This window comes from Ochotona curzoniae, unplaced genomic scaffold, assembly GCF_017591425.1.
Source record: "Ochotona curzoniae isolate NIBS_2020 unplaced genomic scaffold, NIBS_Ocur_1.0 contig_3622, whole genome shotgun sequence".
NCBI lineage: Eukaryota > Metazoa > Chordata > Mammalia > Lagomorpha > Ochotonidae > Ochotona > Ochotona curzoniae.
Window position 1 is genome coordinate 2,550,498 of NW_024465926.1, and position 67,819 is coordinate 2,618,316.

General features: G+C 61.3%; 3 protein-coding genes across 5 annotated transcripts; all 3 read right to left on the minus strand.

Moving 5' to 3' along the window:
- Positions 1 to 1,388: 1,388 nt before the first annotated feature.
- On the minus strand, positions 1,389 to 22,263 carry NECAB2 (N-terminal EF-hand calcium binding protein 2). 2 transcript variants are annotated; one of them, XM_040982026.1, is made up of 13 exons: positions 22,036 to 22,257; positions 19,841 to 19,865; positions 14,711 to 14,819; positions 13,235 to 13,260; positions 13,045 to 13,142; positions 7,216 to 7,352; positions 5,652 to 5,770; positions 5,476 to 5,555; positions 4,351 to 4,404; positions 4,084 to 4,196; positions 2,174 to 2,251; positions 1,759 to 1,850; positions 1,389 to 1,417 (listed from the first exon to the last, which is right to left on the minus strand). In XM_040982026.1, exons 1-13 carry the CDS (start codon positions 22,246 to 22,248, stop codon positions 1,389 to 1,391), a joined length of 1,173 nt encoding a protein of 390 aa, XP_040837960.1. In that variant the 5' UTR covers positions 22,249 to 22,257. The 2 variants fall into 2 exon arrangements, with proteins under 2 accessions (XP_040837960.1, XP_040837961.1); XM_040982027.1 differs by lacking the exon at positions 4,351 to 4,404 and having other exon boundaries at positions 22,036 to 22,263.
- A 776-nt stretch (positions 22,264 to 23,039) lies between these two features.
- Positions 23,040 to 28,866, minus strand: OSGIN1 (oxidative stress induced growth inhibitor 1). Its single transcript, XM_040982028.1, has 6 exons — positions 28,781 to 28,866; positions 26,684 to 26,786; positions 25,897 to 26,033; positions 25,307 to 25,498; positions 25,032 to 25,123; positions 23,040 to 24,108 (listed from the first exon to the last, which is right to left on the minus strand). Exons 2-6 carry the CDS (start codon positions 26,748 to 26,750, stop codon positions 23,160 to 23,162), a joined length of 1,437 nt encoding a protein of 478 aa, XP_040837962.1. The 5' UTR covers positions 26,751 to 26,786; positions 28,781 to 28,866; the 3' UTR covers positions 23,040 to 23,159.
- Positions 28,867 to 44,352: 15,486 nt separating this feature from the next.
- Positions 44,353 to 53,604, minus strand: MLYCD (malonyl-CoA decarboxylase). 2 transcript variants are annotated; one of them, XM_040982303.1, is made up of 5 exons: positions 53,029 to 53,604; positions 48,313 to 48,425; positions 47,518 to 47,674; positions 46,472 to 46,621; positions 44,353 to 45,434 (listed from the first exon to the last, which is right to left on the minus strand). In XM_040982303.1, the coding sequence occupies exons 1-5, from the start codon at positions 53,566 to 53,568 to the stop codon at positions 44,901 to 44,903; spliced, it is 1,494 nt and encodes a 497-aa protein (XP_040838237.1). In that variant the 5' UTR covers positions 53,569 to 53,604; the 3' UTR covers positions 44,353 to 44,900. The 2 variants fall into 2 exon arrangements, with proteins under 2 accessions (XP_040838237.1, XP_040838238.1); XM_040982304.1 differs by lacking the exons at positions 47,518 to 47,674; positions 48,313 to 48,425.
- Between the last annotated feature and the right edge of the window lie 14,215 nt (positions 53,605 to 67,819).

A 67,819-nucleotide genomic window follows, 5' to 3' on the forward strand; every position in this document is an offset into this window, starting at 1 on the left:
AGGGCAGCAAGGTGGGGTGGGGGAGCGGAGCAGAAGAGGACCACATACCGAGGTGTGACTGAAGGCACTCTGTTGCCTCCTGGGCAGGAAGTGAACCCAAAGGCACCCGCTCCAACTTGAGCCCTGAGGGCACGCGGGCAGAGTGTGGGCCAGCGGCAGGAGACGAGGGGAGGCATGGCACACTGCGCTCAGTGACGGGGTTCCTCAGCACCGTGGTGGGGACCCTGCTGGTGCTGCCAGCAGTGCTCGGCCCCTGCTCTCACCAGGGGCCACTGCCTGCTTTCAGAGGGGAAAGTGGAGGCTGTCACCACCTCACTCCACCACTCCTATCCTGTGCTTGTGGCCATGCCCGGGTGGCAGCCCAGGATCAGGAGCTCCGGGCAGCAGTGCAGGAGCCCTAGGGATTCTGAGGGGCTGGCGCAGAGAAGAGGCCCCTGTGGCTGGCACGTCCAGGCCCACACGGGCAGGGGAGCATGTGTCTTGGCGCCCTCGTGGGCCTGACCCACGCTGCTCTGGGCCGGCACTGTGGGCTTCCTGTGCAGGGCTACTCCTGTTAGTGTGGGGGAGACGAGGGCCCCATGCTCTCCTCCCTGCCCACGCTCCGCCATGTGCAGCCTGTGTGGGAGTCTGTGCTGCTGACCAGGCCTGGGCCTGAAGGCACAGTGGTCCCGCAGACCCCAGCCCCTTCAGCACAGGGTGTTGTGTTCCTGCCCTGTTGCAGTGGCCTGGGCGTGGCTTGCACACACACTGTGCCTTCACTGGCTGAGGGCAGCAGTGCCAAGTGTCAGGGTCGGGGGAAGCTGGCGGGCCATGCTCTGTCCATGCAATGAGCCTCACCCTCCGTGCCCACCCTCACACCTGTGCGTCACAGACCCCGAGGGTGCTCCGGGGGTCTCCGCCCTGTGTGCCCCGCCCAAGCCTGGTCATTGACAACACCACCTCTGCATGGGGGTGCTGCCCACCCACAGCTCAAGGGCAGGAACACAGCTGCCCTTTGCCACCAACTAACGCCCACGCGTGGCTCTTCCAAAGAAAGAACAGACAGTTTGCGGCCGTTCCCAAGCAGTGTTTATTGGGTGCCTGGGTGCACGGTGGTGGCCTGCTGCGTGGCACTGGCTATGTGAGCTCTAAGGCCTGAGCCCAGGGTGGGCACTACGGGGTCACAGCTCCTACCAGGAAGGAGGAAGTGGCGGTGGGGCAGAGGCAGCTGCACCCCTCCCAGGGAGCCAAGGGGAAGGCCACAGTGGCTGCCCACGGCCCTACCCCCCAGGCTGTCGGGGAGCAGCGGGGCGCCGGGCCCTCTTAGGAGAGCAGGGAGAGGGCGTTCTGGTGTGTTTGTGGAACAGGGGGCTGGGCCACGGGCTCCTCAGCTGCAGGTCACGGGAGGGTCAGTCCCGGGCCACGCTACACCAGGCAGCTGGAAAGGGCAGCAGAGAGATGTGGCAGAGAGTGGGCACAGGGGAACGGCTGGGCCCCGCTGTCCCAGCTGACCACCCGTGGCCAGCATCTGCTGCTCCACCTGCTGCCTAGCAGGAGAGTCCATCCCACAGGGCCATGTCCCCTTCATCTGGTGCCAGCTCTGCACAGACTGCAAGGGGTAGGTGCGGGGAGCCACTCTCCCCAGCATGCCTGGTACCCTGGTTGTGGGACTCCCACCCATGGCCTCCATGCCACCCCACAGGACAGGGAGGGGAGATTGTGGCCCCTCCTCGGGAGTGGGCAATGCCCTGAGAGCTGCCCCAAGGCAGGGCTTGGTACCTGGCACAGCGATCCTGGAGAGGGCCTCAGGCTGGCTCAGCGTGTCTACCTTAACATGCCGGAACGCCTTACACTCGGGGCTCTGCTGGTGCCTGTAACCCGGGTGGGGGGGGGGGTGAGGGCACCGTGGGAAGGAGGGTGCAGGGCCAGGCCACCGTGCTAAGCCTGTGAGGAGAGGTGCAGCCCCAAGCTCACTGGTGGGAAGATGGGGGGCAGGGGCACAGAGCCAGCATCCTCCCATAGCCACAAAAGATGGGGATTGTCCAGGGCCATACGGACTCCCGTCCCTGGGGTCTCTCGCCTGCCTTGGGCAGTGACGCTGAGGCCACCGGAGGTTCATTTCCTCTGCCCAGGGACTCGGGGAGCCTCGGGGGGATGGTGCTCTCGGGGGGCTGTCCGGGACCTCCATCCTTACCTCTTCCACTCCTCCTCCGTCTCCCAGAACTCGTAGATGACAAAGGTGACACCATCCGACAGCCTCACGGCGGCAATGCTGAGCGACAGTGGCAAGAGGGGGTGATTAACGGGGCCTCACTTCCCCCTCACACCTGCTCTAGGGCAACCCAAGAGTCTGTGGGGGTCAAGGGCAGGCCTGGTCCAGGGGGACGCCTGCTGCACTCACCCTCAGACCCAGGTCTCTGCTTCTCTGCCCAGAGCAATGCTGGGGCGGCTGGGCCGGGCCACCCAGAGTCGCCTGAGAGCCAGAGCCTCTGCACGGAGGGCAGACCCTCCCAGTGGTGGGCAGGGCCGGAGGCACCCAGTAGGGCAGCTCTGTCCGGCCTGCCCCAGGGCAGGGACAGAAGTGGGGCCAGCTCCAGCCCAGGTCCTCTGCCAGGGGCTCCAGCCTGGAGCTGGTCTCTCATCTGTCCCCGGTCCATCGTGCTCTGACTGGTCTGACCGTGCCCGCTCTCTATCTGCTCCCTCCCTCCGTCTCTCCTGTGTTCACACTGTCCTCTCACCTGTCACCGCTCTCACCTCTAACGGGCCTCTGTCCCCCCTCTTCTGTCACTATTCCCTCGTTCTCCCTCAGATTGCTAACTCCCTGGTTGGTCTCTCATTCTCCCTCACGGGTCACAGTTGTTTATTTCCAAGATTCTGTTTTCCCTTTCTCTATTCTTTTGAGATTTTATTTACTCTTATTGGAAAGTCAGATTCATAGAGATAAGAAGAGACAGAACTATCCTCCATCCACTGGTTTGTTCAAGTGGCCGCGGTAGCTGGAGCTGAGCCCATCTGAAGCCAGGAGCTCCTCCCAGGTCTCCCACGCGGGTGCAGGGTCCCCGGGCTCTGGGCCGTCCTCCGCTGCTTTCCCAGGCCACACGCAGCTCCTCCCAGGTCTCCCACGCAGGTGCAGGGTCCCCGGGCTCTGGGCCGTCCTCTGCTTTCCCAGGCCACACGCAGGGAGCTGGCTGGGAAGTGGCCTTTGCATTGTTCACTGCTCACTCCTCTCTCTCTCCCGCAAGTCTAGCTCCCTGGTCTCTAACTGGCACTGCTCGCTCGGCTCTCGTTGGTTTGCTATTTTCTCTGTCCCCTCTCACTGGTGCAGTGCCCTGTTGTGTCACTGCTCCCTCCCTGTCTAGCCCCCTCTACTCTGAGAGCGCAGTGAGAGAAAACACAAAACAGTGTTAGGGCCCGGCGGTGTGGCCTAGCGGCTAAAGTCCTCGCCTTGGACGTGCTGGGATCCCATATAGGTGCCAGTTCTAATCCTGGCAGCTCCATTTCCCATCCAGCTCCCTGCATGTGGCCTGGGAAAGCAGTCAAAGCCTTGGGACCCTGCACCCGTGTGGGAGACCCGGAAGAGGTTCCTGGATCCTGGCTTTGGATCGGCGCAGCATTGGCCGTTGCGCTCACTTGGGGAGTGAACCATTGGACGGAAGACCTTCCTCTGTCTCTCCTCCTCTCTGTATATCTGACTTTGCAATAAATATGTAAATCTTTAAAAGTGTTTAGGCACGGAGGGAGCCAGCGAGAGGCAGAGAATAGGAGCTAGATCTGCGAGGGAAAGATGAGAGAGAGCAGGTTGCCATACCTGGGAGGGGGACAGGACAGGGAGAGAGTTGAGTGAGCATGCCAGGGAACACAGAGGAGAGCCCCCGCTCACTCTAACTCCACACCTGGGCTCTCACTCCTTCAGGAGGACCGGCCTTGGAACACTGACATCCAGAAGCCAGTTACAGAGAGCAGTGAGGGAGAGTGAGGAGGGGGGACAGAGCAGAGAACGCAGGGAGGCGCATGGGAGGTAAGATCTAATGAGAGAGCCCCTGCTTGCCATGCCAAGCAGCAGCCTAAGCCCTGGTGCCTGGCGTGTGTCCCCGCCGTACGCACTGGAAGCAGTTCCGCGCTCCGGCCGTGCCCCGCAGGTACTGGCGCAGGGCATCCATGAAGTCGCTCAGCTGCTCTGGGCACACGGCCATCTCCTGCCGGACCAGCTGCAAATGCTGCGGGGCCAGAGTGAGTGGGGCCCGGTCACTGGGGCTGGTAGAGAAAGTCCCCCTCCCCCAAAAGCTACCAGCAGCCCCAGGGCCTGGTGGAGCCCAGAGCCACCCAAGCAAGGGGTGGTCCCGGCCAACCTGGTCAGGAAAGGGGCCTCACCATGTTGGTGCCTTCGTCATCCGAGAGCCGCTGCTGCAGGTCAAACCACAGCGTCTGAAACAAGCCCAACGTGGCCCTGGTGACACGGCAGCACTCAGGGTCACCCCCAGCCTGCCAGCAAGCCCTCTGGACCCAGGGACCTGCAGTGGGAGACCAGGAAGCTGCCCGTTCAGCTCCAAGGGGCCACAGGGAGTCCAGGGCTCTGTCCTGGGTGTGACCACCTCCAGACCCCACAGGTTCTCGGCCTCGCCAGCCTGAGTGTGGGCTGTGATGCATGGTCCCCTTGCTTCCTGCCACGCAGAAAAGGGGAGCTATCGTCCTGCCCTGGGCACCAATGCTGCCTGCATCCTCCCGGTAACACCTCAGGGTGCCAAGGTCTGGGCCCATCAGAGGTGGACTGCTGCAGCTCTAGGACACCCAGGTTACTCGCTGGTTAGCAGCTAGCATGAGCCTGGTTGTTAGGGCGACCTGGGTGGTGCTAAAAATAAGCTTCAAAGCACCTCCCTGCAGAGGCGCCTGCCGCGCTGCCATGACAACCAGGCCCAGGGTCCAGCCAGCTTTTCCCACCCGGGCAGCTCACTCCTGGCTTGGTAACTACCAAACCCAGGCAGATGTAAAACAAAAAAATCCTCTCCTCAGCTGGCGGGGACCTGGCCTGTCGCCTGCACAGGGTGGGGCATGTGTGGGGGCAGCTTCCCTACCAGGCAGTGTCAGAATGGCTCCACGTTAAGTGCTACCAGTACCACTGAGATGTCACTTCATTGGGTCCCAGCTGGCTCTCCAGTCAGGGGTTTAGGCTCTGGGCTGTCCTCTTCCATCGCACAGCAGCATGGGGCTGGCCTCCATGTGCAGCCACTTCACGCCCCTGTCACCCATGGCTGCACCTGGTCCTGCCTGGGAATCTGACTGCTGGCTGCTGCCCGGCCTCTCACTTGGTACCCTGGTGCTGTTGGAGCCCCTGCACACCATAGCTCCTGCCAGTGGCTTGCTGCCCCCAGACCTGCCCCTGCAGCGGCCATGGAGCAAGCCTTAGTGCTGTATTTCAGCACCACCGCCCATCTGGGTGAGGTGTCCGAGGCTCCTGCCCCGCTGCATGCTCCCCCAGGGGACCTGGCCCAGGCTTACCTTGCTTTCCAACCTCCCGATCAATTCTGCCAGCCGGGTGACCTGGGCTTGCAGGCCCTGCTCCTTGACGTCCTGGGGGGCTAGGAAAGAGCCAGGTGCTGCTGATGTGCACCTGGCCCAGCCCACCACTCCTCAGGACCCCTGCTGGCCCAACCCCGGCCACTGCCCCCTCTCACCAGAGGGGAGGCTCCTGGCTGGGTCCGCAGCCACGAGCTTGTGGTTGGGGGCATAAGGTGGAGAGGGGCTTCGGTACCAGGTCTCTGCTGTGTCACGGCTGGACTGGCTGTGGTTCTGTCTGCAGGGGCGATGGGGAGGATGTTGGCAGCAGTGCCCAGAGCTTCTAGAACGGAGCCAGATTCAAACCCGAGCTCCAGCCCAGCCAGTACAGGGCCTTGGCCTAACCACTCGCCGCCAAGACCACTGTGCCTGCTCCCTTGGGGTGGGGTGCTGCGGGTGGGCCCTGCGCATGGCCCAGCCCCCACACCAGTTCACCTTCTCCCTGCCTATCGCCTGTTTGGTACCTTGGAAGTACCTCCACCCCCCCCCCCCCAATAAAGACAAGTCTATAAATCACCAAAAATAAAGACAATGACAGGATGACAATGCAGTAGGGCCAGGCCTGCCAACGGTGTCTCACGTGCAATGGGCCATTGGCCTCTGCAGACACGCAAGTGTAGACACACACACCCCACACAGACCCCTGCCCCTGCTGCCTCGATGTGTTCTAGAATTCATCTTGCATGAACTGAAAGGCTGAGCAAGGTTCTCGCCTGTGTGAGAATACCCAGTTCCCCACAGGAGAAGGCCAGCTGAGCCTCCACAACGCCAGTCTGCAGCTCGGTGTACACAGTGCTGGACCATGGCCGACAGGGGAGGCCCCGGGGCTGTGCATGCCACGCATATGACGTCTGTACCCACAGCTGGGGAGGCATGGGGAGCACATGCCACCCCTCTACGCAAGGCCCACACTTAGGATCCCTTCAATGCCTGCCTGAGCTGCAGGCAGGGAATCAGATGTGACACCATGCCGCAGAACTGCCTGTCCAGGCAAGACAGGGCTCCCAGCTCTGCACCAACTACAGAGGTGGTGCTCTGGGCTGTGACCCAGCATGGCATCAGCTGGCGCAGCCTCAGGGAGCAGGCATTGCAGCTGGAGTCCTAGGTGACTAGGAAGCAGGTACCCCAGCAGGCATATCTGGAGAGCACACCACTGAGCAGACAGTGCAGTGACTGCCAGGGCAGCCGGCCCAGGACCCAGCCCCTCTCCGGCAAGGGCGCAGCCGGCCCGGGACCCCAGCCCCTCCCCGGCAAGGGCGCAGCCGGCCCGGGACCCCAGCCCCTCTCCGGCGAGGGCGCAGCCGGCCCGGGACCCCAGCCCCTCCCCGGCAAGGGCGCAGCAGGCCCGGGACCCCAGCCTCCATGGGCACCGGAGGTGTGATGCTTTAGGTGCTTCCTGTCTGGCACGTGGTGCCCGTATACCTCTCCCTGCACACAGTGCCAGCATTACATGGACCGTGCACTCTTGTGCCAGGAGAACATTGTGTGTGCAGGGCTTCACTGCACAGTGTGTGCTTTCTACATCCTCAGCAGTCTTACTGGGAACTATGGGGCGAGGGGTGCAACTGCCCCAGGACACAGCCGGGCCACTAGAGGCGCAGGGAGATGCATGTAGCAGCAGCTACAGAAACGCTGCAAGGCAGGCAGGCAGGCAGGCGCCCGAGGCCCGCCCACCTCCCGCACCGGATCTGACTGGTCTGCTCCTCAATGGCCTCCACTGCGCTCTCCACGGAGCTCAGAAGCGATTGGATCTGACTGGCTGTCTCCTTCAGGAGGAAGCGGGTCACGAACTGGTCCACGTTGCTCCCGCCCTCGTACACCTGTGGAAGACAGAGGGGGCACATTGAAGACATACCTACAGCTGGCCCTCCACACACTGGGGCCAGCATCTTCCCGCAGGGCGGCGGTCCGGGGCAGACAGGCTCACCCAGGGCCCGCAAGGAGAGGACAACCACGTGGCTGAACTCCAGGTGCCCCCGGAGCTTATGCTGCCCTTCCTCTGCCTCAGCCAGTGGCCCTGATACCTGGGAACTCCGGGCAGAGCCAGGAGCACAGAGCTGTGCAGGAAAGCATACGAAGCCATGCATCACTCTGACTGGAGTGAATTAGCAGTAACTGCAGAGTGGGAGAGGCAGGGCAGAGGCTGGGGCAGGGAAGCCAGGTGAGGAAGTGACCAGACGGTGCCCTGACGGCCTGTGCGGGATGGAGGATCCTGGAAAGGGCCGAGGCTGTGGGCACAGTAACGGCAGCCTGGCATGGGACGAGCCCTGCCCTTCCTACCCAGGTGGCAGACAAGCTCACCTCACTCATCCAGACAAAAAGGCTCCCAGACACCTCATGGTTCACAAAAAGTGAACTCTGCAGCGTTGGCCACTGACCAGCTGGTGCTCCCGGAAGGGGCCCCACAAGGCCATTACACTGAGGACAGTTCTACAGAGCCGACCAAGGAGCAGGCCTAGAACCCAAATCCCAGGACAGCATGCCTGCCACCCGAAGGAGTGCAGGTTCGTGTTCCAGCTGCTCCACTCCCCCCCAGGACAGCAGCAGATGGCCAAGTGCTGGGACCCCTGCCACCATGTACGCAATTCCAGGCCCAGCCCTGTCTGCTGCGGCCGGCTGGGAGGTGTGCCAGCAGGTGGAACATTTCTCTGTGTCTGCCTTTCAAATAAGAAAGATAAGTCTTCAAGACTCCAGCCTGTGCATACAGGGGACAGGCCAACGCCTGTGCAGGCCCCAGGGGGTCACTCGGAGGCTCCTGATGGCGCTGTCTCCAAGTGGGAAGGGGTCAAGAGGAGGAACGGGGAGCCCAGCAGCCAGGCAGTGAGGTCACGGGATAGGAGCCAGCCTCAGGAATTCTCAGCTATACAGCACTCGGTAAGCAGCCCCAATCCCAATCACTCCTGTTCCCCCAGGGAACAGAAAACGCTTTGCGTTAGCCAAGTCTAGACACAGGATCCATGGGTGGCATCCTGCCGAGTGGACGACCTGTCCCGTGGGAGTGCCTGGTCCACGTTCTGACTCCCCTACTTCCGATGCAGCCTCCTGCCAAGCACTCCAGGAGACATGACGGCTCAAAGGCCGGGGCCCAAGCCAGTGTGAACTGCCTGGCCCAGCCTCAGTTGGTGCAGACCTCTGGGGAGCGAACCAGAGGAAGATCTCTGCCCATCTCCCTGCCTTTCAAACAAAATGGAAATAAGTTAAACATGTAAACGTTCATTTTTTTGAAAGGCACAGTACATGTGGGTGGGGAAAGGAGCAAATCTATTCACTGGTTCATTCCCCAGGTGGCGCGACAAAGTGCAGGCGGGGGCCAGGGACTCCACAGGAGCAGGTGGGTGACAGCACTCCACGTGAGATGCCAGTGCTGCGGAGGCTTAACCCCTAGTGCCACAGTGCCACTCCATGTGGTTTTGCGGAGTCACTACTGAACTGCAAAACTGGATTCTCACCCTGTGCTCTGGACGCTCACCAGGAACGTGCACAGAGCCGGCAGCTGAAGACCAGCAGGCGAAGGATAAGGCAAGCACAGCGGACCTGCTGGTAGCCAGGCCAGGCCACGCCATCATGGTGAGGGCACGGGCCCAGGTCCACGGGACAGCCTGGGCAGGGCAGTACCATCATGGTGAGGGCACGGGCCCAGGTCTGGGATAGCCCAGGCTGGGATCAATGGAATCCTGTCTCGTCAGCAGGCAGGCAGGCAGGACCACACCCAGGACACTGCATCCCCTGTTCCAGTACCTGGATTTGAGCCCTAAGTTGCATCCAGGTTCAGCCTCTTGCTACTGCGCACCCAGGGAGGCGGCAGGGGACAGTGGTGGGAAGGTGGGTTCCTACGCCCAGGCAGAAAAGCTGGGCTGAGCTCCTGCCTGGCCCTGACTGAGTGGGCACCTGGTCTCTGTCCCAGCAGATGAAAGTTCTTTGTCCTTCTGCCTTCCAAATCAAGATAACTACGAATGTTTTAAAGAAGAAACACCCTCAAATGTGGGGAAGCGGCCTGGTGCTTAGTATTCCTTGGAAATAAGCCTAGCGTGCCTGACCATGGACAGAGGCGATGCCAGTAACACCACAGAGTCTTTGGAAGGCTTTCGTCACATGGGAAGAGTGTTAGGATGTTTGGTTAAAACAAAGTGGAGGGCCCGATGCAGTGGCGCAAGTGGTTAAGGTCCTCGCCTTACACGCCCGGGATCCCATATGGGCGCCGGTTCTATCCCGGCAGCCCCGCTTCCCTTCCAGCTCCCTGCTTGTGGCCTGGGAAAGCAGTTGAGGACAGCCCAAAGCTTTGGGAACCTGCACCCGCGTGGGAGACCCGGAAGAGGCTCCTGGCTTCGGATTGGCATAGCATCGGCCATTGCGCTCACTTGGGGAGTGAATCATTGGACGGAAGATCTTCCTCTCTGTCTCTCCTCTCTGTATATCAGTCTTTCCAATAAAAAAATAATAAAAATAAATCTTTAAAAAAAAAAAACAAAGTGGAGAATCACTCTGCACAGAGGGACGCTGGGAACACTAGAACAGGGCAGGAGGCGGGAGGCCCCGTGCTGCAGGAGCCACTGTCGGGAGACGGGGTGACCATCTGCCTCCTTCTGTTTCCCCCTGTGTTTACCTGCCAAGCCTGCCGGGCAGGGGCAGTCGGGGGGCAGGGGCAGTCGGGGGGCAGGGGCAGTCGGGGGGGCAGGGGCAGTCGGGGGCTGGGGCAGTCACCCAGACCTTACTGGCTGAGCAGCAGCTGAAGATTCCCTCAAGCAGACCTTGGTGTACTCCAAGCTCCACACTCCACAGCTTGGATTCATTCACAATGTTCCACTTGTATCACCTCAAAGTCCACACACACCAACTGCCTGCTGCAACAGTGATGGGAGCGCCGGGCGGATCAATGCTGACCCAACGCAGTGGGAGAAATGAGCCAGACAAGTCGAGGAAGGCAGTTAACCAGGCAAGACAGGACAAATAGGACGCGAGCAGCGTGGTTAGGTAGAAATCCTTGTGAATCCAAAACGGGTAAGAAACACGGCTGGGTTACTGGTTCCACCTGGACCCCCGAGGGCCTGGTACCACAGTGACCTTAAGATGCTGTGTGAGGGCCTGGCGCGGTGGCGCAAGTGGTTAAAGGTCCTCGCCTTGCACACCCGGGATCCCATATGGGCGCCGGTTCTAATCCCGGCAGCCCCGCTTCCCTTCCAGCTCCCTGCCTGTGGCCTGGGAAAGCAGTCGAGGACAGCCCAAAGCTTTGGGACCCTGCACCCGCGTGGGAGACCCGGAAGAGGCTCCTGGCTTCGGATCGGCATAGTATCGGCCCGTTGCGCTCACTTGGGGAGTGAATCATTGGACGGAAGATCTTCCTCTCTGTCTCTCCTCTCTGTATATCCGCCTTTCCAATAAAAATAATAAAAATAAATCTTTAAAAAAAAAAAAAAGATGCTGTGTGAGATGGAGCAGTGTGAGTGTGAGATGCAGCTCACTCTCGGAAATGCATGCGGGCCTGGCCTGGGAGGTCGCACCTGTGCGCCCTTCAGCTGCCCTGCCTTGCAGAAGATCCATCTACCCGTCAGAAAGGGGAAGTGACAGAGGGAGATGAGGAGAGCTTTTCCACTTGCTGGTACATTCCATCTGGGTCCCCCAACATGGGAGGCAGGGGCCCTCGGGCCATCCCCTGCCTGGGCCATCCCCTGCTGCTCTCCCAGGCAGCTTATCCCACAGTCACCATGCCAGCCCTTTAGGAGATGGTCCTTTTAGGGATGGCTCTAAAGACAACACAACAAGAGATGAGAGAGAATCCCCAAGGCCTTTCAGCAAAGGTGCCGTCACTCCCGTTAGGGTCCCTGCGGTGAGGGGGACATCCCCAATGGCAAACTGTTGCAACTGCAGACTCAGCCATGACACAATCGAGCACTCACTTCACAGCCAGGCGGCTCACCCAGGGGACAGGGCAGGAGGGGACAACTACAACGGGAACCGTAGACATGTTAGGAAGCACTTCACAGGATCCGAACACACGTGGCTGGGGCCGGTTAACGGAGCAGGCGACTGTCCAGCCAAGGTTGTAAGACATCAGGAAACGGGACCAATCCCAAGCAAGCCGAAGCCCTGGCTGTAGGGAGCTGGAGGGTATCACCCTGCAGGACAGCCCTCCCCTGACGAGCAGCATTTCAGTTTTCTAAGAGAAACCAATAATGAACCATGCCTTGTAATCGGCACTAAATTAGCCAGATACAGTATAAATACAGCAGAAGGACCTCAACAGCAGAAAGTGGACCCCAGGGCCGGTCTGCCCGGCACCTGACCCAGAGGTAAGCACTGGCCACCCGTGATGGACAGCAAAGTTCCCCTCAGGCTTGAGCACAGGCACCGGGCACAGATCTGAGGGCAGAATCCAGGCGCAGGGCGAGGCCCTGGCAGAAATTCTGCCGTCAGTTCACAATGATGTGATAGGTACCTGCAGGCTCCCACCGCCTCCTGAGCATGGGCGGTGCTGAGGAGGATTCGTAAACAGGGAGGGGATGGGAGCTCAGAGCAGGTGCACACAGGCCCCATGCGTAGCTGACAGCACACGTGTGGCGCCAGACCACTGTGAGCAGGAGTTAGCGTGTGGGCACAGGGAGGGCACTTCAAATCAAGCTCAACAGCTGCAGTTCCACGGACAAAAGCCACTTAACATGCCCTGAAGCCAGGTGCCACGGCTGCTGCAGGGCCACTGCGGGAGCCTCCACATTGCAAGCCCGGAACACAGGTGGAAGCTGATGCTGCAGGGGGCCGTGCGGGCACCTGCCCTGCACCCTGGGGAGCCCACCGTCCACCCGACCACTCCGAGTACCCTGAACAATGGAGAGCCAGGCTCCCATGGGGAGGTGCTGGACGGAAGCAGCCAGGTGCAGGGCAGGGCCCGTCTGCAGCAGGAATGTGCATCGCTGCCACGTCTTGCTCCTGGCCCACTTGCAGGGGCCTATGGCTGTACCTCAGGGCCTATGCACCTGTACACACCCAAGCCCCTGGGAGCATGACCTCACGTGCAACCTACACCCTAGATGACACCAGCCACGTCCTTCCATCACGCACGGGAGCCAGTCTTGCGCTGGGTGCATGGCAGCTCTGAGCATCGCTTTTTGAAACATCCCAGAGCTGCTTTCTTTCTCAGGTATTTCCAGTCCTGCAGCTGCCTCCCCACGTACTCGGGTCCCTGCTCTGCCGGCTCAGCTGCTCATGTGGGCCCTCCCTCTCCCAGTACCCTCACTAAGTGGCCTGGAGCTTTGGGCCTCAGTCCAGCCCTCCTCTGGCTCCTGCCTCAATTTCTCCTCTGGCTCTCTTCAGCCAGCAGCTCCAGCGCCTTCTCCAGCCTGGCACCCTGTAGGTGGCAGGAGCTGAGAGGGTCTGGCACCTGCGTGTGCACCCTGGAGGAAACAGGGGGTGCCACCCCAGAGAGAGGGACCAAGGATTCCCAACCCGACCCTCACGGGGAGGACATCGCCCCCTGCCCTGCCCACCTGTGACATCATGAGCCCAGCCACACCCACTGACCTTCTTGGTGTAGCCCATGGCCTTCAGCACCGAGTGATTCAGCGTTTCCAAGGAGGCCAGCACATCCTCATAGTCCCCCATGTGGTCCACAAAGTAATCTGGGGACGGGGAGCAAAGGACAGGGGTCACAGGGCATCCGCCCTTCCCACGCAGCCCAGCCCATCCCCCCTGCACACAGCCAGGCACCTACCGCACAGTTCCTTGGTGTCCACATGGCTGCAGGGAGAGAAAGGGTGGGGTCAGTGTGGCCTGGCCCTGAGCAGGTGCCTGCGCAGTGCTTGTCCTCTAGTGCCCACCCCAATGCCTGCACCTCAAGGCTGCCCTGGACAAGTGAGTGTGGCAGAAGAGGACGCCCCAAGAACCCAGCAGGGGTCCCCTCCTCCCTGTCTTCCCAGCAGGAGGAGGGGCTGGGACTCGGGGTGGGGAGGGGAAAGGGGGCACAGGCCATTGGCACAGCTCCCTTGGCGCAGGCAGCAGGTTCCTGGGTGCCGGATGACTTCACACGACCCAGCCCCTCTTGCTCAGCCCCTGGCCTCCGAGGTCCCCCTTCCTCAGCCCCTGGGCGCCCCCCCCCCGCTCTCCCTTGCTCAGCCCCTGGCCCCCCAGGTTCGCCATCCTAAGCCCCTGGCCCCCCAGGTTCCCCATCCTCAGCCTCTGCCTCCAAGGTCCCCCCTCCTCGGCCCCTAGGCCTTCCACCCCGACAGCATGGGACAGGGATGCACCAGGGCTGGAGGTGGGGGTGCAGGCTTCCCCCCGATGTCTGAGAAAGCAGGGGCCAGAGCACACGAATGGACACAGGGCTCTGGCAGGTCCTGTGGATGCAGCCCCTTAGTTTAGCTCCAGTGAGTGTGCCATGTGCTGCCCTGATTCCTGTGAAATGCTCTGGGCACAGCGCCTGGTTAGTGCCCCGAAGCGGCTAGCATCCATGACTCACACTTGGCTGAACACTGGCTGGCACCAAGGTCTTCGCTCAGACCTGGTGTGAGATGCGGGCAGCCTGCGCCCCTGACAGGGCTCAACAAGCAACACTTCCGTGCCCCATCCTGCTCCCCACCCTGCCGGCTCAAGCACCAAGACAGGAACAAACCCCAGGGCAGCACCTGCACCTGCCAAGCCCTACAAGGCCCAGGGACCCTCAGAGCCCGTAGAGTCCATCGCCTGACATGGGACCCTTGCAAACAGCCTGGAGGCCGCTGCTGGTTCAGAAATCCTCTAGCCACAGGGGACCCCAGATGATCACACCTGCTCAGGCAGCCCCCCGGGAGCTCTGGTGCTCCCCACCTGAGCGGACCTACAGGCCCTGGTCCTGTCACAAAACAGGTGAGGCGGCACAGGTAGCAGAGGGTCCCCAAGGACAAGGCTCAGAGCAGCGTCGGGGCTGGAACATGCACAGAGGCCGCTTGCACTTCATCTAGCAGGAGCCCGTGGTGGGCCCCGAGGCGCAGGGGAGGGCCGAGAGTGAGTCAGAGGTTGGCTGTGGCTGCCAAGGTCAGGGCTAAGGAAGTGCCACACAGCCTGCTTTCAAACAGGGTTCTCGTCAGCCCAGGCTACGTCACAGGCAGTCAGGAAAGGGACAGAAGGGAACTCAGGGTGCACGCCCCTGGCCCACACACGCTGCCCTGCCAGGCCAGCGCGCCGGGACCCAGAGAGTCGCCTGCTCACTCACTTGGTGCTGTCGGCGTCGATGGTGTGGAACAGCGACTCCAGCTCCTGCTCGTTGAGGACGCCGTCCGCGAAGAACAGCTGGAACTCCTCCAGCGACAGCTTCCCATCATCTGTGGGCAGGAGGGCAGCCCGCGGGTGTGAGAGGGGCCGACCCAGGGAAGCCTGGTCCCAGCTGGCAGCGAGCCGGTCAACTCCATCCATCCCCCACTCAGTCAGCTCACACCCGAGCCTTGGAGCGATGCTGATCCATGCCCACAGGTGACACGGGGTTTGAGCCCTGACCCACTGCCCTGTCTGGCCACTGTCCATCACTCGACTCATCCCAAGATCCTGGCACCAGCAGCAGGTAGATCAGAATAGCACACACAGCCACATGCCAAGATGCTGGCCCCGCCTGTCCGCCAACCCACCCTAAGTCAGGGTTCCAAGAGTCTCCGGTGGCCTTGGCACCATTTGGCCTGAGCCACCTGCTTGCAGCTGTTGGGGAGCCAGCCCACAAAGGAAGGGGTGTTGGGCCAGGCTGGGCCACTGTAGGCAGTCCTGGCATGGGGTCCGGGAGGAACCGGCCTCCTGTCCTGCTCTCCACTCCCTGTGCCTCATGCTGCTGTTCCAGGCACAGCACCTGCCAGGGACACTACAGGTCACCTTAGGTCCCCACAGCAGGTGGTTCAGGCAGATCAGGACTCTAGGAGAGCCCGCGGATCGCCACCAGCACCCTGCCCAGTCCTGTCCTGTGGCCAGCGCAGCTCCTGAGGGAACCAAGGGCTCACCTGTCCCACTTTGGGGCATCTGGCTGCTAGGGGCCACAGGTTCCAGGAGAAGGGAAGAACCCACACACACAGACCCCTCCACTGCCCCCAGGGAGCAGTGGACAAGCACCCAGACAAGGACACCTGATGCCCTGGTGTGGCTCAGACAGGAGTGTGAGAGAGGGGAGGGGCCCAGCCTCAGGGCACAGGCACGTGAGAGAGTCTGTCCCCTCAGGAGGGTGCCCTTCTGCAGGGCACAGCCTGGGCAAGCACACACGGCTGACGTGTGCAGGTCAGAGCAGGGGGTCATTCTCAGACATGGCTGTGTGTCTGTCCCTGCTCCAGAGCCCTGTCCCAGCTCGACCCACATACCTTGATTAGCTGTCACTGCACCTGCCGTCCCTCTGTCCCTTAAAGCACAAAGTCCTAAGGGCCTGGAGGGAGAGACTGGGACGCATGTGTGCCTGGGGGGGGGGGTCTCACGCCACCCTGTGTGACCCCAGCTCAAATTCCAAGCTCATAGGAGGATCTACAACTTCCAAGATCGGACGATCCAAAATAACCCCACACAACCAAGACGCCAAAACCACCACGGCAAACCCACAGAACCCACCACGGAAAATCCACAGAACCCACCACGGAAAATCCACAGAACCCACCACAGCAAATCCAGAACCCACCACGGAAAATCCACAGAACCCACCACGGAAAATCCACAGAATCCATCACGGCAAATCCAGAACCCACCACGGAAAATCCACAGAACCCACCACGGAAAATCCACAGAACCCACCACAGAAAATCCACAGAACCCACCACAGCAAATCCACAGAACCCACCACGGAAAATCCACAGAACCCACCATGGAAAATCCACAGAACCCACCATGGCAAATCCACAGAACCCACCACGGAAAATCCACCACACGAATCCCACCACAGGCACAGCAAATCCACAGAACCCATCACGGCAAATCCACAGAACCCATCACGGCAAATCCACAGAACCCACCACGGAAAATCCACAGAACCCACCACGGAAAATCCACAGAACCCATCACGGCAAATCCACAGAACCCACCACAGCAAATCCACAGAACCCACCACGGAAAATCCACAGAACCCACCACGGAAAATCCACAGAACCCACCACGGCAAATCCACAGAACCCACCAGGGCAAATCCACAGAACCCACCACAGATAATCCACAGAACCCACCACGGAAAATCCACAGAACCCACCATGGAAAATCCACAGAACCCACCACGGAAAATCCACAGAACCCACCATGGCAAATCCACAGAACCCACCACGGAAAATCCACAGAACCCACCACGGAAAATCCACAGAACCCACCATGGAAAATCCACAGAACCCACCATGGAAAATCCACAGAACCCACCATGGAAAATCCACAGAACCCATCACGGCAAATCCACAGACCCCACCACAGCAAATCCACAGAACCCACCAGGGCAAATCCACAGAACCCACCATGGCAAATCCACAGAACCCACCACGGAAAATCCACAGAACCCACCACGGAAAATCCACAGAACCCACCATGGCAAATCCACAGAACCACCACGATATCGAACCCACGAAAATCCACAGAACCCACCATGGAAAATCCAGAACCACCACGGAAATCCACAGATCCATCACGGCAAATCCAGAACCACCACGGAAAATCCACAGAACCCACCACGGAAAATCCACAGAACCCACCACAGCAAATCCACAGAACCCACCACAGAAAATCCAGAACCCACCATGGAAAATCCACAGAACCCACCACGGCAAATCCACAGAACCCACCACAGCAAATCCACAGAACCCACCACGGAAAATCCACAGAACCCACCATGGAAAATCCACAGAACCCACCATGGAAAATCCACAGAACCCATCACGGCAAATCCACAGAACCCACCACGGCAAATCCACAGAACCCACCACGGCAAATCCACAGAACCCACCATGGAAAATCCACAGAACCCACCACGGAAAATCCACAGAACCCACCACGGAAAATCCACAGAACCCACCACGGAAAATCCACAGAACCCACCACGAAAAATCCACAGAACCCACCACAGCAAATCCACAGAACCCACCATGGAAAATCCACAGAACCCACCAGGGAAAATCCACAGAACCCACCACAGAAAATCCAGAATCCACCACGGAAAATCCACAGAACCCACCACAGATAATCCAGAACCCATCACGGCAAATCCAGTACCCACCATGGAAAATCCACAGAACCCACCACGGCAAATCCACAGAACCCATCACGGAAAATCCACAGAAGCCACCACGGAAAATCCACAGAACCCACCACGGAAAATCCACAGAACCCACCACGGAAAATCCACAGAAGCCAGTCATGATGGCTCAACTGGCTAATTCTCCATAGGCACCAGCATCCCATATGGGCGCCAGTTCATGTCCCAGCTGCTCCACCAGCCTTCTAGCTCCCTGGTCATGCCCTGGGAAAGCAGCATAGGATCGTCCAAAGCCTTGGGACCCTGCACCCATGTGGGAGACCCAGAAGAGACTCCTGTTCTGATTGGCTCAGCTCTGGCTGTTGTGGCAATTTGGGAAGTGAACCAGCGGATGGAAGATCTCACTTGCTCTCCTTTCTACAACTCTACCTTTCCAACAAAAATAAATAAATCTTAAGCAACAACAACAACAACAAACCAACCCAGTTGTGATATCCAAGACCTCCAGGGCGTGGCTGTGAGCTGTGTAGACAGGGTAGGGGTGGGGCTGCAGCTAGAGGCCTGGCCGCAGTGCACACAGGCTCGCTCCAAGGGTTCACTCCTGGGTCTCCCTTACACCCAGGTCCCACATGGTACTACCACTCCCATTCTACAGAGCGGTAAGCTGAGGCACACTGAGGCCAGGCACTGACCCCAGCATAAGCCATGTGGTTCCTGTACCCAATGCCACCCAGGGCCAGTTTACACCTGGGGTGCTGGCACAGCTTCCATCCCCTGCCTGTCCAGGCTCCTTAGGGTCCTCGCACCCAAGCTGCCTGTCACATGTTGACATCTGGCTGGAAGGTGAAGCCCCATCACCCACCCAGGTCTCCGTCCAATGAGACAAGTTGAGACGAGCGGCTGATGCCCTGGAGTAGCCTGTAGGTGTCCCTGCTGACGAGCGTTTGCGCAGCCTGTGGTGGCAACTCCACAAAGCCAACGACCTGCCGTGTTGGAGGAAACCACTGCCTGCCCCTGAGCCGCGGCCAGGCGGGGCCCACATCCTGGCCCTCCCTGGGGACCAGGCTCCACCCCGGCCAAGCAGGAGTGTGTCACAGCAGTCTCCACGCCAGGCTAGCCCCCGAACCCCTGTTCTTTGAGCCTGTCAGGTCAGACCCCCTCCCACTGGCAGCCTGGGTCTCCCACTCCTGTCCACCTGCAACACCATCATGTTAGACCCTTCCTGCTGGGCCAGCACTGGGGTGTGGTGGTGCCAGTTTGAGCCCAGCACCTCCAGTTCTGGTCCAGCTCCCTGCTACTGCACCTGGGAAAGCAGTGGAGGAGGACCTAGGTCCTTGGGCCCCTGCACTGCGTGGGAGACCCGGAAGGAGCTTTTAACAGGCCCAGCCCTGGTCATTGCACCAACTGTGAACCAACAGACACTACACCCTTTAACTCCTTCACATCAATAAACAAATGTTTAAAACAAACAGAAAAGCAGCTCCCACAGCCCTCCGGGCCAGCCTGAGTCAGCCCTGTCCGTGCCCCCACACAGCTCCTTCCAGCCCACGCTGCTGTGTGCTGTGCTCAGGCCCCTGCCAGCATGGCTTCTGGCGTCAGGATGAGGGGGTGGAGACACCAGAGGACAGTGGGGGACGGAGGGGGCAACCACCCCAGGAACACAGGCTCACACCTGCTTCCCCAGGGGGTGTGAGCCGGGGCACCCTCCTGTGCCCGCCCTCTGAACTCTGTGGCACCCTGGCCCCCTTCGGGCACGGATGGGCCGCTAACGGCCGGGGAACCAGGGCCTCCTTCACGCCACTGGGCCATGCGAGGGCGAGTGCCCTGACATTTGGGGCCAGCAAGAGTGGTCTCTGTCCCCCTCCCCCGGCCCGGCCCAGCCACGTGAGGGCTGTGGAACAGCTGCAAGCACTTAGCACAGACAAGGTACCTCCCCCACGAGCATGGACACAAGCCTGAGCAAGCCGCTCAGCTTAGCAAGCCGCTAAGGCAGAACCACCAGGACCCATTTCTCAAGCCAGCAAACCAAGACACACAGCTGTGCAGCATCGGGCTCGGCGACTTTCGCGCCCTGTGCTCCTGGTTCCAGGACGCGAGCCTCCCACCCTTGGGGCCAGTCCCTGCTCCTTGCCCCAGTCCCAAAGGGCGACTCACCATTTTTGTCCGCACGGCGGAAGATCTGTTAGAGGAAAGAAGTGGAGTCAGCCTGGGCCGGGCTGGGCAGGCAGGCACCTTCCAGAGGCTTCCACCTGGGTGTGGAGGTCCTGCTCTTCCAGCCAATTCCCCTGCCCCTCCTCCAGAAGCTCCCCTGGAAGGGGGCCAGGCAGCCCCGGGGCGTGGAGAGGAGGGCTCCAGGCGAGGCAGCTGCTCCCCGTGGCGCCAGCAGCCCTCGGCCACACTGGGGCCTGTGTGCCCACGCGTGCCCTCACCCCAAGCACGGCTGCAGGTGGACGGCCTCCTTCTGCCCAGGGAAATAACTACAGAGACGAGCCGGGGGGCAGCTCAGACCCCCAGTCTCAACTGGAGTAACTCCTGCTAATCCACTCCCAGCAGCACCCCAGGGGAAGCCCTGGACCAGCCTGCGGCCCGAAGCCCCGGATACAGCTCTAACACCAGCAGCCCTCCCCTTCCGGCTTCCGGGAGCGCCAAGCCACCCTGGCCAGGCACAGGTGTGGCCATTCTGCAGCCTCCAGGGAAGGCAAACGCAGACACCTGCCGCTGAGTGTTTAGACCTTGCTGCTCTTGGGGGCAGGGGGCGTCCTGAAGCACAGGGCTCCCCTGGGAGCCTGTGGGAACTGCACCCCGACCCCACGTCAGCCCTGCACCAGAGCCCTGGGCACCAGGTCACCAGCATGCTGACTTCCAAAGCACCCAGGGCAGCCCCCCCCCAATCCAGCTGGCTGCTTTTAGCAAGCGGGAAGCTGAGCCCAGGTGGGGTGGGTTCAGCAAGGCTCCCTCCTCCCCCGTGCCCCACACCCCCAGACAAGGGGGAGTTGGCCTTGACCCTGGTCAGTTGCTCTGCAGTTGGCAGCATCCCCCAGGATGCCCCAACACTGTACCCCCGCCCCCAGCAGTAGACAGAGCCGTGCTTGGCGGGCCAGGGGCGCCTGTGTGGAGTCCTGTGGAAGCGGGGATCAGGGAAAGCTGCCCTGACATCCTCCTCCTGCTTGGACCCTGTGCCCAGGCAATGCAGCGGGCAGGCAGGCCGGCTCTTCTGCCCACCCAGGCCCTCCAACACCCCTGCTCCTGCCTGCCCATGCAGGGGCCCTGACCTGGGCATTCCCGGATCCTGCTAGGACCTGAGTGTCACACACGCCAAGGCCACGGCCACAGCAGACAGCAGGCAGTCCCAGCTCCAGCCTCCATGGGGCACCCCACCCCCTCACCTTCCCCTTCCTTCCGGGCAGCTGAGGGAAGGGAGGCCCCCAGGTGGCCGGCGGGGGTGGAGGGCTCCCTGCCTGGCCACAGCCGGAGCAGTGGGGATCCCGGGGCCCAGCCCAGCACATCAGCGCTGCAGGCCTTGGGGTGGGATGGGGCGCAGCGCTGCCCAGCAGCTGCCAAGTGTGCTTGCCAGTCTGGGGCTCCCCCTGTCCTGCCCACCACCGCCTCCCTTCTACAGTTCCTGGCACTGGGACAGGGGAGACCCAGCCCACGTCCCTACTCATGGTCCCCACACGTGTTCACTCGCCCACGCAGGAAACACCCACGCCCCTCCCCACCTCCATACGCCCCTCCCTGAAACCCGCTGCCCATCCACGGGGCCCCAGCCTGCTCCTTGAAGGAGCCTGTTCGCGGAGGTGGGGGCCTCCGTGGTGGGCGTGGGGTGGGTGAAAGGCAAGTCTAGGGACCCCTGGAAGACCCCTGAGGTCCAGGGAGGGGAGGGATGGGGCGCTGAGGGCAGGCAGGTGGCAGTGTCAGGGGTTTGAGGAAAGGAGGGGAGAGCATGGGAGCTGGGGCGGGGGGCTTCACTTCCCAATGGGTGGCTGGAGGCCAGGTGTCCAGGAGGGCAGGAGGGCTGGACCTTTCTAAAGTACTGCCCGGGGCTGGGACCCGGGGCTGGGACCCGGGAAGGGCGGGACCCCAGGGGACGACCACCCCCCCGCACGGGGTCTCCGGTCCACCGTCCCGGGGGAGCCACAGCAAGGGCCCGGCAGGGACAGCGCAGGCGACGGTGCTCGAGGGTCCCCACTCTGGGAAACTGCAGGTCCCCAGGAGGAGAGGGAGGGGCCGGGGGCTCGCGGCCCGGGTCGCAGAGGGGCGCGGTGGGTCAGGGTCCTGCCCCGCTGGGAGTCGGGGGAAGGACGGGCCGGGGAGGAGGAGGGGAGCCGGGCGCGGGGCTCCGTACTCACGTCCAGGATGACGGCGGTGCCCCCGCGCAGCGCGGCGGGGCCGGGGTCCGCGGCGGGGCCGGCGGGGGCGTCGGGGACCAGCGGCGCCCGGGGCTCGCCCATCCTGGCGCCCACCCAGCGCAGCAGCCCGCCCAGCGCCCGGCCCTGCGGCGGCGGCTCCCGGAGCAGCCTGTGCGCGCCGGCCCTGCACAGGCGCGCCGCCCGCTCGCACATCGCGCCCGCCGCCGCCCGGAAGCCCGCCGACCCCCGCCCGCCGGCTGGCCGGCCGCCGCCCCCGCGCGACCCCCTCCCCGCGCGCCCCGCCCCTTTGTCCCCGCGGGCGGCGTGGGGGGGTCCGGACCCCGAGCCACGTGCCCGGCTCCGCCGCCCCCCCTCGCCAGCCGGGCGCGGCCAAGGGGGCTGCCCGCGGGGGCGGGGCCTGCTGACCACCGGAGCCCCGGCCGTGGACGGAGGGGCGTCTGCCCGTGAGCGTGGGGTTGGGTTTGGGGGGCGGGGGGCTTCGCCGGGGGCTGCCTCAAAGTCCCCCGCTGGCCCCGAAGTCCCTCCTCCCACTCGTGGCGCCGCTGCAGGGGCCGGAGCGCGGCTGACCAGCGGGCCGGGAGCGCCCTCTGCCGACGGCCACTCGGGGACCCGCGCCCACACGCTCGCTCCCTGAGCACCTGCCAGTCCCTCGAGGCTGCAGGCCTCGTCCCCAGAGTCCAGCCCTCCAGGAATGCCCCCAGCCGGGCACTCCCGGCCCTGCCCCAGCCGCTCCCCAGGCACAGTCCTCAGGCGCAGGAGTAGAGGGTTTTATTGGGGACCTGGAGTCCTCCCAGCTGGCTGCCAGGCTGGCCCCGATGTCCCTCCCCCTTGCTGGCAGCATCCACCCCCCACCACATCCCAGGTCGAGGTCCAGCCTGTGGCGTTGCTTCCACCACAGGCGCTGGTCTGTGCTGCGGCCAGCCTGGGCTCCTGCTCCTTCCCGGGTCCTGCCCAGGAGGCCCAGGAGGCCCAGGAGGCCCAGGAGGTCGGCTCGCCTCTCCGGCCCCGGGGGACGGCCCCACAGGCAGCAGGGCTGTGCTGAGCGCCCTGTCTTCAGGGCCTGGCTGCCAGGCCGGCGGTGGCGGTGGCTGCAGGGCCTGGTGCTAGGGTGGCCGGCCACTCTCCTTCTTGATCAGGGAGCTGGCAGCAGCCAGGGCCCCGCCCTGCACGAACCGCACGAAGTTGTCACCAGCCAGCGGCCCCACGGCATACAGGCCTTCCTGCTGCGTGCTCTGATAGGTGAAGGGGTCCACCTCGATGGGGTTCCTCCTGGCACTCAGCGGCTGCTCAGGGTCCATGGCCAGGGCGGCGCCGGCACCCGGCAGGAAGGAGAGGTCTGGGTGCGAGCCGATGAGCACCAGTGCCAGCGAGACAGCGAACACGGCCTGGCCGCCCTGTGGATCCTGGAGCACGGCCTGGCCGCCGGCCTTGAAGAGCAGCAGCTGGTGCTCGGGGAGGCTGCAGTAGCCAGCATAGGGGCTGGGCGCCAGCGCCGCCTGCTCCCGCATCATCTGGTGCACCTTGTGGTATTCGGGGTACAGCATTTTGGGCAGCTGGTTGAACACCAGGCCGGGGTCGTCCACTGGCCGCCGGAAGGCGTGCAGCACCGGGATGTTGTAGTGGCGGGCCAGCAGCACGGCGTCCGCTGCCGACAGCCCCGCTCCCACGATAAGCACCGGGTCCGAGCCCGGGCCCACGGTGCCAGTCCGCACGGCCGCCTCCAGGGCCGACAGCTCGTGGTGCACAAAGGGCAGGGCCTCCCCAGGGATGCCGAGTCGTGCAGGACTGTCAAAGGTGCCTGTGGCCAGCACCACATTGCGGGCACACAGGGAGAAGGGCCGCCGGCTCTGGTCCTGGGAGGTGAGGAAGCCGCTCACCTGGAAGAGGGGCTCGCTGTCTGGGAGCCCAGAGCTTCCGGGTTCAGACACGCCCCACTGCACCGCTGTCACCACGGCACCTGACACAAAGTTGCGGCTAAGCCCTTTCTTGGTCACATAGTCCTTGTAGTAGTGGGCGATGTCCCCAGCTGTGGCCCGGCTGTTGCGAAGGCCCCTGTGAGTGGCAACCGAGAAGGGCTGGTGTCAGAGGGGGTGACCAGGGCAGGAGCAGGTCCTGGGACTGCATGGCAGCTCTGCCTCCAGCGCCGAGGCCAGCTCCCCACCTGGCTGCTTGGCAGCCGAGTGACCGCTGAGAAAGCCCAGGGCTGCAGCCCCGCTGGCAGGAGTCGGGGGCGGCCTCAGGCGCAGGCCTGGATGGTCATGGTTCCAACAGAGGTAAGCCTGACACTAGAGGGGAGAGGGCCTGGCCCTTACGGGAGGTGAGGCCCACAATGGGGAGGGTGTCAGGGCTCCTGGCTGGGTGTGCCCACGCTGAGCCCGCGCCCTGCACACCTGGTGAGCTGCACACTTCTCTGGAGTGCCTTACCTGTGGGGCGTGCGTGCTGGTGCAGTGTGGCAGGCCATACCATGGAATGCCCAGGTGGCAGGGTGGGGCCTGTGCCAGGTTGCTGTCCCTGGCACCAGGGCATGGCATGTGGGCTCCTGGCTTTGCCCTGGCCCTGGCTGCTGCAGGGATGTGGCAGTGGGTCAGGGTCGCTCAGTCCCAGGGCAGCAGGGAGAGTGGCAGAGGGGACCCAGGCACAGGGAAGCTGGCAGTGGGTGGGGGGAGAACAGGGCGTGGTGTCACCCCCTCCTCATAGGCCAGGGTGCGACAGGGACCATGGTCAGGGGCTCAGGGAGGTGGCAGGTCCAGCTCTGCTCATGCATGCTCTGGCCAGTCCACCCCCACCGGAGCCTCATTCTCTTCTCTGGAGAGCGAAGGAGGCAAAGGCCCTTCGCCCAGCCCCCAGCCCCTTGCACCTAGCTCCTTATGCCCAGCCCGTCCAGCCCGCCCAGCCCGCCCAGCCCCCAGCCCCTTGCACCTAGCTCCTTGCGCCCAGCCCGCCCAGCCCGTCCAGCCCTGGCGTCCTGGCTCACCTGCGCTTCTTCTGCATCCAGTCTTTCACCTGCAGATCTGGGAGCCCCATCCACTGGCCCTGGCTCAGGGTCACCATGGAGCCCTCGATGGACTGCACACAAAAGGGCGTCATTGGCCGTGAGCTCTCCAACCCAAGTCCACCCCCTCGGGGGCCGCAGGGTGCAAAGCGGGAAGGAGCAGGCCCTGAGGTGGGTGAGGGAGGATGAGGGTGTGCAGGAGTCGGATGCGGGGAAGAACACGGAGGCCTCGGCCCCACCCCTGGCCCGCCACTCACGTGCCAGGCTCCACCTGGGAGGTTGCGGCCCAGGACTAGGTGGGGCACAGCCCGCTGCTTCTCCCGCTTCCAGGTGAGCACGGACTCCATGTTGGCCCCGATGTCGGTGTCTGGGCGCAGGAGGGCGTCGAAGAGCAGGGCCACGGGGCTCTCACAGCGGCCTTCCAGACCCTCAGACAAGTAGTCCAGGTCCTGCGGGAGGTGACGTGTGCAGGTGAGCTCTCGCCTTGGGGCTGGGGTCTCTCTAGGACCCCGGGCGAGGGGCGTGCAGCGGCCAGGAGCTGTGCGTCGGTCTTTCAAGTGGGAGGAGTGGGAGTAGATTTCCCTGTATGTTCCATGGAGGAACCGCTGCTCCCTGGCAGGTGTCCGGAAAACACTGGTGCAGGCAGCCCAGGCTCAGGCTCAGGAGAGACGGGGGCACTGCCCGGAGGGGTGCCCACAGGGAGCAAGGCAGGTGAGGGAGTGCAGGGGCTTCATGGGCCCTGGGGTGGGGCTGAGGTGTCCAGGAAGATCCTGCGCATGCACCCGGTGGCCCTGGCTAGCCCACCCCCCCACCATGAGACCACGAGAAGAGGCACGGCCCCGCCCACCTGGTCCAGGATGGAGACCCCGGGTGCTTCTGCGAGCTTCCTCTGCAGCAGTGGGTGTGGGTGCACAGCGTCCGGCCTCACGTAGGGCGTGTGGCCCGAGAGCAGGTAGGACAGGCAGATGCCCGAGGGGCCGTTGCCTGTGAAGAGAGCAAGGCTCAAACCTGGCACCAGAAGCCACGCCAGTCCAGCTGCTGTCACCCTCCTGGGCTGACAGCTGTGGCCCTGGGGGACGGCCGCCGCCTCCTCGTGCCATGAGGGGTGGAGAGGACACGTCACCCGCATGCCAGGACATCTGTCCCCATCCCTACAGACCTGGGAGGGCACCATGGGCCACAGTTGGGGTTCCTGGCGCAGGCTTAGGACAGCCCTCCTCCCTGGACCACCTCGGCACGATTCTGTTTCTGCTTCTAGAAATTTCATTTCTAGAAAGTAACATTTAGGGGACTAGTGCCATAGGATAGCCTGCACCCCCATGTGGGCACTGGTTCTAGTCCTGGCTGCTCTACTTCTGATCCGCTGCCTGCTTATGGCCTGGGAAAGCAATGGAGGATGGCTCAAGTCCTTGGGCCTCTGCCTGCTGGGCTGTGTGTACACAGGAGGACGACGTGGAAGGGAGCTGGGACAGGGCCCCAGGCACTGTGCTGTGTGATGTGTCTGTGCCACACCCCCACCCCAGGGCATTCAGCAACAGCCATGGCTCTGGCCATGCAGTAACCAAGGCGACAACTGCCAGGCGGCTGACCCAGGCCAGGGGACGCGGGGTGCGAGGGGCTCGGGGGACACTCACCGATAATGACCACTGGGAGGGGCTCGGCGCTGCTGCTTCTGAGACGGTCCTGCACAGAGGAGCTCATGGCTGCAGCTGGTGAGACTTACGACTGGCTGCTGACCTGGTGGGGGGCAGAGGAGAGACGGGGCCTGGTCAGGTCATCTCCCAGGTCCTGTGCGGCCACCCCTGGCTCCCTTGCCCCTGGGGGACTTGGGCAAACTTTGGAAGCTGGTGACTGGCTAGGACCGGACGTCACGCCAGGTTGTCCCTGCCGTCTCTGGTGTACTGGCGCCCTCTGGTGGCCACAGGCCCAAATTGCCCAGAGGGACCCAATAGACTCCCACACACCCTCGGTGGCCTGGAGCAACTTGGTGGTCCCAGGGCCCCTGAAGCAGTGTGCATGGTGCCTGCGGGATGGGTGGGCAGGGGAAGCTGGCACTTACTACGTGCTCAATGCCTATGCCCTGGCTTTTCTCATGTCTCCCTGGGGCTTGTAGGAACACAGGACCTGCTCTACCGAGTGCCTGGGCCTGGGATCCCAGACCCAGATGCAGGATTTGTCTGAGTGCTTGGATTTGGGAAAGTGAGAGTCTGACGTGCTGCCCTCCCCCCACCCACCCCGACAAAGCCTCCTAGGCCAGCTGTGCCTTCCCCACTGTGTGCAGTGGCGGGGACATGGCCCTACCGCAGACACTGCGAGTGGGTGGCCAGGGAGCCAGCCTAGCAGGGGATGCCTCCGGGCAGAGGGAGGCAGGCTGTGGGGCTCCCAGCATCTGAGCTCTCTGCCTCTCTCCCCGACAGCCTGCTAAGCCCAGTTCCTGCAGAGCCTATTGCTGTCTAGCTGGGCAGAGCTGGGGGGCCCACCTGCGATGGTGACTGTGGAAGGGGCAGTGGCCACCCACGGCTGAGAGCCCAGCACCCCGTGGGGTGGGCCAGGCACCAGGCTCGCTTCAAACACTGTGCACTGGGGCCATTCCGAGTCCCTGCTGATCACGACCATATCGCAGATGGGGACAACGGAGGCCTGGAGAGCTTCTCAGGGCCCTTTTCGTCTGGTGGGGTGTTTGCCTCAGCTTTCCTGTCTGCTCTGTGCCCCACGCCCCAGTGCAGTGGCTCCTTCCACAGGGTGCCTGGGTCTGGATAAACACACTGTGACTGTGGGAAGCTGGGGAGCAGCTGCCAGTCCCGTGTCCTGGCTGCGAGAGGACAGCCTCGTCCCCCTGCAGGAAGGGACCTTCCAGATGCTGTACAGTGAGCTCAACACCCAGGGGCCGGACAAGAGCAGTCACTTCCTGTGCACCCGGCCACTGCAGAGCCCTGAGCACTTCAGGCTGGGTCCTCCCAGGCTGGCCCTGTGGCTGCGCCGGGGGCGGCTGACCGGCTGTCACCGCCACGGGCTGAAGTCTTTGACGCAAAGACTCGTCGAGAGAAGCTGCCGCGTTAGATCTCACGGCAGCGAGTCACGAAAGGGATGGGGAACTGTGCCATCCAGGGATGCCCAGACACGTGGATTTTCTCATCCCCAGGGACAGAGGAAGGAAGAGGGGCAGCCCACTGCTGGGCGGGACAGCAAGTAACAGCGACACTAGACAGAGTGTGTGGCCCCGGGGTGGAGGGCGGGACGAGGAGGGGCCTGCGCTGGCCAGCCTGGGCCCTCCACCCTCTGCCCAGCTCTGTGAGCCCCGGAGTCCCTGCGCAGCCCATCCTCCGTCTCATCTCATCCCTGGTGGAGGTCCAGGCACCCCGGAGGAAGCAGCTACTCTGGCTGCGGGCCCAGTGGCCTTGGGACTTTGGGCAGCATGCCCAGTTGGCCACACCTCCCTTTCCTGCCTGGAGCGATGGTCACGCGCACCAGGCTGTGCTGGGGTGACGGCGGCCAGCAGCTGTGGAGACCTGGGGTGCCCGGGCACCTGGACAGGGGCAGGACTGGCCGGAAGAGGGCGAAGGAACCCCGACAAGAGAATTGTGGCGGGGCACTCCGGGGCCACGGGACTCCTGCAGGGCTCTGGGATCTGCAGACCCTCCGCTGGGTGGGATGAGCTGGGCTGGGCTGGCCACTCCTGCCCCGGGCCTGCCATCGCCTCCCACCCCCACGGCCTTGCCCAGGCCACTCACCTGCTGGGCGGGGGCGTGGAGGGACAGGCGAGCCTGGCCTAGTCGGGCCCTGCAGGGGCCAGGGAGTCGGGGCACCTGGGAGGTTGTGGGAATTTGTGAGCGCGGCCTGGGCGGGAAGAGGGTTTTTCACGGGAGGCGGCCTGAGGGCGGGCGGTGGGCGGGGCCCCGAAAATCACTTTCATAAGCGTGAGTCAGCAGGGACTGGGGTGCGTGCAGTGCCCCAGGGCCAGCCTTAAAGGGCCCCTGTGGGGCAGCTGGCCAGGGGCTGGTGGGTGGCCTCCCCGCGGGCTGCTAGCTGCCTCCTCCAGGACTTAGTCACCGGAGCCCAGTCCTTGAGGAGAACCTGGAATCCCCCGAGGGAGCCTACCCAGCTTTTCTCCAGGGGAGGTGGCAGGTGCTATGGGGTGGGGGCCCTTTAAGGTAAAGGAAACATCCCCGTTCCCTCCTTCCAGCTGAAGCTCACTTGGCACCCTGCCACTTGGGCACCAGCTTGTCCTGGCCCCAAAGCCAGCTGGGCCACAGCTTCCTGCAAGGGGTGGGGAGCGAGGCGGAGGCCGAGTGACAGGCCCCGGCCAGGTCACGGTATTGGCCATTGCTGTTGTGTGGCCGAAACCTGGAGGAGTGACAGCACCCAGCGGGTGCTCCGTCTGCACCAAGGGGGAAGGAGGGAGGCAGGGGTCCGCGTCCGCACCCATCCTGCACCCTGTTGCCTCTGGGTCACCTGCACCAGGGCCTTTAAAGGAGGCCCTCCAACACACATACTGCTCAGTGCTCAAAAAACAATATCTGATATGCTTGCTTTTTAAAATTAAGATGAATGCAAAGGAACCAAAAAGACAAAAATCTCCTAGGAAATCCAAAAGGTTAAAATCTTAAAGACCCCATGCGACGACTTGCTGAGCTGTCCCCCAGCTGAGAGGCCTGCGGGACACACCTCGGCTTGCTGGTGTCCACTCCAACGCCCAAGAATTCTGAACGCTTCATGGCACAAGGACAAGCCAGTGCCTGGACCCTTGAAGCATCTTGCGGTGGCTTCATCCTAACTCTCACCCTGGTCTTGCCCCTGGTGCCAGGGGGTTCAGGCCCTGCGTGGCTCAGGGTGGCGCGGCCCCGGGGAAGAGCAGGGGAAACAGCCCAGCCAGCATGTGCACGGGCCCACGTGAGGGTGCGTGGGCTGCTGGCTCAGGAGGGAGAACCCTGGGGCTTTAGGAGTTGTGAGGAGGGTGGAGCGGGGCCGAGGAGGGCTTCTGCTTGTGCCTCTGCTGGGGCTCAGGCCCTGCTGTGCTTGGAAGGGCCCGGGCTTGGTCTAATGTGTTGCTGTCCTCATCATTCTTGACCCTCAGGGCCCAGGAAACGAGCACTCATTTTTCTGGTTTCGTGTTCCTGGGGTCCTCGCAGCAGTGCCCATGGGGGTGATGAGTGGACGGGGAGCAGGAAGCACCCTGCTCCTGGTCTGGGTCTCTGCTCCTTGGCCAGCCTACAGCAGGTGTGTGCCGTGACCCCCAGCTGGCGGCCTCCCTGTGGCCTCGGCCACACCAGGCCTGGCGTGGGTGGTGGGAGTCACACCCCTCCCTCCTGGAGCTGGAAACAGGGAGTCAGGGGGCTAGGGGGCTTGCCCCCCCACTTCCTCGTCCCTGGGCTCCAGGTCTGAGCTTCCCAGGGATTTGGATGGGCAGAGGGCCAGGCAGGGTCAGCTCACAGGCTTGAGGACAAGGTAAGGGGGTTGGGCCTCCTGCCATGCCTGCCCACGCCGCCCGCCCATGGCCCTGACCCCGCTCTGGCTGCCGACAAGCAGAGCGGGCAGCTATGTAGACTTCCTTGGCTAAGTGGTCACCATTGACGTGACCCTCATGTTCCCGCGTGGGAAGCCCCAGCCCTCCGACAGCATGCACCCCAGGGTGCGGCGAGGCGGCACGAAGCTGACATGAACAGTCCTGGGTCATTTCCACGTGTTAGCACGCCAGGAACCAAGCTCCCAGCACACTGCATGGCACATTGCTCTCACCTCAGCTCCCCTGCGCCAAGCAACCTTGGCCTCAGCTGCTGCAACTCCCCCGCCCACCCCCTCAGGTCCATGCCAGAAGCCCCTGCGTGTTCCAGAAGGCCCGTCAGGCCAGCAGCCACACAGCTTCCTCCTTGCCTCAGTTTCCTCATCTGTACACCGGGCTGCCAGCCTGGAGTGGGTTGGACTGAGGGAAGGGGGCTGCACTGGCACTGGAGCTCAAACCAGCAGCCTCCTGTGCCTGCCTCCCCTTTCGTGGGGCTCCCCTTTCCTGGCCTCCTGGGGCACCCCTGCTGGCTGCTGTGGAACTGGAAGCCGGAGGGGAGTCCCCTCACTGGCGAGAACCCCCACTGTCCTCCCAAAGTACCTGCTGGGGGCTTCGCCCCTGTCCCCCGGAGGGGCCTGTCTCAGGCTAAGGAAGGCGACAGCCCAGCCTTGACCCAGCGTGCCCAGGAGGAGCCCAGGCCCATCTCACACACAACATAAGGACTAATATTTGCCCAGAGGGCCACACTGCTTGTGGGCCAGCTCGCCCACACCAAGCTGGCTCATCGATTCTGCCAGCAGCCCTGGGGCGGGCAGGCCATGTCAACAGCTCCTGTTTACACAAGAACTCTGGGGGCCTGGCAGGGCCTACAGCGGCAGACCCTCAGTATGGGTGTGGGCCAGGCCCTGGGACCCCAGCGGGCAGCTCTGGGATTGCCACACGGGGAGTTGAGGGGGGTCAGGAGGCTGGGGGAGGCCCCCATGCTTCCCTAGTCCTTCCCTTTCTTCTTGCAAAACTGTTAGTGTTTATTTATTTGAAGGGCAGAATTACACACAGAAAGAGGGAAAGATCTTTGTTCTCCTGGTTCACTTCCCAAATGATTGCAACAGCTAGGAGCCAGGAACTTCATCCAGGTCTCCCAGGCACTCCCCATGCACAAGCAGGGAGCTGGACAGGAAGTGGAGCAGCTGGGACTCAACGTGGCACCGGGCTGGGATGCTTTCTCTGCTATCACACCGGCCCCTCTTGGGAAGTGGTGAGGGCAGAGTGTGTGTGGAGCCCCAGAGCCCAGCCTGTGTGTGTCAGTGCTGTGCCCTGTGCAGGCTCACACACGTTAGGATTCAGGCTCCACCACTCTCGGCTGTGTGCCTTGGAGCAGGTGACTTAACCTCTCTGAGCTTTGTCAGGTAGGAGGAAGATGACTGGCGTCCAGCAGTGCCTCTCATCCCTGCTACACACTGCCACCCCGCGGGGAGATGTTAAAATACACTGTCTCCCTCGGAATGGACAACTACCCTTCCAGCCTGTCTCCCCCAGTCACCAACTCCAAAGGGAGGTGTCTTAGGGCCAGTGCTGTGAGCAGAGGGTTAAGCTGCCGCCTGAGACACTGGCAGCCCATCTGAACACTGGTTCAAGTCCCGGCTATTCAACTTCAATCCAGCTCCCTGCTGAAGTGCCTTGGAAAGCAACAGATGCAGGCCCAAGTGCTCCTGGCCTTGTTGGGGCCCAGCTGCAGCCCTCTGGGGAGTGACTGGGGGAAGGGAAGAGCTCCTCTCTCCCTGTCTCTGTAACTCTTTCAGATACATAGCTGCATCATTAAGAGGCCAGCAGGTGACCCAGCAGGGGACTTCATAGGAAGCAGTGGGCGCCAGGCCCAGCAGAGGGCTGAGCAGTCTCTCTGACTCTCATCTCACAGCGTTGGTGTTGGGCTTGCGTGGAGTGGGGCACACTGTCTACCCCATGGTCTTCCGTCTCATGTGTCTAGGCAAAGCCACGCCAAGCCCACAGTGGCGTCCCAAGGCGAGAGCCTCCAGCAGGACCGGCTGCCATCCGGTATGTGATTTCCACGGTGTCAGACCCGGCAGCAGCATGGGCAGTGGTAAGACCCCTGGGCCCATGCTGACCACCCCGTGGTTGGAGGAGCCGTGGGACTGACGCAGTAGTGGCGGGAAGAGGTGGGCACGGGGAGGAGGAGGAGGATGGACCATCAGGGCGGCTGTGGCATTGTGGTTCTCCACAATGCCAGTTCTCCAAGTGCAACCCTGCAGGCCCATGGTTCACATAGCACCTGGAAATTCAGCAGAAAAGTGTGTTCCTGGGCCACTTGTGGCGGTTCTGGGTTGGGTGCAGCCCGCTGCTTTCACTCCTTGGGGTCCCCAGTCTCCTGGTCAGCCCTGGGCAAGGCAGCACAGAGCTGCCGTCGGGCGACCCTGTGCTGGCCGCAGCAGAGCTAGCAGTCTCTGGGGCTACCCACCCCCATTGCTGCCCCATCTGCTTGGCACAGACCCCGAGGGCACTGCCAGTTCCCAGCCATCCCTCAGTTGCCACAGCGGCTCTGAGGGTGAGTGTGCATGGGGACCTGAGGTCGCTCAGCAGTCTGAGGAGGTGTGTGGACTCCAGGTTCCCTGGCCAGGCCCACAGCTGAGTGCACAGGCCCTCCCTGGGCCCATGAGCAACCGGTTCTAGTCCAAGGTCGCTGGGCAGACAGGCCCAGGCAGCTGGGGGCTGTGGCTGTTTTCCTTTAACTCTGCTCCTCAAAACAAAGCCCTGTTTGCTGCCCTTATCTGGTTTACACACTCCGGGCCCCGCCTCCTGGGCCAGGTGGGTCAACGACCTGCCCGGCTGTCTGCTGAGCCTCCACGCCTTTGCAGGGGTGAGCACTGGGCCAGAGCAGCTACGAGGCCCACGAAGACTCCCCGGGCCCCTGGGCATGTGGGAAGCAGGGGGGGTCCTGGGCCACGGAAGCTCACACACCACCAGACCCTGGCAAACAGCTAGTCACACCCTGCCCTGCCTCCTGACTGTCCCCCAGGGCTACAGCGTGGCACCCCACCTCGAGGCTCCCAGCAGGTGGTCACCTGCACCTGCTGGAGGCCCTGCACTGCTTCCCTCCCTGCACGGAGGCTGTCTGCTCTTCAGATCAGCGAGCATGCCCTTAGGAGCCTACGGACGTTCTGGGTGCTTGGCTTCCCCCAAGTGCTAGCCTCTGAGGCCCCTGCCCAGGAGAAGGGCCAGCCAAATGGCGGCGTCTAGCCTAAACCAAGTACAGGTGCAGTGGATGAGGCTGTGGCACAGCAGAGCGCATTCTAAGGTGTGGCACTGCCAGTGAGGTGGCTTCCCTTGGAAGCCCCCCAAGGCCTCTGAGTGAGGACAGCTCCCGTGCGGGCCATGAGCGGGCAGGGGCTCGGTGCGGGACTGAGCTTGTGTGTGCAGCAGCCGCCTTCTCCCTGCCTGTTACCTCCAGGGAGTGAGTGTGCAGGAAAGATGCCCATCTGTGGCCTGGGCCTCTGCCCTCTCCTCACCTCCCTCCTGCAAGGGCAGAGTCCTCCCGAAGAACGGTACCCATGGCAACACCAGTGTCTTCATCACTGCTGTCTTCATCACATCTCCTTCCTCCTCTCACCATTGGCCCTAGCATCTTCCTTACCCGCTGAGCCTCAGCTCACGTACAAGTTCTCTGTAGTGACCGAGCACACTGTGGTTAGGGCAGCCCAGCGGCAGACATGAGGCACAAGGTGAGCGGGAGGTGGACACGGTTGGGATGGGGCTGCCTGTTGCTGCATGGATGAGACCCCTACCACCTGCGGGCACGTGGGTCTCAGAGCAGCTGCTTATGTGGCTGGTGCTGGTCCTGGCCTGGGAAGGGGAGGGGTGGAGGTGCTATGACTACGCCACTACAGCTGTGTGAGGGCCGTGGGCCTCCACGTACGTGTGGCCACTCGGGGGAGGGGACGGGGTGAGACCCGGGGTGCAGTTACCATTGTGTGGGGAGAAGACACGCACCGGGACCCAGATCCTCCAGGATACAGCAGGCCTCCCCACGGGGTGCCCAGAGAGGGTGCCACACTCAGGGCCAAAGACGTGTGATGTGGAGTGCACCTGGGCCCAGCAGTCCTGCCGAGTTGAAGGCCACGGCTGGAGCGAGGGCATATCACCTGTTTCCACTACCAGAGGAAAAAACCACAGCGCCCTTCCGGCAACAAAGGGGTCATGGCGGGCGAAGGGAGGCGGCTTCCCTTGGGCAGGTTGGCCAGGCTCCACACCCTGGGACCTTTACCAGCACGAAGCTCCGCCCACTGAACTTTGAGACCCCCATCTTCCCTTCCGGCTGACAGGGTGAGTGGAGGGTGAGGTAGCGATAAGCCTCTGCCCCGGAAATCTCAAGCCACTTCCCAGCCACACTGCTTCCCCTGGCTGGCCCGTAGCTTCTGCTCCAAGCTAGTAGGTGTCTGCTCACGGGACAGCGTCTAGGGTGGGTGCCCCATCCCCTCCCCTTGCCCCCACCGCCCTTAAGGAAGAGTCTGGGCTGCCACGGGCCTGCCCTGATTGGAGGGTGAGGGCTCCCAGGAGGAAGAGGGCAGACAGGCTCGGCCTGCTGCTGTTCTGTCCTTAGCCCCTTGAGTTTCACCCTGCAGGCAGGCATCCCCACTGCTGGGGGGAGGAGCTGGAGCAGATGGCCTGTAGTCCCTCCCTCCAACCCCAGATGCCAGGCGGCCCCTCTTGCAGCCAGGTCTCACTCATGCAAGCCTCCGGTGCCTGCCCGGACCTGACTGTGCCTGCTGATGGGCCAACCTAGCCCCATACGAGGGTGGCGAGTGCCAGGCAGTCTGAGGAGCCTGGAGCCTGCCAGCCCTGGCACTCAGCAGCTAGAGCTAAGCCCTGGTGGGGCTCGAGTCCTGCCCCACCTGCTGGCTTGAGGCAAATAGCAACGGGCAGAGGAAGGTGCGGCTGGGTGCCACACCTCTGGGCACGGGGCTGGGTGCTCCCACCTGGGCGCCAGTGGCTGCTCCTCCTGAGGCACTCCTCCCACCCCGGCTGCTCCTCACTCACCCCCACCCTTCAGTTCCAGCTGTGAGTGTATCCTGGGTGGGACTGATGGTGCTGAGCCCCCTAAGGGGTAGGGACCTCTCCTCAGATGGCCCTCAGACGGCCTCCCCTTGCTGCCTCCTGGGCTGCTCCCTGCTCGATTCACTCCCGCCTCAAGGTCTGCACTTGTTGTTCCCCAAAACATTCTTGCCCCAGGCGGCCACACAGGATGGCAGGCGAATAGGAGGGGCTCTGGCTGCTGCCTGCCAGCTCTCCTTACGCAAGAGACAGCCAGAGTCACGGCCTCCTGGGCGCCCTCTCTTCCCTGCCCTTCTGCTCCCTAGGAAACAGCGTGAGGACCGCCCTTGACTCCCCAGGGGTGGCCAGCGGTTTTCCCCGTGGGAGGCCAGGGAGAGTCGAGGTTAGAAGACAGGTGACCCTGGCTGGGCTTGTTTATCGACCTTGGAACTGTGTTGGATACCTCTGACCCTCAAACGTGTCCTCTGTGCCCCACTGCCGGGAACATGGGGTCTGAGGGTGGGGGAAGGGGCAGCTAGTGAGCCTGAGCCCAGGGACAAGGCCGGGGGCGCCCCTGGAGAGGGGAGCAGGGCAGGCAGAGGTGTGGGAGGGTGGGACCCCACAAGGTGGTAAGGATGAGGTAGTCACTAGCCCTGGGGGTGCAGGGCTGGGGCAGGGAGAGCAGGGATGAGCTCCTGTGGGCACTCTTGGAGGACTCCCCATGGCTGTGTGGGGAAGGCAAGGCTAGTGCCAGCAAGGCTGAGACAGCTCAGAGACCCTGGGGTGCTGGGGCCCCCAACAGCCCACAGGCTTGGGAGCACCCAGCATATGCCACTGTCCATGTCTCCTGTTCTTCATTCTATTCCAGGCTGTCCAGGGGTGGGGGTGGGAGGTATTCTAGATGCTTATTCTTTCCCCATCTAAGGAGCGAGGGGCTTGGTGATCCAGCCCCCTGTGCTGGCGCACTAAGCTTATCCAAGAGGAGACAGACCCAGGAAACTGTGGCCTGGGCCAGCTGGCCCCTGGTTGTCCCCAGGCATGTCTTAACCCCGGGCACCAGGGACAGAGTGGGCCTTACTGGGAAGGCCTTTGCAGGTATCATAGGTGAAGGGCCTTGGTCTGGTCTGACCCCTAAGACAAGTGTGTCCTCGTGAGACTCAGGGAGACACCAGGAACGGAATGAGTCAGGAGCCTGAGGCCACCAGGAACTGACAGAGCCCACCCCCCGCTCCCCAGGCCTCTGGCTCCCATGAGAATGGCAGTTTCTGTCGCTTTAAGCAGCCGGCTTGGGCTGTGCCACAGGCCTCTCTCAGGGATTAACTACAGTGGGCGGTGGTGAGGGGGTTCCAGGCAGTCCCGCCCAGCTGTGGGCCCGGCCTAGGTGGTGCATCCAGGGGACAAAGGGACATGGGCGTGGCCCTCTGAGCTGGGCATCCTGCTCTGGGTATCTGCCAGGGGCAGAGTCCCTGGGGATGAGAAAACCCAGGAGCAGAAAGATGTGGGGGTTAGCTGTGAACCAGAGCTGAGGTGGTAGCCACATGTGGCCAGGCCTTACGGAGGGGACAGTGGTGGGAGGTGACTGCAGTAGCCGGCCAGTGGGGACCTTTAGGAAGCACTTGCCCTCAGATGGCCCCGTACTGCCTGTCCTATCACCGCGTGACTCAGCACCCAGGCCCAGAGCTGCCCCTGGGAGCTCCAGCGCAGAGGACGCCGAGGCAGTCACCTTTCAAAGGACATCCTGCCGAAATGGGTGGGGCTGAGGGCCAAGTCCAGAGTTCGATTCTGGCTTCCAACTGCTCCCGGGACCCATCCTGGGTGTCACCGGGACCCCTGTCTCCTGCAGCGCTGGGAGATTCTCTCCATGTTTACGTCAGACGCGATCATCAGTTAAGTGTAGATGGTGCGTCCAGCCCTGCCCGCAGCTGGCTCGGCAAGGCCGGATCGGGTGGTTTGTCCAACATCGCTTACCCTGTCAAACCCAGAGCTCGGATGCACGTGGGGGTCCCCAAGAAGAACGGCCACAGGCAGGAAGGACAAGGGGTCACTTCTGGGCCACATCAAGCCAAGTTTCAAAACCAAGAGTGTGGTCCTGGGGAGAAGGCACAGTGCTGGCGGGAACAGAAGCTAGGGCTGACATCACAGAAACCGGGGTGTGGGCACCCCAAGACTAAACAGAACCTGCAGGTGACTCAACAATCCCATCAAAGAGTGAACAAGGGAGTTGGAGGTGGCTATCTTAGGGTGCATGTGTGTGTCCCCAACACAGCCAAACAGGAGGGACGGCTTTTCCTCGTGGCCCGTAATCTCCGCCACGCCTCATCGGCAAGCAGAGGAGGGCAAGAGCACCCGGCACAGAGGGCCAGGGCGTGCTGGAGATGCAGGCGCTCACCACCTGGTGGGCACCCGTGGCGTGTACACGCTGGATGCCACACAGGACCCCATCAACACAGCAGCTGTTCCCAGCTTCACAAGAGCTCAGCGGGAGCCCTGGGCAAGGCAGCAACCCAGGGGTTGGGCCACAGGAATGGAGCACTAGGGGAGGGGCAGGGCTGGGTACAGGGCCACGGGCACTGTGGGTTCTGGATGCCTCTTCTGGCTGCACTGGCTGGCTCTCTGAGACATTCAGGTCCCTCCCCCATGGGACTCACGGCTGCCAGGGACCAGGGAATGGTCAAGAGAGACCCGAGGTATGTGACAGGGCAGCAGTGCCTGTGAGAGCCTGAAATCGGTGAGCTGGACATAGGGGGTATGGCTGTGACGTGTGACGGCCCAGTGAGGGCCCAGGGACTATTGCTGGAGCAATTAGGAAAGGCTGGGATGGTCCTCAGCCCTCCCGGACCCACAGTCCTCCCCCGGGTTCCCGGACGCTGAGTAGGTGTGGAACCGTCAGGGCTCACACTTGGACAGACCGGGGTGTGGCTGCCTGCCTGCCTCCCTACTGGGGCAAAGGGACTGGGGGAGATGTGGGGTGGGCAGGGGAGCGTAAGCAGCGGTCAGTTCTATGGTGGGAAATGGCTGTGTTCTTCACATGGGGAGTGGGGGGCTTCTACTCAAGCACCACTTCTCCCTCCAGCCCCCCCCCCCAGCAGGAGGGACCAGAGGGCCCATTTCACCGCCAGCAAGACCCAGGGCCACAGTCATTTCCTAAGGCCAGGGATGGGTCCCTGGAAGGCCGTGGCCCTCCACGCTCACATGCCCTGGCCCAGGGGCCCGGCCACCACCCTTCAGTCCCCCGGCCCGGAGGCAGACCCCACAGCTCCCCTGCCGTGGACCCGCTTACCTGGCAATGAGCAGGCTGCGCGCAGAGGTGGAGGGACACCCGGGGGCCTGGGAGGAGCAGCACGCACAGTGGAGCTGGCCCTCTCCCGGGGGACACCCCCCAGGACGTGGTGACAGGGAGGCCAGGGGACAGGAGCCCAGGCTGGCCTGTTTGTTGCATCACAAAGTTCTGCCTGGGGCCACTGGGGAAGCTCAGGTCGCCCCCTTTTCTGTTGGGGCTCTGGCAGAGCAGCTACGGCACCCAGAAAACAGGGAAGGCAACACGTGGCCCTGGTGAGCTAGCGGGCGGCTGGGAGAGGCCTTCGTGGGCAGCCCAGCAGCACCACCTGTGGCCTGTTAAGCCCCGGCCAGCGCTCGTGCGCCCGGGGAATGAGCTGCACCTGGGGTATGAGCGAGGAGGCAGAGCCAGACAGAAGCAGACAGGAGGAGTGGCGGCAGCTGTGGGAGCCTGCAGGTGAACGGATGGCGTGCTCGAGCTGGGGACCCTGGGCTAAGGCGGCCTTCTTCCTGCAGGACCCCACGTCTCCAGGCAGACAGGGCCTGGGCTCCTCAGTGGCCCCCGAAAGCCCAAGGGGGGCTGTGAGGGCTGCAGCTGCCTCCTGGCACTTGCCAGAGACCCTGTGAGCTCTGGGAGTGGGGGGCCAAGCCCCAGCCCCTGTACCTGATAGGTGGCTCGGCAAACACTGGCTGAATGGAGCGCTTTGTCCATAGGGTCATGAGTTGACCTCTTAGTGTGACCAGGCCCCTTCCTGGGCCACACTGACCTGGATGCTCCCTCTGATGACAGGGGGCTGTGGGTGGCTCCGGTGGGACCATCCCTATGGCTGGAGACCCCTCACTGCACTAGGGGGCCAGCACTGGGCAGGGGCTCACTGGCCAGGGTCCAGTCCCTGATCCCCTTAACTACAGCCAGAACACCTGTCACCTGCACCCTCTCACGGGAGTGTCCAGGCCAGGCGGCCCAGGATGGATGGGCAGAGCGTCAGAAGGGGCAGCCTAGGAGCAGGAGGCATGAGGGGAGGGCGCAAGACGGAAGCTCCCCGAAGCCGGGAAGTGCCCCCCGCCTGCCTTGCAGCATAGAGGCTTCTGATGAACAAAATCCTCACTTGGAACACAGACAGACACTTTAAACTAAAAAAAGCAAAAGCCTGGCTCCCATGAGTTTTACAAGTCACACTGGGCACGTTTTAGGGGTGGCCAGGAGGCTGCGCATGGTGCCGAGGGAGCAGGACGCGTACCTGCGTCCTGAGCAGGGGAGGTGCGCCCTGGCTCTGAGGGGGTCCCCATGGCCATGGGGAAGGAAGTGCTGGCACTGTGATGAGCTAGGCCTTGTCCCCCAGGAGGGGTCTGGACACCTGACCCCAGGGAGTAGGATTGGACAATGTCTCAGGAACTTGGGTGGCCTTTGGAGCAGGGTGCCATGCTGGCAAGCAAGGCCTGGAAGCAGGGGCAGTGGGGGCTTCTGGCAGCTTGGCAGGGCCAAGGTCTCAGGCCCTCACGTAGGCGCAGGGCCGTCTGGGGACAAAGCAGCCTCGCCCAGTCCTTCCCTGGCCACACACTCTCTCCCATACACACACTTTAAGGGAAAGAGAAACCAATTCAATAAAACCCACATAGCTTAGTTCTTAGGGTATCTTTGTTCTCTGGTAACTTTTCATGCCAGGAGACGAACTGGCAGCGACACACGAAGGAGCCATGGTCCAGAGACTGCCATGTGGCCCTGGCCAGGAAACGCTATGGGGCGAGAGGGCGCTGTCAGGGCCAGCAGGTGCGTCTTGACCCCAGCAGCAGAGGGCATGGTGCATAGGAGGCCGCCGGGCGCTGCCACAGCACCACCTCGTGGCCACGGGGTGCCAGAGCCTGTGAGGACATGGGTCCCTTTGGCCATCAGCTGCTGGGAAGGGCACTGTCCTGTGTGTGAAAGGAGCTTCCCTTTGTGGCATTAAGTCCCACGGTAGTCATGGCCACCGGCTCAGGTACCCTGGAGTCCCGCAGGTTCTGTCAGGCAGGCACAGCCCTTAGGGAGGCGGTGCTGGAGACGGGGTGGGGCGGGGAATCTGTCCCAGTCCACCAGGTTCCTATAGAAACCTAGGGAGCAGAGGGGGTGGGCGGTCTGGGAGGGCGTGAGCAGAAAAGACAACTCAATGGGAGGGGAAGGCAGATTGGCAATTTAAGATGACCACTCCCGCAGTGTGGGGAGCGGTGCGGCTCAGACAGGGGCTGGCCAGGGCTCTTCCAGTGCACAGGGCCAGCACCACTGTGGCCAGAGCTCTGTCCTGCAGGAGCCGGGGGCAGGGAGGCACTAGGGGCTTGTTCTGGCATACATGGGATGGCTGGCCTGGCCTGCTGCTGAGCTGTGCAGCATCTGCCTGCGTGCTGGGTGCAGGGACACCTCTGAGTGAGGGGCAGCTCCAGTGACCACCACCCCGTGACCAGCACTCCTCAGGCTGGGCACTGGACATGCTCACCAGGTGGCAGGTCAGGTCTCGGCTGGAGATGAGCTCCTGCAGGGACGGTGCTGGGGTAGTCTCCGTGGGGTCTGGGCCTGGCCCTGGTCCAGGACCTGGCTGCTCCTAGCCCCTTCCAGACCCCAGCAAGAGCTGGCGAAGAGCAGAGGCGGCCGGGCCAGTGGCCACGGAGGCCTTGGCAGAGCTCAGTTCTGTCACCCACTTCCTGGGAATCGCTTTGGGCAGCTGGTTCCTCTCTGCTCTGGTCAAGGTCAGGGCATCCAGGGATCAACCTGCTCAGAATGTGCTGTGGGGGTGGCGGCAGCTGAGCCTGCATCTTCTCAAAGCACTTTAAATATCTACTTAGCACAGCACCCATTGTTACCGCAAATGACCAAGGAGCCTGGCCACCTCTGCCACACACACCCAGCCCCAGAGCTGCTGCCCCGCGGGGTGGACCAGGCCCTGCCCCGACAACCGCCTGGCCACTTGGGGACCTCCTATAAAGCGACCCTACTGGAGAGCCCTCTGCTTCTGGTTGGACCCAGCTCAGGCTCCATTTCCCTCCCTGGGTCTGGGGCCTGGAGCTGCGGAGGGGGTGACTGTCCTGCCCTCTCCTCGCCTCACAGGCTGCTTTCCTGACATTGCTGCGCTCCACAGAACGAGCTTCTTGGGCTGCCCCCAACCCCCGTGTGGGGCTCCTGTCCAGGCTGCGGGCTCTGTCTGGGCCAGCCTTCCCAGCGGCTAGGTCCCTGCTGCAAACGGCAAACCTGGCTGCCATGGACGGTGAGACCCTCCAGGGAGGGAAGCGACCGTGTGGCCTGTGCAGAGCCCACAGTCACCAAGAGGCTGGTCACTTCTACTCATGCTGCTAAACTGCAGAACAGCAATCACTGGACGGCACCTGTTTCTAACAACAGACCCAAATGCAGTGCCTACCAGCCTGGTAGCCTAGTGGCTAAATCCTTGCCTTGTGTCCACCAAGATCCTGTATGGGTGCCAGTTCATGTCCTGGCAGCTCCACTTCCCATCCAGCTCCCTGCCTGTGGCCTGGGAAAGCAGTCAAGCACGGCCCAAAACCTTGGGACCCTGCTCCCGCATGGGAGACCCGGAAGAAGCTCCCGGCTCCTGGCTTCAGGTCAGCTCAGCTTTGGCTGTTGTGGCCATTTGGGGAGTGAACCTGCAGATGGGAAAATCTTTCTCCCTCTTTGTAAATTTCCCTTTCAAGTAAAAATAAATAAATCAAAAACAAAAACAAAAACAGGGATACTCACTCCTTTTGCATTGTCAATACACTTCATGCTTTTCGCCCGGCAGCACAAGAGCAAGCTCACGCACAGCTGCCCAGAGGTGGTCTCCCTGCCTGAGAGCTGCACCAGGCTCAAGGGGGCAGAGGCAGCTCCTCCTGCAGATGACTGCGGGGCTCCCACGACAGGGCAAGGGCAGAGGCCACAGGGGAGCCTCTGGCTGTGTGGAGCAGGCTTGGGCCCTGACAGACGAGGGCCATGAGGCTCTGACAATCACCCATGGGTGCAGCGTGCAGAGACAGGGAAATCAGAGTTCACAAAGCCATCTTGCAGCCAGAAACCCCTACAGCACTTTAACACGCCAGCAGGGTGACAACAGATCCCAGGGCCTTCACGCAGGGCCGTGGGTGGCAGGACCTCGCCAAGTCGCGTATCCTGGCCTCATTAACGGCACGGACGTGCGTGTCATCTCCTGTGCCTCTTCCTCAGCGATGAGGAAACGCAGGCCCAGACAAGGCAGGTCCTTCAGAAGCAGGTTGGAGCATGTAGCCCCTTCCCTGAGCCCACCAGCATGCCTTAAGTCTGGGTCCTGGCAGTCTGTGCCACAGGCCAGTGCCCGGCCCAGTAGCCCCTGGCCACTGTGTCCCCTCACAGGGAACAATTTCACAGCACCAGGATTCAGCCAGCAGCCCCCGTGGCCCCTGCGCCCAGCCACTGCCCACTCTTGATTCCTGCTTATGCTGTGCAACATAAAACAGGCAAACCCAGGCAGCCGGCTGCTCCTCGGGAGGGAGCCAGCAGCCACCTGTGCTTCTGAGGGCTCCAGGACAGCGGGGTAGGGGACGTGGTTTTCCCAAGGCATTTTGGCAGGTCGGGTCAGCTGAGGTCCAGTTTCCCCCAAGGCGTTCCTGGGGAGTGGCCCACTGCTCCCACAGGAATTTCAGCAATCAACAACTCAGGGTGGTTGAAAAACTGCCTTGTTGGCAAATGACCAGGAGGCAGGGGCCAAAGGGGCCTGAATTGTCTCAAAGCTGCTCTGGGCATAGTCTGAAGACACCCTGAGGTGGCGTGTCAAGGCCCTCCAAGGTCACAGCATCCACCCAGCCTCCAAATGCCCATGGAAGTCATGTGCCCTCCCCATAGCGTGGCGGAGCTGCCGTGGTGGGCCTGTGGGCCCCGAGACCCTGTCCGGACCAGTTCCGGAAGTGTCACTTTTCCATGGCATTCTAGAGGCAGAGCACACAACCCAGGAGACTCTGGGGGCCTTGGGGATCCTAGCCGGAAACTAAGGAAGAGGAGGAAGGCCCGGGGAGGGGAGTCTGCAGGACCAGCCATGGGGAGTCCTGCCCCGAGAGGGGTTGCAGAGGGTCAGCCCGAGACCAGTGCCAGTGCTCTGGGGCCTTGGACACAGCACCAACCAGCAGGAGCAGGAGGCTCAAGCTCCAACTCCAGGGACCACGCTCCACTGCTGCAGGAGGGAGAGCAAGGCAGGCATGTCTGCCCAGCACGAGTGGCGATATCACAGAGACTGCACGCGTGTACACCCATCATAGCCTGTTCTCACTGCTCACGTGCACACCCCATCATAGCCTGTTCTCACTGCACGCGTGCACACCCCACCCCAGCCTCCCCGTTCTTACTGTCCACATGCACACCCCATCACAGCCTCCCCGTTCTCACTGCACGCTTCAGGAGTCCTGAGCAGCCTAGTGGGCTAGCTGGGGGCCAGTGGCACAGCTTACGGTTCAGAGTGGCACTGGCCTTACCTGAAGACAGCCACCAGGAAATACCAAGGCAGCACGTTTAATACCCCAGGCACACTTGCCCCTTGCCGTATGTCCACTAGGAACCCGAGTCCCTGGCCGTTTAAGGCCTGCAGCCCACGAGTGCCTCAAGCAGCAACATCCTGATGACGGATGACATAAATTACTCTACTGGTGCAGTCCTGCTCTTTCTGGGGAACTGGTGACATGCAGCCCAACCTGCTTGTGGCCCCTCGTGGGGCATGGGGAGAAACGGCTGATGCAGCCAGCACCAAAGGACGTCCCACAAGCACAACAGAAAACCCCTGTCCTTGGGGGCTGAGCGAGCCACCCTGGGCCCACAGCGGCTAAGGCTGCAGCACTTCGTGAAGACGGAGGAGCCAGGCCCTGGTCTTGGGCAGGAAGCAGGCCCCATGAGGCCCTGGAGGAGCTGCAGCCCTGGGCACCGTCTCAGCTCAGGTGTGTGGCTTTCCTGGCACAGGCTTCAGGCTTCAGGGTGTGACCCAGAAACTCCTTTGGCCACCTGTGCCACAGTGTCCGGGACAGGAGCCTCTCCCTGGCCAAGCCAGGGCTCAGAGTTTGCTGTTCTTCTGGAACTGGGCCACCAGGCTAAGGACCTGCTCGGAGGCCTTGATGGTCTTACAGCTGAGGTAGGCGGTGCTGTTGGGCGCCGTCTCCTCCAGGAAGTAGCGGTAGTTGACCATGAGGCCGCAGGAGCCCGTGAGGCCCCGGAGGCTGCTGTCGGCCATCCAGTTGATCCGCCACAGCACGGCCCCGTTCTGCAGGTGGAAGTTGGCAACGGGGTTGAGGGCATAGCCGCGGTGCTTCTCTCCGTACAGGTACCAGGCGCACAGCCTCATCAGGGGTGCCTGCAGCGCCCGGACCAGCTTCTCCGACTTGGCCCACTCGCTGCTGCTGAGCAGACCCCTGAGGGTCTCGTGCACAGGGTCCCCGGTGAGCTCGGCGAGCTCCCTGCACTCAGAGTCCGAGAACAGCTCGTTCCGGCCTCGCTCCTTCGCCTGCGAGCTCAGGAGCCCCAGCAGCCACTTGGTGAAACCAGGGATGGGTGACAGACTCGAGAAGGCCCCCAGGTGAGGAAACTCTTTCTGGAGGGAGACGGAGAAATCACACACTCAGCAGGGGAGGCAGCGACATGCGAGCGCCGCTCACCTCCCTGGGGACCACTCCGTGTGGTGCCAGACAGTGACGGTGCCACTGAAACCACAAGTAACCATGGTAGAGGGGCCTGACCCACCGAGCCTGACCCCGGCCCATCTCCCACACCCACTCTGCCTGCAGGCGCCTCTGTGGCCCTAGGGCCTACGCTGACGCTTGGCATAGAACTACCAAGGCCAGGCAAGAGGACACTGCCTCCCCAGCTGGGCCCGTGCGGGACAGCGTGGCAGGGGAGTGCGTGCAGAGTGGATGTGTCTGCCTGGCACCCGCACAGCCTCGTGGGGGGAAACAGCTGACAGAACACAGAAGTGGAGGGCCTGGTGTCCGGCTGGACGACACAGCTCTGTCACAGTGAGTCCAGGGGCTGCGGTGCCCGGGCCAGCTGCCGCCCGACTGCCTTCCCTGCGGCCTGAGCTGGCAGCGTTTCCGTGCAGGGACTTAAAGCCGGAGTGCTGGCGACAGAGTACGGGAGGGCACTCCACAAGGTCTTGGAAAATGGAATTAAAAAGTTAACTTCTTTTGGATTTTGAAATCCATGTGCAAGTTTCTCATAATACACATTTTCTCTGATTATTCTCAATACCCTTTGTACACGGGGATTTTTTTTTTTTTTTTTGCACCAAAATAAAACCCTCTTCTAGTTTCTTTTTCCAGCAAAGTTTTGAAGTACCCATTTCTGTTTTCGACATTTAACAGAGCTTCCGTGGCAGGCACATGCAGGGAAGCCAGAAGCTGCCCAGAGCAGAGCCAACGACCAGCCATCCTGTCACTTCACCTGTGACTCTGCGGCACAGCGGGGGTCCCAGTGGACAGCGAATGAAGGCCTGACCAAGCTGCAGCTTGGGGCTGCCCGGCTGGCCCTCTGCTCCTTCCCCTTCCTGCGGTGCCCGCCTTCAGCAGCAGCAGCAGCAGCAGCAGCTCCCGAGCCACAGCCGGAGCTGGCTCGAGGCCGCGGGACCAGGCTTACCTGCAGCTCTTTGACGACCCGCTTTATGAGGAACGTTCCCAGCTCCACGCCCTGGAGCCCCTGCTGCGTCAGGCTGATGGAGTAGAAGATGGCACAGGCAATCCTGTCCTTGTCCTCGGTCTCGGACGGAGGCTGTTCCTTCACTATGGCCTGGAAAACAGCGGTGCTGAGAGCTGGCTCGCTGCTCTCCAGCCACAGCCACAAGCACGGCAGGCTGAACCACACACACGGGGCCGAGAGAGGACGGAGACGGCTGGGCCTCCAAGCCCTGCACCACAGCCACCTGCACACAGCTCTGAGCATCACTCAGCCCACAGCAAGGCACACTTCCTCTCTCCAAGCAGCCCCCAGCTGCCCCAGACAGGTCACAGTGACTTTAGTCCCACCCTGGGTAAGAGCGCCAACTCCACCAACCCAGCAGCTGGGAGCAGGAACGCGGCCCCTAGGCCCTCAGCCTCCCAGTGCCCCCACGAGGGAATGCTGCGCAGCGCCGGTATGGGACGCAGGCTCACCTGCTCAGCTCCCTGGCAGGTCACAGCGCCTCTGAGTCCCCAAGCTCAGCTGCTCCCACACCCGTCCCATGTCCCCCGAGAGCCCCTCTCTTATTCTGGGTCCCTGTACACCTACCCCAAGTCTCCAGGCTCAACTCCTCCCCTACCCGTCCCCACCTCTGTCCCCCCCGAGAGCCCCTCTCCTACTCAACTGCTCCAGTGCATCTGCCTGCTGGTTCCTAAATTCGCGTCTAACTCCTGCTGGAGCTGAGCAATCAGGCTGATTCCCGCAGACCCCCTGCGTGGGCACAACTACCCTTCTCCCAGCCCTCCAGGGCCCCAGGTGTCCTTCCAGGGCCAGTCTCAGCTGTCAGTCCTGCCGCCCTGCCCCCAGCCGTCCACCCAGCCCGTTTGCATGCCTGGCAGCACATCCGGAGAGTCTGGCTCGCCAGCTAAACTGTCCTCAAGGTCAAAGAGACTTATTTGTTTTTACAGGATAAAGCCAAATAAAAGAGAAAAGCAGCTGTGCCTCTGGGCCGTCTGTCGCGCAGTCACCTGGATGTTGCTGGAGATGTCACTGGTCAGCGCCACGTGCAGGACGACCAGCGGCTCCCCAGGCGTGGAGCAGTGAGAGAAGTAGTAACACCTCCTGTAGGGCCCCACGCGCCGCTTCATGTCCATCCAGTTCCTCACGGGGTGCACAGCCTCAGATCTGACGGCAGAGCCAGGGGTAGGGGAGTCACTGCTGCGGCCCCCCACTCATCTACTCACTGCAGACAGCCCCCAACCACGGTGCTACAGGTCATGCAACGGCTCACCTGGCTAGTCCTCAGCCTGTAAGTGCTGGCATCCCACATGGGCACCAGTTCACATCCCAGCTGCTCCACTTCCCATCCTGCATGTGCATGTGGCCTGGGAAAGCAGTCAAGGACGGCCCAAAGCCTGGGGACCCTGCACCCACGTGGGAGACCTGGAGGAAGCTCCTGGCTTTGGACTGGCTCAGCTCTGGCCGTTGTGGCCACTTGGGGAGTGAACAAGTGGATGGAAGATCTTTAACTCTCCTTGCCTCTGAATAATCCGACTTCACAACAAAAATTGATCTTTAAAAAAAATATATATGCAGTTCTAATGGGATCATCTGAAAACTCAGAGAATCATTTTAAGGTGGGCTGGCGCTGACTGAGGAGCCACATCTCATTGTCAGCTCCACTGTCAAGAGTAGCTGGGGGGCTCAAGAAGCACTGACCTCCGACACCCCGGCTCCCCCCAGGCTCTCCCTCGGGGTCACGTGGGAGGCACAGAGCGGCTCCCCACAGGCTCTCCCTCGGGGTCCCAGCGGGACTGACTTACTCGCTGATTCTCTGAAGCACGTCACACGACGAGTGCCAGGTGACCCGCTCCAGGTTCAGGAACCCCGAGGAAAACCACTCTGAGAGCATGCCTTTGAGCACCCCGTTCATTTCCTGCGGAGGAGACAAAGCGTCAGTCCCCTGCTCGGCCAGAGGCCGTGCAAGACCATCCTCTAACAGCTTCTGCCAAGGGGATGTGGGGCACACAGCAGTGGCAGTGCCAGTCTGCTTGTGTATGCTGAGCGACTGCGGTCCACTGCACCCGGCAATGGGCATACTCCACTTGAACTTAGTGGCCAGAATCAGATGTGTTCCACCTCACTCGCCCTGGGAAACTCACTCAACACCAAGCCCGCGTAACTGTGACAGACGCGACAGGGACAGCACAGCACTCGGGTCCCGATCTCTTGGGAACCTTCTGCGACGCGCCAAAGCAGCAGTCCTGTTCCCTTAGAAAGCCCAGCACCTACTCCAGGTGCCTGCCTCGCCAACTGGAAGATGCACAGCTCACAGCTGGCTGTCTCTGAAGCCAGCACGCACCCTTCCAACGAGTGCAGCTCAGTCGGCAGCATGCCTCGCCCGTGGGACACACACTGCTGTATCAGGCGATCCTGCACGGTAGAGGTGTGGAATCACTCCGGCTATCTTATCTGCTTTCAGGAATCACTTGAATCAACTTTACCATCATGCATTTGTGGGCCTAGTGTGATGGCTAAATCCTAGCTTTGCACATCCTGGGATCCCATAAGGCATATGGGCACTGGTTTGTGTCCCAGCTGCCCTACTTCCATCCAGCTCCCTGCTTGTGGCCTGGGAAAGTAATTGAGGATGGCTCAAAGCCATGGGACCCTGCACCCATGTGGGAGACCTGGAAGAAGCTCTTGGCCCTTGGCTTTGGATTGGCTCAGCTCTGGCCATTGCAGCCAATTGGGGAGTGAACCAGTGGATGGAAGATCTTTCTCTGTATATTTGCCTTTCCAATTACAATAACAAAAACCAAATGAAGCATTCATCCAAAACCTTGCAGCCGGAGTGGGAGTTCACGGTGGTGCAGCCTCAACCAGTCACAGCCCCCACAGGCAGCGACACACTGCCCGCTACCAGAGCAGAGGGCACCCTGAGGGTGGCCGACCTGACTCGTCCCCTCTCCCACATGAACAGACACCTCGTTTCCTAGCCGGGGCCAGCACTGCCCAGAAGCCAGCCCCCACTGCGGGTTCGGGTCGCTGCCTGACCGAGGCCTGGCCATGGAGGTGTGTGTGAGCAGGGGCATCCTGCCATTGTGGTTTCCCAGGGCGCAGCCTGAGAGCCTCAGGAGAGGCAGTATGTTCCAGCCCTTCCACGGGGCGAACATCCCTCATGCCACTGTGACTCGGGGCCTCTGTCACAGCTCCTGGCAGCCATCATTCAGGGGGTGAGCCCCCGTCGGCCTGGCACAGAGCGGAGCTGACTCACAAAGAACGCGTGAGAGAACTCCCGCGCAGGCCACTTTCCTGATGGCTGTGGACATTACAGGACAGTGTCACAGTTTCAGTCTGGGCAAAATGTGCCAGGAATCAGAGCTGTCCCGAGGACAGGATGTGGGTGAGGGGGCTGGCACGCAGGTGTGCTCCTGGGGGCAGTGAGGTGGGCTGCCGCCGTGTCCTGCGGCTCCTCAGGATGGTTAGCACCCAGTGGCCGAGACCAGAGCGAGACGCTGGCAACACTCAGATTCAGAAAGGTTTGTCCTGTGCCAGCTCGCCTCCCCAGCCGCCCGGTTCTATTCTGGGCTGCTGACGGCTACAAAGTGTGATGCTGGTGCGGAGAAGTGGGAATCCAGGGGAAAGGTGACAACCGGCTGGGTGCTGACACTGCCCGCAGCTGTCAGGGCTGGCTCAGAGCACGTGGGCAGCCAGGCCGCTGGCCACCGAGCAGCACAAACTATCGTATTAATGTTTGCTTCCTGTGCAGTCCACCTGCGGCAACGTGGCCATGCGGGCCCTGCCAGGCGTGCCAAGGTCTGCGCCAGCCCTCACGTTATCCTGATGGCTAGTTCTTGTCTTGGGCGACATCAGAGAGAACGCCCCAGACGTTCCACGTTAGCCTGTCTTCAGATGGACTTGGGTGCCTGGCCTGCCCACCTCCAGGGTATGGGTTTTCAGGTTCAGAAGCCCCGGCTGGGGAGGGGAGCGGGAAGCCGGGGTGAGGGGAGCTGGAAGCTGGGGGGAGGGGGACACCAGCGACTAGGCCTCCCACTCTCCCTGCGGTGCCCGGGCACGGGTCGGGGGCATTCTTTCCTAGGTTCTTGTTCAGCAAAATGAGCATCAGAGTTATCAAGCCCCTGCTCCACCAAGGGGCTGCACAAACGGTCTCGCATGGGTGGTGGTATCCCCTGTGGGCGACAGAGCTTCTCTCAGCCCTGTCCCCATGCTGCCAGGAAGCCCACACACCGCTAACTTCCCGATTCCCGTGTCTGAATGGCCATTACGTCGCTGCTTCCTGGAACACAGGCCAGCCAGGCCCTGCTGCCCGGGTTGACCATCGCTATGGGAGGCAGTACCTCAACAGTGTCTCCGGGGACACCCTAACGCCGGAGGCCACCCCCACGGGCAGCCTTCACACAGCCACACAGACACCAGAGGGACTGTACCTGACACTCGCATCTGCCATCTCCACACCGGGCGTCAGACCCAGGGCTCAGCACACAGCGCCTCTCCATGCACCAAGGCTTTAGCCAGGCTCCAGATCCCTCTGCACACTCCCCGTGACCATCAGCCTAGTCCAAGCGGGCAGACTAGCCCCCAGCCACTCCCCTCTCACAGTGCGCGCCCAGTCCAGCCAGCAGGGGCCGGGTAAGCAGTGCACCTGTGTAACCGGTGCAGGGTACATGGCAGGAGCGTGTGGAGACCACTCCTCTGAGCACACTGCATCAAAGCGAAGCCTGGGGGTCTGGGGATCCCAGGCTAACACTCCGGGTGCCAAGCTCCTGGAGCTAACAGACTTGCTAAGGCACAGAGTTCGAGTCCCACTGCCTCGTTAACATGGCTGCCAAAACCCTGAACAAAGTCCGAGAATCCGAGCGCCAGGGGACCGCACAGGGCGCCAGGCGACGTCCAGCACCGAGTGAGCTGATGTGGGCTGTGCACGCCGCGTGCGCCGACTCACTCCTGTGGGTTCCTCTGCTTGACCAAGGCCCTGTTCCGCTGCTGCCAAGGGTGGGGGCTTTTAGGCTAATCTGTACCTTCTCCTCAGTTTTGCTGCAAATTTAACACTGCTCTAAAAGATAACTATTTAATAAAATGGACTGCGGGCACTAAGCAGTTGTGTGACAGGACACAATACTGGATTCGAGGCGACAATTTCCTTGGACAGAGAAACAAGCCCTCTCAGGTGACCTCAGTGATGGAGGATCAGACGTTCTTCACGTAGCCGTGGGCAGCAACGGAGAGGTACGAACTCGCAGCAACGCGACCACCGAGGGCAAGCAAGCATCTCACAGAGTGGGAACTCAGCACTGGGGGGCCCTGGGAGAGCGGCCCCTCATCTGACAGCATGACCCGCTCGGCCTCCTGCCTGACTTAGCCAGCAAGTGGAGATGGAACGAGGAGTGTGCCAGGGCTGGTCTCAAGCAGGGACACTCGGGAGCCCATCACTTTGTCTGGGAAGTTCCTGCTGTTCAAGGAAACCAGCTAGCTGGGGAGATAACCCTCATGAACCTGGGGCAAGTGGAACTCCAAAGGGTGGGCCATTCCACGCCGACCCACACCTGCCAAGCACAGCCATTCCATGCCGACCCACACCTGCCAAGCACAGCCATTCCACCCCGATCCACACTGACTGCGTGCTCAGCTTAACACACTGAGACGCAGGCCTGACCATGCTGCGTATGGCTAACCACTGTGAGGGCTCTGCGCAGGAATTGCACTGAGAAAGGGGTGTGGGTGACACACGGGGTCACTGACAAACAAGCCAGCGCAATGCCCAGGTCCCTGACTGCTTCTGTCTTGAACTCTGCCCGAGTTTGATGTATTCCAGGACCAAGATGAAACCTCGTGATACAGGCTGAACTCACACCGCACGAAGGGGACAGAAACCCGGGCTTGGGTGGGTGACCACACAGCCTGTCACCCAGTGGTGGCTGAGAACGAAGGGGTATGTGACCCCAGTGGGAAGTCAAGATAATCACTTGGCTGCTCAGATTTCTGAAAATGCTAACCCCCACAGACGCCAGATCTTCCTGCACACTGCGGCGGGTCCTTGTCCATCCCTCAACACCAGCAGCACAAGAGGGCTAACGGGCACTGCCACGTTATGTTGAGTGCCGGCATTGCCACACTTCAGGGCTGCACTAGGCGAGGTCAGGGCCCGGCCCAAGGTGTGCCACAGAAGCAGGTGGACACTGGCCACTCCTGGACGCGCTGGCGACCTTGAGATCCACCCGTGGGGGTGCGCTTCCCAGGCCCTACTACAGCATCTGACCCTCGGGGGCGCCCAGTCAAGTTCTGCGAACTTGGTCCAGGCGTTCGCTCAGTTCCACAACAAACATTTCCACTGCCCCGAAAAGCCACCAGGGACGCGGCCGGACAGTCCCCTTAAAGGCGGGGAGCACTTAGGAGGCAGCACCTACGTAAGGGCTGCAAGGCGCGCCTGGACCGGGGCAGAGTGTGGGGGCCCCTCCGCAGCTCCGGGCGGGACGCCCTGAGTGGGGGATGTCGGGGCGGCCCGGGCGGGGCCTTACCCGGACGTGCGGCCCCTCCACCAGCTTGAGGGCCTGCGCCTCCAGCAGGTCGGCGCGCAGCTGCACCAGGAAGCGCACGCCGCCGTCCAGCTTGCTGATGTGGTGGAAGAGGCCGCGGTAGCGGGGCACCAACGCGTAGCGGAGCCGGTCCTCGGCCTGCAGCAGCACGGCCGCCTCCCGGGGCTGCTGGCGCAGCTGCAGCACGCCGGCGCTCTGCTCGGCCACCTGGCCGTGGTCCACGCCGAAGCCCTGCGCCAGGCGGCCCAGCAGCTCGGCGCGCTGCGCCACCTCGGCCAGGCCGCCGTAGAAGCTCACGAAGTCGGCGCACTGGCCCTCGGCGGGCGCCGGCGTCTTCTCGCGCAGCTCGTAGGCCGGCATCGGCGGCACGGCGCGGCGCAGCACTTCGTCCATGGCCCGCTCGAGAGCGCCGGCCGCCCCCGGCCCGCTGGACAACTGGCGCCCGTGCGGCCGCGGCGGCCGCTGGGGGAGCCGCAGCGGGAGGAGCCGCCGCGCCGTCAAGCCGGGGCCCAGGCCTCGCATGGCGAACGGCGACAGCTGCCCGGGGCTAAGTCGCCAGCGCCGCCGCCGTCCGCTTCCGGCTTCCGGCGCGCGGGCACCATAGGCTGGGCGGGCGCACGGGGCAGCGCCGAGGCCAATGGGAGCGCGGAGCGACGGGGCGGCGCCCGCGCGCGGCCAGAGGCCCGCCGTGGCCGAAGGTCGCGGCAGGTGGCGGTGGCCGCCGGGTTCCCTGACAGCTGACCCCGTCTGAAGTCACCTTCCCACTCCCTCTGGTCTTCCCCGCCCGCACACGCGCCTCTCCAAGCCCGCATCCGCGGGGCTCCCCTCTGCAGGTGCATCAGCTGTCACCCCGGTTCATTGGGCTCCGAGCTTCCTCCTCTTGTCTGAGCCTGCCCAGGGATCAGGTCTCCTGGGATCGGGTCTGGCACGCGGTCCCGGGAGCCCTGGTCGCCTGCTTACTGCCTGAGCAGACAGCCGTGGGCTCATCCTTTCCAGCCTGTCCCTGTTGCCTTGGCTTGCATTCACTCAGTAGAGTGTGTCCTAACCACTGGTTGGAGGGCACGTCCAAAACCTAATGGGAAAATGGAATTAAAGGATAAATTTGGGTATAAACAACTTTGGACTTCATGGATCCTATGATCATAATAGGTATTTTCCATGAAGTTCCCGAATCCTCGGGCAGTTTACAGCCTGGAGGAGGAGGCCGGCCACCAAGGACCTGGAAACTGGGCAGCGACTGCGGGGTTTATTATGGCCTTTAGGGACTCCTGAGCCTGGTTCCTGCAGTGCCCCCGGGGCTCTCTGAGTCACTTCCTGAGGAGTGTTCTCCATTTTTCATCTAACTTGGACACCTGCTCAAAGACCGAAAGCTTTAGCACCACACAGCAGTATTCCCTGCCCTGTTATCGCATGCAGGCTGTACATTATTCTGTCCATTTCACAGGTGGGAGAATGGAGGCTCTGAGCAGGTGAGCTGCCCAAGGGGTGAGCAGAAGGCTGTCTAAGCTGCTGCCTTGGTGCTGTGCCACTTCCCATGTTGAAGCCGCGTGCAGGGTAAGGCGCAGCCTGCATCCCTCCCCTTGGGTCTGAGTGGGCCTGCGCAGTGGCAGTAGAGCTCTTTGCTCAACGTTTTGGGCTGACTGGTTACGCAGCATTTGGAACTCGTCCTAGCACCGCATCTTTCATCTGCTGGATCACTCCTCAGATGCCACCAAGGCCAGGGCTGAGTCAGTCTGAAGCCAGGAGCCAGGAGCTTTCTCCAGGTCCTCCATGTGGGTCCCAAGGCCTTGAGCCATCCTTTTCTGCTTTCCCAGGCCACAAGCAGGGAGCAGCCAGGAGCACACCTTGCCCTCTCGGGATCCTGGTGCTTGCAGGCAGGCGACTAGCCTGTGAAGCCACTGCGCCCGCCTCAATCTCCTGGGTATTGCAGTGCTCTCTGTCACGACATGTCCCTCTGTCCCTCACCTGGGCAGCTGCATCACACCAAGTGTCACCCCACACATGCCTTATCCCAGACCTCCCCTCCCTGGCTGCCTGGTCCGCTGCACAGTTCCTAGTTTTGGCCCCATTGTGACTGTAACTGCCGAAGCCCAGGGCTGCCCCTCTGAGGGTGGCCAGTCAGCCACAGAAGGCATGGCGTGCTGCTGCCTGGGGACCAGTCTCGCACCCTCAGCTGCCACATCACCCCCGGGGCTCCGGGCTCACAGCCTTGTCAGGTGCCCAGCTGTGGATCACAGCCATAGCATCCTGGGTTGCCGGCAGCTGTGCCACACCCTGGGTGACCTGTCCCTGTCACAGGCTGTTGGTAGAGGACGCCCAGAGTTTAGAAATCTGGACTGAGTTTCTCATAGAGAGAATGGGGGTTTATCACAGCCCAAACCGGAAGAGCCCACTGCACATCCGGAGGACGAGTGGTGCACTGACATTGGTCCCCACAATGGAAAACAACCGTGGCACAGGACACGCATGACACAAAACGGCAGAGGCACACATACCTCAGCGACGTGGCTCCAGCAGAGGTGAGCTAGCCAGAGGCCAGCCCCGGGAGCCCACTGGTGCGAGCGTGTGCCAGGAAGGAGCCTCTAGGGGCTGCCGAGCGTGCTGGGTTTTGATCTGGATCACAAAGCCAGAGAACATGCTGTGCTCCTCAGTTACACGCCCATCGTCACGGGAGCCCTTGGGGTGAGCAGAGGGGAAAGGGTGAAGCGATCGCTGTGTCCAGAACCGCATACGAGCGGGGCTGTCATGCTCCCCACCCCTGAACCGCTGCAGCTGCTGGAAGAGACGCTCTCCCCAGGACCCCTCATGGTTGGATGTTGCTACCTCCCCACCCCTGGCTGCGGCTCCCTGTGGGCTGCAGTGGCCGCCTCTGCCTGAGAACCCGGCTTCCCCAGCCGCACCTCTCTTGGGTGCTGCAAGGCTGAGCCGCTGCTCATAGCCTGGAAGATTCCCGGCACAGGAAGGCTGGAGAGGCACCAATTTAGACGCAAGGTGCTTCCTGTACTCACTCCCAAGGGCCCCTAGTCACCGCCAGCAGCAAAGCCCACCAAGTCCAGCAGAGGGAGCTGTTACCACGCGAATGCGCAGAGCTCGGGCGTGAATCCTAACCCTTTGCACAAAGGAAGCCGCCTGGTTTGGATCCTCCTAAGAAGCAAAGCACCTATTACCTAGGCAAGCTCTCTGCCTCCGGGGCTTGCGGTGCGCATCCTGACCCCGGCTGTGTGCAGCGTGCCTTTTGCTCCACGTGCATGGCTCTTGTCAGGAGGAAGACAAGGAGAATCCTCCGTGGGAAAGAGAACACCTTGCCACGTGTGTTCTCCCTCACGCGCCATCTGCCCCTCTTCCTGCATCTTGGCAGACAGGGCTGGCTGCCTGGACGCACAGCCGAGCAGATGGAAATTTTAACTTCCGCCACAGCTCCTGCACCATCCCGAGACGCTGGCCTCAGCGTCCAGTGCAGTGCAAGATCAGACAAGCCAGGAGAACTCTCCCCGCCCTGCCTCATCTCACAGAGAAGGGCGTCATGAGTCCCACTCAGGCACCTCAACAAGAAGCGGTGCGTGGGAGGCGGGCCACGTGCAGCTGCGGAGCCCCGTCCAGCGGCTCCCGGGGCCTGACTCCAGAGTGGGTACACCCTCTCTGCCACTGGGTGTCACAGCTTCTGTTCCAGGTCTTGGCCAGGTAGAATAACAGCCCCAAAGACATCCGCAAACCAATTCCCCGGGCCTGCGAGCATTGCTTCACAAGGAAAAAAGGGAAAGGGCTTGGCTGAAGACCCACAGAGGGGGAAACACCTTGGATTACAGGGGGACCCCACATACACCCCACAGTTCCTGAGGAGGAGGTGCGAGGGTCGGAGTGACCAGGGGAGGAGATGCAGCAAGGCTGATGGCGGAGAAGCCGCGGGAGGACGCGGGCCACTGTTGGAAGGCCGGCAGCCCAGGAGGACGTTAACCTTTTGTAACCTGTTCTAGAAAATACTAGACTGAACACTTTTAAATTCATTTTCTTAAGGCCAGTCTCGCCCTGATACCAAAGCTAGACAAAGACGCCACAGGAGGATGAATGCCAACCCAGAAACATCACGCACTGAACTCCACAGCACACTCGGGGGACACGCACGCAGGAGTGCAAGGATGGCTCAACAGACATACAACCACCGCTGTGTGTCAGTGTGATGAGAAAAAGCTCATCACAACCGCTGTGACAGCTACACTCCCAGAGAGAAAGATACAGCCAAAAGCTCCAGCAGGCACGAGGAGTGGCCGCACCAGGACAAGGGCCGCATACCAAAGTCCACTGCCGGAATCGAGATCAGGAGGGAAAGCAGAAGACGCTTCCTCCAAGAAGCAGTCCGGGCTGGCCACTCCGGCCACTGGATTGGCACAGTACCAGGAGTCCGAGGGAGAGTAATTAGACAAGAAAGAACACGCTAGGGAAGGAATTCAGGTCACCCTGTGGATGACATGACTGCGTCACAGTGACTCCACCCAAGCTTTCTGGGACCCACAAACGGAGAAGGACGGTCAGCATGGCTGGACACTCAGCATCCCTCCACAAGGGGAAGGAGGAAATGGACTCCCGTGTCCGAGAAACTTAACCAGCAAGGTGAAAAACTTACACACGGAAAATGACAAGTTATCAGTTATCCATGACAAATGAAGGAGACCTAAGGGGCAGGACAGCCCCCGCTCATGCGCTGTTAATTCATCCATCTCACCCAGAATGCTCTGCGGGTTCCCAGAAATCCTGGCCAAAGCCCGGTGCATTCCTGCCAGACACAGCAGAAGGAACCCCAACATCCCAACAAATGACATAGACATTGAAGCAATCTCGAGCCGGAACCCCAAAGATGGAGGAAGCCTACCCCTTCATTGAGGCTACAGCAACTGAAACAGCATGGAACCAACTGGAGAACCCCCAAACAAAGGACCACGGCTCCCCCCCCCCCGAGGTGTTGGGAAAACAGATATCTGAGTAAACAAAGTCAGCTCCTATCTTAGCTCATCCACGAGAGCCAACCCAACGTGGCCTCCTGCGCATGCCCGGGACAAGTGCTGGACTAGAAATGAAGGCTCTGTCCAGGTCAGCTCCTCTTTGCCCAGTGTAGACTGTCCAAGGGCGTGTCCCACATTCTGTCTGTCCCCTTCTAGTTACTTTAACGGTGGTGTCCTAGATTGTTACAAAGTGGTCATTTTGATGTAGTCAAATTCATTAACTTTGCAATGGTTTTTAAAGAAGTTGTCTTTTGGTCTCTGCTTACATCTTCCTAAATTTGTCCCTGTCAGCTTTATGGTTTGATTGCTCACGTTTCCCTCTTTACTTCTTTGGAGGTAGCTTTGCCGTAAGGTGTTATCCTGTCTTGGTGAATTAATTTTATTCTTGAACGTTAAACTCATGCATCCCACAGGTCACACCATGCCTTCGACCCGGCCGCTCGCCGCACTGGCCTGGCTCCCTGCGACGCCGTGAGGCAGCGCACAGCCGACAGCCTGCGCTCCCCGACCCACTTAAGCTCAAACCAAGTAATCTTGGGTGTATTCCTCCCCTTGGAGCAAACCTAGCAAACACTATCAGCTAGGTCATTTTCTTTAAAAAACACAAAACCCGTACCCTCACTCAGTTGTGTAGGCGGCCTCCCGTGGTTTAATTTCTTTTAATTGTAGTTTCATCAGATGGTCAATTCCACCTGTGCCTTTCTGGAAGGCAGTGCCGGTAAACAAATGCATTTTACTTTCGTGTTTTTCTCCAAATTAACTTATCTATTTTTTCCCCTTTTTTATTACAGCAGGGAATGACAAGCACTTTTCTCCCAGTAAATGTTTCTTTCATATTTTACAAAGAAGTCTCAAAGGAGAGTTTTATGCGTTTATAATCACACCCTGCGCAGTTCTGCGAAGCACTGTGCCTGGTGTGAGGTGTTACTGAGCAACTTGGCGTTCTTGTTCCAGATGTTTCCATCCGAGTGCTGTTGCTCACAGCAGCCTTGACCTGGCATCTCCTGGCGGAGCGCCCGTCGGCTGCGGATGCTGGCACGAGCTGTGGGGGCTTAGCAGGTTCAGTTCCACTGCTCCGTGACCAGGCAGCACCTTGTCTCCCGCCCTGTCACTTTCAGCACGGCAGTTTTTATACAACCAACACCAGCCATGTGATCCAGGTGTGGGCCAGGCCTGGTGGGGCTATTCCATTCATCTGCCTCTGATTGGCCCAAAGAGTTCATAACCCAGGTCCAGCCAATGAGCCATTCCATTTAGTTGGTCCTGATTGGATCAGGATGGGCACGTGACCCAGGTCGGGCCTCTCAGAGCCCACGCGAGGGTTTTGCCTGGTCCACTGGGGCAGCTGAACCTGAGGGTGGCGGTCCTGCACAGCCGGAGGTCGGCCCAGAACGCAGGCGCCAGGAGAGCAAGCCGCACGAAGCTGCGTGAGCCAGGGAATCTGGGCCGGTGCATGCTAGCTTGCCTGTGTCGTGTGAGCGCTCTCTCCGTGACCTCTGTCCCAGGACTCAACCCTTGCCCTATTAGGAAAGGTGCTCAGTGAAGGCACAGATGCGTGTGTGAGGGGTCCTCAGAGGTGGCCAGAGGCACCAGACCCCTTGCTTCTGCCTTCCTCCTGCTGCTGGGCCCTCACCCCTTGCCCGGCCAGAGCAGCCCAGGGGTGCCTGGGAGAATGCTGAGATCCTGGCATAATTTTCTCAGTGCCATTGCTAGCTTGGTGAAAACTCCCTTGCATGCATGGATTTCAAAGTTGCCTGGCACGCAAATATACTTCCTGTGATTTGATTCTCTGCAAACTTGCTGGCGTGCCCTCCTGTCTCACGGCTGTGTGGGATGCACGTGTCCTTGTCCTGAAAATGATTCATTTCTCTGAACTCCAAGTCCATCCTAAGCTCTTGCTCCTCTGCTCCACCTGCCCGCCTCTTCCAGTTAGGAACCCAGGCTGTCCATGCACCCTCCTGGCCCCATTGTGCCTTCAGAATCCGGCAGCCTCGTTCACGAGATCCTAGGGTCAGAAAGTGCCTTTCACGGTGGCACAAGCACCATGTAAGCTGGGCCGGGTGCAGAGCACGGCTCCTGAGCCCACAATGCCAAGCCTTGGCGGGCCAGGGCAGGACTGGCACCAAGTTCCTCCCCTCTCTCTCAGCTGCGGCCAGGAGCTGGACCAGTGCCTACACTCACCTTTTCCGTGGGCTGGCACATCTCAGAGCCATGCCAGGGCAGTCTCATGCCTGCCCGTCTGACACTGCCTCCTGGTTCTCCCAGCACGGTTGTCTGGGACCTGAGCAGGCTGCTCCCAGCACCATGGTTTTTATAAAACCACATGTGGAGCTGGCGAGAGTATGATTTCCTTAGAACGGGCACAGTGGGTCTCCTGGTCACGGGGCGTCCCCGGGGGGCTTCCCAGCCACGTGTTTTTCAGCCCCCCCCCACTCACGCTCCCGGTAGAGTACAATACGGGTGTACAAGTAAGGATGCAGGCGGCCGAGAGGTGACGGGAGTGGTCCACATCTTGTCAGGCCCCAGTGGTGGCTTCTTCCCGCCCCTGCCAGGACAGTAAGGTAGACATTCACAGCGCCAGCTCCGAGCATCGCCAACATTAACAATTTATTAGCAACCAACTGCTGTGGGGCCAGCCACCTCTCCACACAGGCAGGGCTTTCCATTTGCAAGATTTAAAACGTACGAGAGCCATTTGTGTTCCCTAATAGCTACAAGTTCATCGCGCTGCCCTGAAACCAGCCAAAGCTGGAAAGCTATTATGTAAATACAGATGTGGCCCCACCGGCGATGGTCATTGCCTCACATATCCCAGGAAGGCCTGCTCTTTATGGGGGTTGCTAACCAGCAGCAGCTCCAAGTCTGTGCAAGGAACGCTGGACCCTCCATGGTTCAGCTTGGAAAGGCCTTCTGCCTGCGTGGATGGAGGAAGGGACAGGGGCTGCAGCCGGCTCTGTGAGCAGGTGGCCCTGGCCGCTGGCTGGAACCAGCTGGGTCTGGGAAGCTTCCTGCACTCAGTGTCCCCAGGAGCTGCGTCTGCTCTGCTTGCATGCTGCAGCCTCACTGGACCCTGGGTCACTCATCAGCCTGCCCGGCTCAGCTTACCCGACCAGGAGACAGGAGACAACAGAAAGAGACGGCTCTTGTACCGGATGCTAGAACCAAGACGTGAAAAATGTTGAGTTGGAAGAAAAGTTGAGAATAATAACCATAATAGAGGTGAATGCTAAGAATTATGCTTCTAAGCCCTTGACCTTCCCAAACACAGGCCGAGGGAAAGCTAGGTCAGAAGTTCCGAGGAAGAATCTGCAGGAGGCCCAAGTGCTTCCAGACCAGCGAGTGGACCTGCTGGTCATCAAGTGGGCCATGAGGTCAGGGATGGGGCCCAGGTGCAGGGAGGGGGGCCTGCTGGGGGGCAGCTGCTCGTGCCTTCCTGCATTTCACGTGAAGACCACACCGTGCGGCCGCCCCATCTTCCCCGTGAAGGTGTCCTTCCTCCGTCAGGAGCATCTTACTGGTGGTACAAAGTGGCAAGGGCTTGTGAGAACCAGCCTCAGACTCAGCAGGGCGTCGTCATCCTATCAGGGGTCCTCTGGACCCGCAGTTCCCTCAGTGCGGCTGAGGGATCACTTCTCTGAGCTCAGGCCCCCCACTCTGAGGTGGGCACAGTAAGGGCTTCACTGAGACCACCTGCGTGGAGATGAAAGTCATGTACTTAAAACACAGAAAGATCCTACAAAACAGTGAAAAAATAATCTAGATGGAAAGGAAAGAAGAAATGGCACACCCAACTTGGAGATGCTAGGGAGGGAGCTGGGAGGGAGTGAAAGCCATGCCCGCTCCAGCAGCTCTGTACCCTGACGGAGGCAGAGTGCTGAAGTATTCCCGATGTGCTGTTCAGTTGAAAAAACGAAACACAGCACTATTAGAATTCATTTGGGTGAGAAACAGTGAGTATATTTATGCATGGAAAAACATTCCAAACAAAACACGCTGAAACTTGAACAGTGGTTATTTCTGAGTAGTAAGAGAATATGCATAATTTCTTTTTAAATTATTTCTTAATTTTGCTGTAATTTTACAGGGATTACGCGAGTGCCTTAGGGAACAAAACTGGATAGATGTGTGTCTTTTTAACGCTTTTTCCAAAAAGTGGTAATGAGGTTTTTTTTTTTCTAAATGTACTTTCTTTGTCATTTCCCACTTTTTCAAAATTGGAAATTTTGTTCAGCTGTTCTGACTAGGTGGACCCGCCGAGTAGTGTCTGCACCACTGCTAAGCGGGGTGCCGGGGTGCCGGCCCAGCGGCAGGGCGACCCCTGGGGTCTCCGGGCTTTGCTCTCCATTCTGTCCTAAAGCCAGGGGCGCCGGGGCGTGTGGGGTGCGCGTTCATCCTCCGGGGTGCTGCATACAGCCGCCGAAAGTGCTCATGCAAATATCTTCATTAGTAAATCACGCAATTTACCTGAAATATGTGCTAAATGAAGCAGCCAAATTGTTGCATATTTTCCCAGCTCTTAATTATAATTTTGGTAATCAATTTCTCTCCTGATTACCAAAAAGGAAAAAAAAAAAAACCCACAGAAAACCCTCCAGCATGTGCGGAATCAGAGCCCCTCGCAGCCCGGACGTCTCAGCACGGAGGCCATTAACCTTCGCCGTGTCTCTCGTTGCGGCGTTTCCTGCTAATGCCGGCTGCCAGGGATGATTGGATTTTAACAAGAGCTTCGCGGAGCGCCCGGCGGCCCTTCCTGAACCGGCCGTTCGCAGGCGCGGCTGTCGCGAAAGGTTACCAGCGCTTCCATTACCGGCTCCCCGGCATTTATTTCCTAAGTGGCTTTGACTGCAGTGAAAAATTCTCTCTGAGTGAAAACTAACACCCAGGCTCACAACCCGGACACGCTCTTGGCCCCGTGCCCCGCGCCCGCAGGTGCGAAAGGAGGTGCTGAGGAGGCGGGGATGCCCGCTGCGATGTGGCAGCATCTCAGGCGGGGAGGCAGCAGAGAACACGCAGGAGGGCATTTCACAGGCCACGCAGGAAGGCCTGCTGGCCACGGGGACCGCCGGTCTTCGTACAGAAACTGGACAAACCATGAATTCCTAGGCTGCTGAGGCCTGATCCAGGTAGTAGAGTCTGCAGTATGTGGGGAGCAGATATGTCTGCAAAAATTTAGGGGGAAACATTTTATATTTTTTCCTAAAGACTATTTGCAAGGCAGAGTTACAAAGAGACAGAACTCTTCCATCTGCTTTCTCCTCAAAAGGCCATGACGGAGCGGGGCAGAGCTGGGCCGGGCAGCAGAGAGGAGCTGAGCCCACCCCAGTCTCCCACGCGGGTGGCCGGAGCCCTCGGCTGCTTCCTCAGGCACGTTAGCAGGGCGCTGGAGCGGGAGAAGGGCAGCTGGGATACGGACCCTGGCACTGTGCAAGGGGGCTTCCTCAGCGCTGCACTGATGCTGGCCCCAGGGGTCACACCTTAACGCCCACCTTTGAGCACGTTCTCTGGGAAGCAGTCTACTTTAAGAGGCTAAGCCGGGGCGCCCCCACTCCCTGGGGGACAAAAGGGTGCGTCCTTGCTTTCTCCAGCAGGACTCCGGATCACTTGGCCTCAGAACTCCTCCTAAGATGTAGAAACGTCCAGCGCTTAATCACAAGCATTGGGTTGAGGAGGACACACGGTGCAGAGAAAAGGCGGAAAGGCAAGGCCCGTGGGCGCAGGCGTGCAAGGCCCGTGGGCGCAGGCGTGCAAGACCCGTGAGCGCAGGCGTGCAAGGCCCGTGGGCGCAGGCGTGCAAGGCCCGTGGGCGCAGGCGTGCAAGGCCCGTGGGCGCAGGCGTGCAAGACCCGTGGGCGCAGGCATGCAAGGCCCGTGGGTGCAGGCGTGCAAGGACCGTGGGCACAGGCATGCAAGGCCCGTGGGCGCAGGCGTGCAAGGCCCGTGGGCGCAGGCATGCAAGGCCCGTGGGCGCAGGCGTGCAAGGCCCGTGGGCGCAGGCGTGCAAGGCCCGTGGGCGCAGGCGTGCAAGACCCGTGGGCGCAGGCATGCAAGGCCCGTGGGCGCAGGCGTGCAAGGACCGTGGGCACAGGCGTGCAAGGCCCGTGGGCGCAGGCGTGCAAGGCCCGTGGGCGCAGGCGTGCAAGGCCCGTGGGCGCAGGCGTGCAAGACCCGTGAGCGCAGGCGTGCAAGGCCCGTGGGCGCAGGCATGCAAGGCCCGTGGGCGCAGGCGTGCAAGGACCGTGGGCACAGGCATGCAAGGCCCATGGGCACAGGCCCGTGAGCGCAGGTGTGCAAGGCCCGTGGGCGCAGGCGTGCAAGGCCCGTGGGCACAGGCGTGCAAGGCCCGTGGGCACAGGCGTGCAAGGCCCGAGGACACTGCCCATCTGCAGGTTGATCCTGCCGGGCCTCGGGGAAGGACCCACAGGGAGGGAAGTGAAGAGTGAGGGCCTCAGCCACGGCCTGTCCCCTCCCTCTGCTCCCGCCAGTGCTGCTCTCGGCCACACCCTGCTGGAGTCAACACAGGGGTCAAGTGAGGAGCTGGGCAGGTCTTCCCACTGACTTCCGCACCGCTCTTCCCCAGACCCCCGGATCCCCTCTTGGCGCTGGGTTAGCCAGCAGAGCAGAGTCGGAGGTTGGGCTTTGGGACCACCGCGGGTCAGGGCATCTGGCTGCTGCCGCCTGGGGCCACAGCTGTTCCCGCTGGGACCCCTCGGGCAGGGCCTCCCAGGGCTGATCAGGCGGACGCTGCAGAAAGCAAGGCTCCAAACTCTGAAATTCCACCACGCATGCGTGCATTCATGGTGTCACTTTCTGACATCACTGGTGTGTGTGTGTGAGAGAGAGAGAGAGAGAGAGAGAGAGAACATGAAGGGCAGAGCCAAGAGGAGGGAGGGAGGGAGACCATGGACACGGTACCTCTGCAATGTCCAATCCCAGACATTCTTCAGTGACTATGATTTCCTCTTATAATAGAATATTCCAGAACCATGAAAATCATATTTCTGAAAACTATTACAGATCAATAGTACTTGCGATGACAGATGTAGAAGTCTTTGATAAAATGTTAGCAACCAGCATGAAACAACTCATTAGAGAAAAGCCACCAAGGCCAAACTGGCTGTTTCTTCAGGAACTAAGAGAAGATGTGTAACTGCATTAAGAGTTGGAGAGGAAATGAAAGGTGATTTGTGCACTAGAGGCTTGCTGGTAGCTGAAGGGAGGCCTCCGCACGCGAACACACAGCTGTGTCCCGAGTGACCTGCGGCCTGTGCCCGGTCCCACGCCCGCACGCCAGCCAGCCTGTCCCCGTCCCCCCAGACGGCATAGAGTCCCACTGCCTGTCCTTGCCACCATCGCCTGCCACCAGCCTCCCAGAGCACTTGGCTGCCTTCTTCCCAGGACATTTGCACCTGCTGTTGTTCCACACAGAACACTCTCTCCCAACCCCCTGGCTCTGAATCCGAGACTGGCTCAGCTCCCATGTCCCTGTCACGTCTGTAAGTGCACACGAGCAAAGCCATGGGCACAGCCCAGCCCGTCTCTCCAGCTGTCCTCGGGCGTTGCCTTCTGTGTGCCCCAGCGACACTCACCAACTCCGCACCAGCTTGTTTATTTCCCATCTGCCTCTTGCGGACGCCTGCAGGGGCCTGGGGTGGGGACAGGGCATTGGCTGGTGGGCACTGTCTTGTGCTCAGCCGTTTCTGCTGGGCCAGAGCAGGGCCAGGTCTGGTCACGGTCACGGCTCCATGGGCCCAGGACAGACCCAGCAGAGCAGACCCAGCAGAGCAGACAGACCCACAAATTCTCCCTCAGCTCCCTTTGTGTAGGAATCCCACTTGCTTGGCTTGCCTCTCACAAATACGCAAGTGCATGTCGCCAGACTCCGGTGCACACAGCAAGCGCCAGCGTGCGAAGGGCAGGGCGAGCGAGCCTGTGCGTGCGCTGCCCCCCTGCCACAGTCACCCGAGGGCCACATGTGTCCGTCCGCCGGCACCTGGCTACGGACGGCCCTGTCCTTGTGGATGCTTGCTTGTCAGCAGTTTGCTTCTTGATTCTGTCTGGGGAGAGTCAGTGTTCTCCCCTCATCCCTGCTAAGGAGGTCACTGGGATAGCACGCAGGTCAGCAGGAGAAAAACGGGTTTAAGAACCGCTGTCCCTGTCACATAGATCTCCCCTAACGAGTGAGCGCCTCAGTCAGCTGGAACAGCAAGAGGGCAGGCGGGCGGCCATGAAGAGCAGGCCAGGAAAGCGGGACCCGCAGGCGGACCTGACTTGGGGCAGGTGACCACAGGGTCTGTTTTGTCTCGGGCAACAGGGGGCATCCTGGCACAGTCCTTATGGAGTCTCAGAAATGTCATTCTTAAATTCAACCAGCAGCCTTCTTGGCAGCACAGCCTGGCTCTCAGGATGCGCCGAAGCGAGCCATCTGACCCAGGAGAAAGTTGCCGCTTTCCGGGCCAACAGACTTTCATGGAACACGTCAATGGGACCATTTTGGGTCACTTCTCAGCAATTGACAGAGGTCTTCTGGGCCATGTCACTGGTTCTGTCCTGAATCAATCTTGATTGGCCTTCTATAGAGCTTGTTGGTTTCTGTTGACACCTGAAGTCACCTCCTCTCTGGGGGACTCGCCTGTCCCGCATCCTGTCCTTGGGGACCCCGTCAGGCAGAGCGGAGCCGGGAGGCTGATGGGCCCAGCCCGCTTGACTCTCAGAGGCAGTCACTACCTGGCCCATTTTTATCTGTGTATCTAGTGACCTGTGTCCTTTGCTCGCCACACCCCGGGAGCTTGTCACCGCCATGCCCCGGGGAGCCAGAGCTCCACCGTGCTGTAAGGACTTGAATCAGCCACCCTTTCTTCACGGCTCCTCTTCCAGGAGACTCCCAGATGCACACGCGTGTACCATGCCCTTCCTGCCGTGTGTCAGCTTAGCTTGTCATCAGGAAACTGGGACTGTGGCTCACTGACAGGTGTCTGGCACGCTGCACTCTGAAATTTCCAACTGGGGATTCAAAGAAATAAAAGTAGGAGCTCGGGAGACAGTTCTCTGGAGGGGAGAGCCCCAAAGTCCCTGCCTTGGGTGGCTCTGCACCACTCCCCCTCTGGCCATCTGCACCTGCTGATCTGTTTTTAATTTTGTTTTAAAGATTTACTTGTTATTATAATTTAATTGGTAAGGCAAATTCACAGAGAAAGAGATACAGAGAGAAAGATCTTCTATCTGCTGGTTCAATCCCCAAGTGGCTACAGTGGCTGGAGCTGAGCCTAGCCAAAGCCAGGAGCCAGGAACTTCCTCTGGGTTTTCCAGGTGCATGCAGGGTCCCAAGGCTTTGGGCCGTCCTCCACTGCTTTCCCAGGCCACAGGCAGGGAGCTGGATGGGAAGTGGAGCAGCTGGGACACAAACACTGAGCCATAGAGCAGGCACCCCTCGGCTCTGCTCTCCCTCCCTGAACCCCTCTTTCATGCTCACTGGGCAGCTCCATCTCGGGGGCTGGAGAAGTCTCTACGCTGATGGCTTCCAACACTCCCCACCCCCTTTGCTGTGTGCTTCTGAAGCATTCTAGGGTTGGAGCTGTGGCATGGTGAGCTAAACGACCTTCTGCAACGCTGTGTAGTTCCTGGCCTGGCTGCCCTACTTCCTGTCCAGGTTCTTGCTAATGCAGCTGGAGAAGCATGGGAGACGGCCCACACGGCCAGGCCTTTGCCATGCGAGAGCTGACTGGGATTCCTAGCTCCTGGGCTGACTCTGCCCTGGCTGCTGTAGCCCTGTACAGTGA

What these genes read in the sequence shown, in the direction of transcription:
- MLYCD (XM_040982303.1), bottom strand. Translation starts at nt 53,568, where the DNA reads ATGCGAGGCCTGGGCCCCGGCTTGACGGCGCGGCGGCTCCTCCCGCTG. An exon ending in GTGCTTCAGAGAATCAGCGA is followed by an intron (nt 47,675 to 48,312) that starts GTAAGTCAGTCC and finishes CTCTGCCGTCAG; the next exon opens with ATCTGAGGCTGTGCACCCCG. An exon ending in ACATCTCCAGCAACATCCAG is followed by an intron (nt 46,622 to 47,517) that starts GTGACTGCGCGA and finishes GCTGTTTTCCAG; the next exon opens with GCCATAGTGAAGGAACAGCC.
- NECAB2 (XM_040982026.1), bottom strand. Translation starts at nt 22,248, where the DNA reads ATGTGCGAGCGGGCGGCGCGCCTGTGCAGGGCCGGCGCGCACAGGCTG. An exon ending in GGACACCAAGGAACTGTGCG is followed by an intron (nt 13,143 to 13,234) that starts GTAGGTGCCTGG and finishes CCCCGTCCCCAG; the next exon opens with ATTACTTTGTGGACCACATG. An exon ending in GGAGCGCGGAACTGCTTCCA is followed by an intron (nt 2,252 to 4,083) that starts GTGCGTACGGCG and finishes ACTGTCGCTCAG; the next exon opens with CATTGCCGCCGTGAGGCTGT.
- OSGIN1 (XM_040982028.1), bottom strand. Translation starts at nt 26,750, where the DNA reads ATGAGCTCCTCTGTGCAGGACCGTCTCAGAAGCAGCAGCGCCGAGCCC. An exon ending in GGGTCTCCATCCTGGACCAG is followed by an intron (nt 25,499 to 25,896) that starts GTGGGCGGGGCC and finishes CACCTCCCGCAG; the next exon opens with GACCTGGACTACTTGTCTGA. An exon ending in TCCCAGGTGGAGCCTGGCAC is followed by an intron (nt 25,124 to 25,306) that starts GTGAGTGGCGGG and finishes TTTTGTGTGCAG; the next exon opens with TCCATCGAGGGCTCCATGGT.